At 32.5% G+C, this 72,089-nt stretch overlaps 3 protein-coding genes and 1 long non-coding RNA gene across 6 annotated transcripts; 3 read left to right on the top strand and 1 right to left on the bottom strand.

Moving 5' to 3' along the window:
- Positions 1–2,009: 2,009 nt before the first annotated feature.
- Positions 2,010–3,215, top strand: LOC143247493 (sodium- and chloride-dependent GABA transporter 1-like). Its single transcript, XM_076495761.1, has 2 exons — positions 2,010–2,719; positions 3,005–3,215. The coding sequence occupies exons 1-2, from the start codon at positions 2,530–2,532 to the stop codon at positions 3,127–3,129; spliced, it is 315 nt and encodes a 104-aa protein (XP_076351876.1). The 5' UTR covers positions 2,010–2,529; the 3' UTR covers positions 3,130–3,215.
- Positions 3,216–3,822: 607 nt separating this feature from the next.
- Positions 3,823–14,016, top strand: LOC143247454 (sodium- and chloride-dependent GABA transporter 2-like). Its single transcript, XM_076495638.1, has 6 exons — positions 3,823–4,408; positions 5,334–5,465; positions 10,858–10,961; positions 11,519–11,619; positions 11,960–12,130; positions 12,437–14,016. The coding sequence occupies exons 3-6, from the start codon at positions 10,865–10,867 to the stop codon at positions 12,515–12,517; spliced, it is 450 nt and encodes a 149-aa protein (XP_076351753.1). The 5' UTR covers positions 3,823–4,408; positions 5,334–5,465; positions 10,858–10,864; the 3' UTR covers positions 12,518–14,016.
- An 18,773-nt stretch (positions 14,017–32,789) lies between these two features.
- On the bottom strand, positions 32,790–48,290 carry LOC143246870 (sodium- and chloride-dependent GABA transporter 2-like). The gene is made up of 14 exons (XM_076494115.1): positions 48,254–48,290; positions 46,947–47,246; positions 46,709–46,840; positions 46,360–46,585; positions 44,172–44,304; positions 43,325–43,459; positions 42,534–42,637; positions 42,209–42,339; positions 41,808–41,920; positions 38,669–38,800; positions 37,860–37,962; positions 36,711–36,811; positions 35,177–35,348; positions 32,790–34,827 (listed from the first exon to the last, which is right to left on the bottom strand). Exons 1-13 carry the CDS (start codon positions 48,273–48,275, stop codon positions 35,181–35,183), a joined length of 1,800 nt encoding a protein of 599 aa, XP_076350230.1. The 5' UTR covers positions 48,276–48,290; the 3' UTR covers positions 32,790–34,827; positions 35,177–35,180.
- Positions 48,291–51,451: 3,161 nt separating this feature from the next.
- On the top strand, positions 51,452–65,337 carry LOC143246876 (uncharacterized). Of its 3 annotated transcripts, XR_013026221.1 has the most exons (5): positions 51,452–51,761; positions 54,019–54,094; positions 55,033–55,166; positions 57,455–57,573; positions 63,151–65,337. It is a non-coding gene; the product is annotated as an uncharacterized LOC143246876 (long non-coding RNA). The 3 variants fall into 3 exon arrangements; XR_013026220.1 differs by lacking the exons at positions 57,455–57,573; positions 63,151–65,337 and having other exon boundaries at positions 51,461–51,761; positions 54,019–54,112; positions 55,033–55,600; XR_013026218.1 differs by lacking the exons at positions 57,455–57,573; positions 63,151–65,337 and having other exon boundaries at positions 51,466–51,761; positions 55,033–55,600.
- The last annotated feature ends 6,752 nt before the right edge of the window (positions 65,338–72,089 follow it).

Genomic DNA, 72,089 nt, shown 5'->3' with positions numbered 1-72,089 from the left:
AAGTAATAACTGTAATACAAATAAAACCTATTAATTCATTATTTCTTATAATAATTACGTTTATCTTCATGTAATATTTTTTTAGTAAATACGTTGTTATGCTCTTGTTTTTTACAGTTTCAATTTTTATTAAAATGTAGAAAATTTGTGACTTTATTCAAGAAATGGCTCCCAAAAATGAAAAATCAGAAATCGTCAGTATAGAAAAAGGAGTGAAAATGATTACAATACCTGATGAAATGAACCAGTCGGTAACAAAGTCAGATAAGGAGAACGAACCAGAACGTGGGGAATGGGGAGGAAAACTGGACTTTATTTTCAGCTGCATAAGCTACGCTGTCGGTCTTTGCAACGTATGGCGATTTCCATACTTGTGTTATAAAATGGTGGAGGTAAGTGTCTCGTGGTTTAATCCAACATAATATACATTAAAGCTTTACCTTACTAAATAGTAAATCGGTGGTTCTAATGGATTATATGTTGTTGTTTGTTATTTAAGTGCATTTTTGTTTCCCTACCTTATCTGTTTAGTCTTGTGTGCTGTTCGTCTATTCTTCCTGGAAGTGGCCATTGGTCATTACCTCAGCATTGGTGGTGTCGGGGTCTGGAATTTGATTCCTGTCTTTAATGGTAGCTATTGTTGTTTAATTCTAGTGTTTTAGCATTTTTCACCTTTTCCGGATATATATAACTCATACTTGTGTCTCAAATATGTCAACAGTTCTTATATTATGTAATCTAAACTTTCACTAGGAATTGGCTTTGCTTCAATGACCATCGTTTGTCTCTATAATATCTACTACGTGGTGATAATAGCTTGACATTACTCTACCTCGTGTCCTCAATGACGACACAACTGCCTTGGGAATCGTGAGGTAATTATGTTAAATGTATTTCTCTGATCCTGGTCAACTGTTTTAATTACTCATTTTTTTTTTTTAGGATTAACTGTTACAAGCATCCAGACACTGGGGGACACTGAATTAAATTAAGAACAATTTAATCTGATAGTACTTTACATGTGGCCGAGAGTGGCCTTGTAGTTAATGTGCCCTTAGTACTTTACATATGGCAGAGAGTGGGCTTGTGGTTAATGTGCCCTAAGTACTTTACATATGGCCGAGAGTGGCCTTGTTGTTAATGTGCCCTTAGTACTTTACATATGGCCGAGAGTGGTCTTGTGGTTAATGTGCTCTTAGTACTTTACATATGGCCGAGAGTGGCTTTGTTGTTAATGTGTCCTTAGTACTTTACATATGGCCGAGAGTAGCCTTGTGGTTAATTTGCCTAACTGTTAAACCGGATACTCTTGAGTCACGCAAAGTTATCTTAAATCGCATTATACGCTTTTGTACCGTGTGTGTGTTATAAGAGTGACAGTCAGATCCCACTTTCAGAACAAGAATGATGTGTCGAGAATTGTCAGTAGATGATACTAATACTACTTTTCCTCAATTCTGTTATTTAAAAAAAGCCTTTTTTATTACTTTGGTTGCAGTACTGAAGTAAAATACACTACATTTCGATTTAATAGGACAGTACACTATAATAATGAACATTTCTACTTGATAGAACCGGTTATTACATAATTACTAATTATGCATTACACTATACTACAGCAATGTTTTGATAACTTTGAACGCAATAATTATGTTTCCTGAATACTTTTCACATATCTTCAGTTTTTCCTGACCTTTCTCCGCGTGAGGTGAACAACTGCTTTTGCTTATATATATATCCATGGTAAGTAATTTTAATCTGTTGAAAAGACAGAAGGTAGTCGTTGTACAGAGCCCATCGCATATTCTTTTACCAACGAATATATATAAATGTTATTGTCATTATATTCAGATTTAAATGTTATTGTTAATATATTAATATACTAATCTTATTATTACTACATTCATATACGATATAAACACCATTAAATATTAATGTTAGATATTAAAGGTCGTTGGACAGAACCCATCGCATATTCTTTTACCAACGAATAGTGGGATTAACCGTACATTTTAATGCCCCTGACGCTTAAGACAAACACTAATAACCAGGCTGGGCAACAGATAAAACTTCCCATCTAATGTAGCTGTAGTTTACGTCTTTAGTGAAAACAGTGTCATTGTTAATCAGTAACTGTCAAGCGACTTTTTTTTTTCGTTTATTTGCTGTCAAGCTTTAATACTAGTTAATAATTCTTTAATCAAAACGTAACAAAACTAAATTAGTGTTATATTTTCTCAGAAGTGAACTCTGTGTAATCAGTAATAATTTATTATATTAATGTTATTAGGTCTGGGTGACAGTAGGAACACAAGTGTTTTTCACCTTTGGTATTGGTTTCGGTTCCGTCGTAACTCTTGGAAGCTATAACAAGTTTAGCCACAACTTCTTCCGGTAACAAAAAAAAAAAAAAACCAACAAGCTCTTAAGAATTTTTTTTTTAATTTTTTGATTTGATTATTTAACAATGATTCGCACAAAAATGTTCAATGTAATAATTCTCTGTACTCTGTATTCGTTATTCTTTCAATGGATATTATTGTACACTTTGCACACATTCATTATTGTTTCTATATCTTTATTTCTAGAGACGGATATATTCTGTATATTGTTAACCCTGCTACCAGCATATTTGCTGGTACTGTGATATTTTCCGTCCTCGGTCACATGACCTACATTAAAGGCGACGGGACAGAAGTTGCTGACGTTGTAACGTCCGGTAAGATAATTCAGTCTTCTTGTGCTTCAGTTGTTTATATAAACAGTAAAAGTTCTGTTTCTGTACAAAATCAACGTGTAACAGAATATTTCAGAACAAACTTTATTAATATTTTCTTGAATCTTTGTTCTAAAACATTTAAAATGAAACGTCTATTGGTAAGTTACAGTATGTCAACATCTTAATATACTCTAAGTATTATCAGACAGTGACCTGTTGTGTTATTTTCAGAGTACAAACACGGTCTTTGTTTAAATATAATCTAACATGGTGTATTTTCTTCAGGTCCAGGGTTAGCATTCCTTGTTTATCCAGAAGTTGTTCTACAGTTGCCACCTCCCCCTTTATGGTCAATTGTGTTCTTCCTCATGCTGTTAATTCTTGGAATTGACAGCCAGGTCAGCAGATAATATGTTGATGTGTGTTATTTGATAGCCAGGCGAGCATATAATATGTTGATGTGTGTTATTTGATAGCCAGGTGAGCATATAATATGTTTGTGTGTGCTAATTGACAGCCAAGTGAGCATATAATATGTTGATGTGTGTTAAGTGACAGCCAGGTGAGCATATAATATGTTGATGTGTGTTATTTGATAGCCAGGTGAGCATATAATATGTTGATGTGTGTTATTTGACAGCCAGGTGAGCATATAATATGTTGATGTGTGTTATTTGACAGCCAGGTGAGCATATAATATGTTGATGTGTGTTATTTGACAGCCAGGTGAGCATATAATATGTTGATGTGTGTTATTTGATAGCCAGGTGAGCATATAATATGTTGATGTGTGTTATTTGATAGCCAGGTGAGCATATAATATGTTGATGTGTGTTATTTGATAGCCACGTACATATTTTATATTCTCATTTTCATTTAATGATAAATATTCTTTTAAAAATGGGAAAATTTTCAGAGTTCAAAATACTTTTGTAGACTATATTTTTTTAATTTACGCGTTTGTGTTATTGTTTATCTGGAGGGAGTTTTCACGTTTTAACTATTTCAACAATTGAATATTTAATAAGTCTGTGACGTTTGCACTTAATCACTGAGTTAGTGAGTTTATTAGTTCGAGAAACGCTGTAACTATGAGAAAAAGATAAGCAAGTAACTGACAGTTTAATGTTATTAGAAATTAGACCTGTCTTTGGTATATATAAGGTTAGTACATGAAATCTGTGGAACTAGTAATGGGAGAAATAATACGGTTCCTTTGTTATTAAATGTGTTGACCTTCTATGTTTTACCAAACGAAACCTGCGCAGTGGCAGAGGCTTATGAAGCAATGTTGTTAACAGTGTCAGAAGCCAAGGTAAATTCTGATCTAAGAATAGTATGTGCATGATCATGTGACGTGCAGTTAGTGGTTAATTTCTTATTTAGTTAACCTCAAAATGTATGGTGTTAACTAATGTCAACAAAATACAACCTTCTGATATGTTATTATTATCAGAGATTCTATTTCCACTTCCGCCTTATTATCTGTTAGGACATAAGCCACGTGTCGCATGGCAACATGGTTGTTGACACGCGTGCATGTTTTTAGGCAGTAAAAGACAATTCGGGACTCTTTCTTGCATGCTTTCTGCACATCGTAGTAGTTCTATTCTTGCATGCTGCCTATCTCGGCAACCAGCTACTTCGTTGCTCTCTGCTACTTTTCTCCGATACCTGTTGCATACATCAGTAATAATCTTTTTATAATCTTTTACATTTGCGTCACCTGTTACTCATGGCAATAACCAACTAACTAGTTAACAGATGCTGTCGTTTTTTGTAATGTACTACATTTGTTTGTCATAAGTCTCCAATGAATTATATGGTTGATACCTGCTACGTTTGTTTGCCACATAAATGTAGTTCTAGCTTCAAATCGTTATATCCTTCAACCGTTACTTGATATGTGTTTATATGCTACAAGTGTTCCATGTGTCACCTGAGCTTACATTGTTATGTTCTATTTTATATCTAACAAATCAAAGAATGGATGCGTAACCACATATTGTTTAACTGTCTTTCGCTGGTTAAACATTTTAATATGTAAGAAATTTCAACAGGGCCCGGCATGGCCAAACGTGTTAAGGCGTGCGACTTGTAATCCGAGGGTCGCGGATTCACATTCCCGTCGCGCCAAACATACTCGCCCTTTCAGCCGTGGGGCGTTATAATGTGACGATCAATCCCACTATTTGTTGGTAAAAGAATAGCCCAAGAGTTGGTGGTGGGTGGTGATGACTAGCTGCCCTCCCTGTAGTCTTACACTGCTAAATTAGGGACGGCTAGCGCAGATAGTCCTCGAGTAGCTTTGGGCGAAATTCAAAAACAAACAAACAAGAAATTTCAAAGTACCATTTTTCAGTGATTCATAGAGATAAACTTCTGTATCAGAAACTCATAACTTTAAACGTACTCTCACGCAAGATGAAGTATTAGGTTATCAAACTAGATAATAACACGTATGTTTGAAACTTTATTGTATAAAACGTTAATTCATTAAATATATATACGTATACAATTTATATAGATCTGTCTAACGATGTTATTTTGTTACTTTGATCTGTATGTTATGACAACATGTGTACTGATATTGGTCTGTTTTTGTTTTTAATAGTTCTGCACGGTGGAAGCTCTGATAACAGGAATTGTGGACGAATGGGCGTCTGTATTGAGATCACGAAGGAAACTATTTACTACAGGAATGGTTATCGTATTGTACCTGTTAGGTTTACCAATGGTCACTGAGGTATGTTACATAATATTAAAAATCAATAAACGAGTAAAACGAAAAACCACAGTTGTCACAGTGTGGTTGTTATAGTAAGAAGTTAGTAATAACAATTGTAACGGTATGGTTGTTATAATGAGAAGTTAATATAAGTTTCAGGGGCAACAAGGGATATATTGGTCCATCTCAGCTGCCCCACCCTGTAAGCCAAACTAATACTATTAAAAACAATTAGTCATCACTTGTCATTCATATATGCATCAAGCTTCTTTTAAACTCACTCAAATTTACTAACATATCTTCATAAAGTTGTCATCTTTTATATTTCCTAAATCTATATTTGTGTCACCAAGTTCTGTACTTCTCACTATTAAGTTTGAAAAATGTTGATGCATCAACATTATAAATACTTTTACAATCTTAAACATTTGAATCAGATCGCCTCTAACTCTTGAGAGAGAAACTTTTAAGGATCTTAATCTCTCCTCAAATGACAACCCCTACATCCCAGGCACCATTTTAGTTACCCTCTTCTGAATCATTTCCAATAATTCCATGGCTTTCCTAGGGTAAGAAGCCCAAGACTGAACACAATACTCCTAATGCAGTCTAACCAGTGACCTACACAATGAGATTATGACATATTTATACTTGTATTCAATATTTTTGTAGATACAAATTAAAATCCTATTTGCCCTACCAACATTAGCAACAGCACGCTGCTTGAATTGCTTAAGAGACTGAGCAGCCATTACAACAAGATCATTTTCTTTCATGACATTGTTAAAATTATTCCCATCCAAATTATTCTTATAATTCAAATTATTATCACCAACATACAATATTTTGCATTTATCATAATTAAAATCCATCTGCCATTTATTCACCCAACTCATTATGTGAGCTAAATATTTTTATAAAGTAGCAGCATTCTCTTCACAGCCAGCATCACCCAAGACCTTGGTGTCATCTGCAAACATAAGTAATTTATTGACTTCCTTCATCAATGTTATTTATGTAAGTCAAAAAGAGTAAAGGTCCTAAGACTGATCCCTGAGGTACACCTCTTGCAACATTAATCTAGTTTAACTGAACTTCATTTATATCAAACCTCTGCTTTTGAATCCAGCCACTGTTCTTTTCAGTTACTTAACTTATCCTAAGCTTGTGCAGAGATAAGTTTCTTTACAAACCTTTTATGTGGCACTTTGTTTGTTTAGAATTAAGCACAAAGCTACACAATGGGCTATCTGTGCTCTGCCCATCACAGGCATTGAAACCCAATTTATAGTGGTGTGAGACAAGAGACATGCTGCTTTGCCATTGTGGGGCATGGCACTTTGTAAAATGCTTTCTGAAAATCCATATATATCACATCTACACCCTTACCCTTATCTACATGTGCAGTAACATTTTTAAAACATGCAAAAAGATTTGTAAGGCAATATTTTTCCTTAGTGAAACTATTTTGCTATCCAAAAAAATTATAAACTTGTTAAATGACTTTGCAAAGTATCTTTTATCAGACATTCCAAATCTTTTCTCACAAATGAGGTAAGACTGACAGGCCTTTAATTACTGGGACAACTTCTATTACCTCTCCTGAGGATAGGAGTCAGATTAACCAATTTCCAATCAGTTGGTACTTGTACATTATTCAAGGGCTTAAAACCTTGTTTCAAGTGATCACATGACTTTGTTTAAAACCCTTGGTGAAGTACTATCTATTACAGGAGCTTTAGCATTCTTTAAATATCCCATTTTTTTTTAACCAGCTCAGAATTAAGGTAGCCATCTTCTTTGATCTCATTTTCATTTATCAACTGTTCAAGATGTTAAATACAGCTTAAGTCTTTATTAGTAAAAACTGAAGCAAAATCAGAATCTAATAACATAGGCATTTCATGATCATCAGATACAAGCCTTCCTTCATAATTCCTCATGGGTCCTATCTCCATCCTCACATTTTATTTACCCATAATGTACTTTAAAAAGTTCTCACTGTTAGTTTTATGTTTTAAGCCAAATTTTTGTTATAGACATCTTTCTGGATATCATAATTTCTTTTTTGACCAACTTTCTTGATTTTCTATAATCTTTTACAATACCAGTCAATTTAAATTTCTTTAGTGTGTGGTACTTTTCTTTGATTCTATCTCTTATTCCCTTTGTGAACCAACCTGTTTTTTTACTTCTAGATCCCCTTTTGTTTCTGTAAGGAATATGTTTATCTTGAATCTTTAAAAAATTATCTTTATACATTTTTCACAACTGATTCGTGCCTCAAAATAACTCAGCTGTCCAATTCACAACACATCTCTTTTATTGCTTTTTATAAAATTTGGAATCAAAATATCATTATTTCTAATTTCCAAATGCAGCTAAATATCAAACATAATACAGCAATGATCACTTGTACCTAGGTGCTTCCTAGTTTACACCCTCTTAACCATTTCTATATTAGAATTTAACAATAAATCTAAGATAGCATTATTTACAGTAGGTTCCTTGACAAATTGTTAAGAAATCCATCTTGAAAAGTTTTCAGAAACCTTTCTCCCTCATGGTTTGAGGGATTTTCATTTCCCAATCATTATATCTGTACTTAGAACTACCCTTAATTATGATTTCATTAACAACTGAGACCTTCATCTTATTACAAAGTTTCTTCCTGATTTCATCAGTTCCATCTGGTGATTTGTAACACATTTTTACTAAAAGCTTTATCCCTTGCTATCCACTAACAGAAACCCAATCTCCTTGCTATTATCCTTAATATTCTCAACTTCAACAGTATGTAACTCACACTTCACATATACAGCCACTCCTTCCCCTTTCTTTAATACTCTATTCCTATTAAGTAACCTATAATCACGTATTTCAAACTCATCTACATTTAACCATGTTTCAGTTATTCTAAATCTTTTATTTCTACCAGTGCCCTAAAGTCTTATATTTCTTATACTTCTAGCATTACTATAATAACAATTAAGCCTACTCTTATAACTTGTACTGATTTCCAATGTTAAATTTTCCCGTATATCTTAGTTTTGTTTTATTTAGTTTATCTTTACCCTTTATTAAATAGTCCTAGTTTAAAACTTCCCTTACAGCTGTGTTAATAGCTTACAGACGTTTATTAAAATGCTAATTCGATTTGTCAATAGATACCGCCAAAATTAATTTGAGAAATTCTCAACTTCCTCGTACATGAAAAGCACGTACGCCACTTGTTTTCAAAATATTTATTTTTCGGAACAAGATAAACGTACGTACATCAAATTCTTCACATTATAGGGATATTGTAAACACTACACACACACAAAAAAAATATATATATATATAGTTATCTTACTCTTGTCAAAAGTCCACTTAGACCTATTCAGTTACTTTAAAATTCCAGTTGACAAAGCGAAGGTTCATCTGTTACTATCTAAATATACTTCACTTACTTTATCATTGACTTGGGCCCGGCATGGCCAAGCGTGTTAAGGCGTGCGACTCGTAATCTGAGTGTAGCAGGTTCGCATCCACGTCGCGCCAAACATGCTCGCTTTTCAGCCGTGGGGGCGGTTATAATGTGACGGTCAATCCCACTATTCGTTGTTAAAGAGTTGGCGGTAGGTGGTGATGACTAGGTGCCTTCCCTCTAGTCTTACCATACTAAAATTAGGGACGGCTAACACCGATAGCCCTCGAGTAGCTTTGTGCGAAATTAAAAAACAAGAAACAAACAATTATCATTGACTTATCATGGTTGTATCCTACATGTTTAAACTTTTCTACTGTCGCTTCTTCCTTCGTATTTCCCAAGAATCGTTTGTTTAGATGTCAGAGTCTACTGATGCTAATTTATTCACTTTAGAACTCTCTTTAATGAAATAAACTATTATTTTTATTTTTCTTCTACTATTATTTTTCCTCTAACACATTAATAGTTACGCCTATAGCAACCGTTCGGCCTTTCCCCTCTTACAACAGAGAACTTCTCTTTCTCCTCTTGTCTGTCTACTGTTCTCGCTCATCTCACACTTTTTGTATATTTATTCCCAAATCGTCCGTTCATTATATTCTCTGCATCAATGATTTACAAACGCAACACCTAATACACGTCTGTTTTTAAATCTCTTATAAAGTAATTAAAAGTAAACAACTAAACAATCATAAAACATTCTTTCGAAAACTAAACAAAATTACTATTATCGAAACTAGACAGTCTTTTATATCATGGCAATAAAATGAACTAGGATACGAATGTGAATACTTGAAAACAGCAATGTTTAACCAAGCAAGTGTCAATTACCAATATATTAATTTTAGTTAGTAAAATACCCAATATCAAGACAATAACAGTTTCTTTGTTGTGGTCAAGGTTTATGTTCATGATTTTACTGATGACAGAACTGTCCAATAATATTTCAGTTATTCATAACCTGAATTTGTTTGATTTTTCCCTTAGTTTTATTGTTAAAACTAATTACCTTTATTGTTTTCTTTTGTTTCTTATTTTGGGGTCTTATATTCATTTCAGTTGATGAATTACTTTTTATCAGTACCGTAATACAGTGGAGTGCCGTTAAGCCGCGGTATTTGGGGGGTCAACCTGCTTAACCGCGGCTTAAACCTTTGTGACTGAAAAGCCGAAGTTGCCAACAGCTCCGCTGAGGAGCCTCATCCGGGCCATTGCGTGATCATTATATCGGATTATCGAATTAAAAATAATACTTTAATTATTGATCACTTTTTTACGGATTTACCACGGATTAACTTTAATGTATGGAGAGGTATGATTCGGTAACAATAGCGGCCTCCATAAAGCTGACATAGAGAGCGAATAAGGTAGATTAACGGTCGATTTCTATTGTAATATATTTTATTTATTTCCCAAATTAAAGCAAATTCTTTTTAAATATCCCCTTGAAGTTATAAAGCCAGGATTAAATTCGTAAGCCGCGTTTTTACACGTTCTTAAATTAGCGGTGAGCCACGATAATCCTCGCTCACAAGACTTGCTACAGCGGCTTAAGCGATTTCGCGGTTTACTGGTCCGCGGCTTAATGGCGCTCCACTGTAATTATATTTTATTACACGTTTCATCTTTTACAGTAAGTAAGATTTATTTTCAAAACATACATAAAATCAAATCTTATTTACTGTAAAAATGACGTAATAAATAAAACTTACCATAAGCACAACTCCCAATACTATTATATTTATTCAGCAACATTCCACTTCTAATATATCTGTTTATTTCTGTGGCTTTATCATGGTGTTATCTTGTATCTAGAATATGGAAACTGTAACTTGTAATAATATATATTTAATCAAAACGAAACTGTTAAGTAATAATTCTGACTGATTTTTTTAAACTGATCGTATTATTCACTAAAATAATCTTTTTACTTTTCAGGGGGGGCATGTACATATTTCAACTGATGGATTATTATTCTGCCAGTGGAATGACTCTACTGTTTACTGTTTTCTTTCAAACTATAGTTATTACATGGGTTTATGGTAAGTTTCAAATGGCATGTCCTTCATTGGGAAAATAGACCATTGTTTTATACATCACTTCAAACTTCTAATACATCTGTTTATTTCTATGGTGTAAGATTTTTATGTTAAATGTGGTGATGTATTATACGTGCGTTGATCCTGGGAGGATCTGTTGTACACAAGCTAGCTCTAAAAGATGGTATATGCGAGTTAACTCTTTAACGTACTGTTATACTATATGCAAGTTATCCCTAAAATGGGCTGTATTATTCTCAGGTTAACTCTAGAAGATGGTGTTTTATTGTGTTATTTGGAGGTGTTAATTAATTATTCATTACCTTGAATCCGTGTATTATTGTACTCAATAGCCAATACTTTTGACAATTTAATTTCTTTTCATTTATTGCGGGATTTTCAAATGTTTTCAGTGTAAGCCAGTATTATTAATTAACAATTGGACATTTAATTTGTAGATTTGTTTGTCTTTTGAATTCAGGTTTTATGTCAAGTGTTTTTTCACATGAAAATTCTAGTTTGTAAACCAAAAAATGTATAAGACTAGTAAATTATTACAGGTGTAAAAAAGTTTTCTAGCAACATTGAAGAGATGACAGGACATCGGCCCAACTGGTACTTCCTTGCTACCTGGGTCTTTGTCTCTCCAGCCGTTTGTTTGGTAAGTTTAATGCTGTGTTTTAAAGAAAGAATATTCAACGGTTTAGTTAAAAAAATAATTGAGTGTAATGGAGGACATGGATCTGTACATAGATTCTCTGTAAGTCATGAAGTGACCTTCGAACTTGCAGCACGTGAGAATATTATACGTTAACTGTAAGAACAGATCATTTATCCTACTTACTCAGTTACGTTTCTCACAGTATCAAAATAATATAAATAAATATCTTATCTTTAGTACCTAATGTATATATATATATATATATACAAATGATGTTCAATTTTATTTCAGTTTCTTTCAGAGAATGTTATTTCTAATTCTAAATACATATTCCCTTTAGGGAATATTCCTGTTTTCAGTTATGAGATGCAAACCTCTGGTGTATGTAGAGACTTACGTTTATCCTTGGTGGGGAGAACTCTTAGGCTGGGGGATAGCCTTGGCTTCCATGGTGTGGATTCCGTCCTATGCTGTTTGTTTCATGCTTATCACACCAGGTTTTCTGAAGGACGTGAGTAGCCTTTAGTCTTTATCAAAAGTAAAATTTTAAAGATTATTGAGAAATTATTTAGACTGAAACCTATTGAAACTGTAGACTAGGTTATTGTTACATTTGTGGTAGATTTTCAATACTTGTATTGACTATAGAGACAGTCTTAAAATTGGCAAACAAGATATTAGTAAAGTACTCCAGTTTTTTTTTACATATAATATTATGTATGTTATTCTTTCCATATGTGATATATACGATGATAAATGAAGTTAACAATCAGATATAAAATTTGTATCTCAACTGTTGGTTCCGTTTTTATTTCAGCGACTGATTGCTGGCATAACTTCAACCTTTTCAGAAATTAACCAAGACACTTGGTCAAGATTTCGAGCTTCCCAGAAGTAAAAACAATAAACTGTCAGACTCTGGAGATTATAAGTCGACAGCCCAAGACATACTTCATATTTAACTGTTAAAAAGTATATGTGATCATATTACAAGCACTAAGCACTATATCTTCCTTTAGTACGTGATCGTATTACTAACACTAAATTCTCCTTTAGAACGTGATCATGTTACTCACACCTGGTATTCCTTTAGTACGTCATCATATTACTAACACTAGATTTTCCTTTAGTACGTGATCATGTTCGTAATACTAGATTCTCCTTTAGTACGTGATGAAATTACTAACACTAGGTTTTGCTTTAGTACATGATCATATTACTAACACTAGATCCTTCTTTAGGCACAGCAGAATATAATAGCAACAGTTAAAAACAGAACTTAAAAGATGTACATAAAAACTTTATTCATAAAGAGCCAATGCCAAGTTACTTTAAGAAATCTGATAACAATTTGTGATGTAAGTCAAAGAAAAAAAAAAAAAGAGTTAAATTATAAAACTAATTATATTTAGTTCTCACAAACTGAAATAATCAAACTTCTGTATAAACCTCACCAAAACTGTTTTTATTGTGCACTTAATATTGGTGACAATGAAATCAGAAAAGCAAGTTTTATATTATATTATAGAGGAAACTAGACTCTAATACACTCACAGCATGTAAAGATGAACTAGATTATAATTATGATAGTTGTGATACAATACCTTTGGCCACAGGTGTATTAAACCTTACTCAAGCTGCATCCAATTGTTTATGTTCAGTTTTTGTTTCTAGTTTACCATAAACAACAATAGATGTAACGTATATCATTTTACCCTTTTTTCTAGCACATTTGTAAATATTATGTCGTTATGATTGATAGTTAGTTTACAAGTAAAACCAACAATTAAAGTAGGTAAAATAAAAGTGAATTATTTGAAACTCCCTTCAAAATGTAGTAAATAATTTATTCGTTATATTAATTTCACATTCTAGTTTACTTGATTGCATATTTTGTACAAATGGTTCTGTACTTTGAGTTTAATTAAGACGTTAGGCAATAATTAGAAAAGAAAATATTGAAATATCGGAAATAACACGATTTGTTTTGTGTAAATATGTCTGTTATCAACATACACTTGTAATTTAGTGTTCAGTGAATATTTTTTTTACATTTTCAAACCTTATAAATAGTATGTAAATACATTTTTTTCCCTTTATTATATTAGTAATTACTGAATACTTCACGTTTATGAAGATCTTTGATAAATTTAATAATTTTATGATATTGCAATTTACCCTTACACGGACAATAAATAAATAGTTTATTTACGTTTAAAAGCCGAGATGTGTAACAAAAGATGTTCTGTTTTATTTACATTTAAAAGCCGAGATGTGTAATAAAAGATGTTATGTTTTATTTACAATTCACGAATGTAGTTCCCTAACACAAAATATGAAAGTACAACCTCATATTTCTGAGCATACTTCTATGCATATTAATAAACAATGGAATGGTTTATTTCTAAATTAATATTTGTAGCTACTGTGTGTTTGTGTATTTCATCCTCCGTATATGTAATGCAAAGACTACCATGCAGATTCCATATACAGATAGAATTGGCGGTGAGTGATTTGACTTCGTACACGTGCAGGTAATAATCACAATAAATTTAATTTTACGATGAATCTTTAATGTAGATGTCTGGTCCAGTGTCCTCCGGAGGTTCTGCGGTAAGTCTACAAACTTATGGAGCTAAAATTCGGGTTTTGATTTCCCACGGTGAACACAGTCTGATTTTCCTCTATCACAAACAGAAATCAGTTCCTATATTAAAAACTACCAGTAGTATAGTATAACAATACTGAATTAAAACATAGATTGTCGAGTGAACAAAGGAAGCCTTCAGAGTAAATATTATCAATAACTATCAGTAATAACAACAATATTATTTTAGAAGATAGATTGTCGAGTGAACCAAGGAAGCCTTCAGAGTAAATATTATCAATAACTATCAGTAATAACAACAATATTATATTAGAACATAGATTGTCGAGTGAACCAAGGAGGCTTTCAGAGTAAATATAATAAATAACTGTCAGTATTCACAACAATATCAGAATAAAATACAGATTGTCCAGTGATCTACAAAGGCCTTCGGAGTAAATAGTATAAATAATTACTTCAATTAAAAGATCAGTTTCCAGGTTTTATTATCAATTAATAGCAGTATAATATAGAAAAATATAAATCACGAAATAATATCAAATGGATATAAAATTCAATATTAATAACTTAAGAAATAAACAATGTTCAGTTAGCATCCTTCAGAATATTATATAACACATGAGTATTAAGCCCGTGTTGTCTTGTGTTATACACAACACACAAAATTTAAATCTTTATCTTCTATTTATAAACAGCACACGAGTGTTATATCGGTGTTCTATACTATTATACACGATATGCAAGTGTTAACACTGTGTTCTCTACCATTGGTCAGGTGGTTAAGACGCTCGACTGGTAATCCAAGCGTCGCGGATTCAAATCCCCGTCGCACCAAACATGCCCTTTCATCGTGGGAGAGATATAAAATGACGTTCAATCCCGCTATTTGTTGGTAAAACAGTAGCCTAAAGAGTTGGTGGTGGGTGGTGATGACTAGCTGCCTTCCTTCTAGTCTTACACTGCTAAATTAGGGACGGCTAGCACAGATAGCTCTCGAGTAGCTTTGCGCGAAATAAAAAACAAAACAAACAACAAAAGTAGAGAGCTCAGTGAAATTATGGTTTACTTTAATGTAAAAAAAAAACAACACAAAAGTAACAAAACAAAAACAGACTTGTTTTTTACTTCAATTTCACAGATAAAAGTTATAGAAGATTTCAAATTGTACTTTTCAAGTAAGTCAGATCCACCACTTTATATATATTATACGTCATAAGACTTCCCAGTTATTCACAAATCAGACAAACACGTCTCTTTGACAGTATTTTCTCCTTTTTGGTCAAGACGCCACAACTTATTAACATTTCTGGTCATATTCCCTCTTGAACTACCAGTTACATTCATGACTCTTTTCTCAATTTGTTTGTGAAGTTATCTTCTTAACATTAACTTTAAGTCACTTTTCATATCTTTATACCGATATCTCTATGTGCGAAACGACTGGTTCTTTAAACATTTCCTTAATATTCAAATTAATGACTTAGCAAGACAACTTTGAGAAAACTGTCGAAATCCTTCATGAAGAAATATATGGGGTTGGAATGGACAGCCCACCTGGACTCATGTTGGTTGACTCTTTCCTCTATCGTTAGAAACATACATCCACAATTACAGGTTATCAACAAAAGCAATCAACTGTTCTTCAGTGTATTAATAACCCATTCATCAGCTGTTCTTTTTATGTAATACCATCACGGCTTCCGCTAGAACAGCGGTAAGTCTACGGATTTACAACGCTCAAATCAGGGGTTCGATTCTCCTCGGTGGGCTCAACAGATAGCCCGATGTGGCTTTGCTAAAAGAAAACGCACACACACACACACACAATATCATCATACAGCTCCTAATTAAAACTTACAAACTGCTTTATATCAATCCCAGTCCTCGGTCTTTAGAGCGATTTTGCTGGTACCTGAGGAGAATCTATTATCTCAAACAAGGACGAAGTATCTACGTGTATTCTGCTTGTCAGTCGTTCTACCGGAAACTAACTAAAGACACATTCCATTCACGTAGAATATCCCATTCAAACAGTTTCATCTACAATTCAAACAGCTACCATGCATTTTCAACAAGGGTAATATAAAGAAAAGCGACTACTTCCAAACTAGAAAATACAAACTCACTCGTGAATGAAAGTTTATCGAAAGCCATTTGTTCGATATTTTGACACGTAGAGTTAATCTGAACATACCTGTTTCCGACAGTCTATGTTTGTCCTTGAGTTTGAATTTTTAGCACTTCTTAGGAACCAGTAAACTCAAATAATATCATTGTTTTATTAGCTTTAATTTAATTATTTGGGTAGAAATACGATGAGAAAACCAATAATAGTGTTATTTAATCAAAATTTGAGCGAAAAATTTTGAATACGTATTAGAAAAAACAATATGTATTTTTGTTCGTTGTTGGTAAGCTGCACAACAGCCCATTTGCGCTATTTTCATCTCAAGTATCAAAACACTGTTTTTAATATTAGTAGCTTACGACTAAACCACTGTGGTATGGAAGAAATGTATTTGTTTTAGATTCATTTAAAAAAGTTTACTTTCATGTGAACCTAACTACCAACAAATGAAATATCACACAATCGTTCGCAGAGAGGCCCGACATGGACAAGTGTGTTAAGGCGTTCGGCTCGTAATCCGGGGGTCGCGGGTTCGAATCCCGATCACACCAAACATGCTCGCCCTTTCAGCCGTGGGGGCGTTATAATGTGACGGTCAATCCCACTATTTGTTGGTAAAAGAGTAGCCCAAGAGTTGGCGGTGGGTGGTGATGACTAGCTGCCTTCCCTCTAGTCTTACACTGCTAAATTAGGGACGGCTAGCGCAGATAGCTTTCGAGTAGCTTTGCGCGAAATTCAAAACAAACAAACAAACAAAAGTTCACAAAGATTGTAGCCAAGTGTCGGTTTCAGATTGTGTTCTCTAGACAGTTCCGGTATCCGACTTTTGAATGTGGTCCTTCTTGTTAGCTTGGCTTAAACCTGAATTAGAAACAAACAAAAACATTTTGTGTTCTTAATTTAAATTTAAATTATCATTTGATTTGTCTAATGTACTGTTTGTTTTCCTTTGCTTTAATATAACAGCAAAATGGAAAATATTGTACATAAATAAATACAACAAATATGTTGTGAAAGTGAAGAGAGTGAGTATATGTTCACATGCCACTTCTCTCGTTTTGTGAATAACTTAAAGAGTGAACTGGACTGAGTGAAGACCGAAGACCTCCTCTTACGTCGTCCGACGTTTTAATGACAAAACACCGCTAAAGATTTTTCAAAATAACGTCTCTCTGCTTGTATTTCACAGTGATAGATAGATCTTTTTTTTTTTTTTACTTTCACAACGAACGATGGAATACACATTTTACTTTAACATAAAAAATATGCTACATCTTTTACTTTGAATGTGAAAGATAGACAATATATATTTTACTTTAACATAAAAAATATGCTACATCTTTTACTTTGAATGTGAAAGATAGACAATATATATTTTACTTTAACATCAAAAAATATGCTACATCTTTTACTTTGAATGTGAAAGATAGACAATATATATTTTACGGCGACGAACGAACAACGGATATTAGTGTTATAAGCCCATAGGCTTTCTACTGTCCTACTGGCAAATTAGAATATGCTGATACTTCGATTACTTAGACTAGTGAAGAAACTAGTTGGAATATTAATTATTTTATATATCTTGCAGTACGTTGTACTTGACGCAATCTACTATGAAACACCACTTTGAAATACATAATTTTAAAAGACAACTATTAACAGAACCAGTACAGATTTTAACATGAAAATAAAATACGTAGTTTAAGTAGATGATCCGGTATAAGCCAGTGTATAAGATGATACTTTTTAGTCTTAAAACAATGTCTGATTTCAACTCTCGTCTTATAAGACCAATGAACACATAAGCTCAAAAGTAAAGGTGTAGTAAGAACTCTCCGGTCGGTAGCATATTTATCCAAAATTGTGTCGTTTATTTTACTTTGTTTTTAGTAGCTCCCCAGTGTGGTGGGTAAAGCACAGATAGCCCATTGTGTAGCTTTGTGCTTAATTCAAAACAACAACTTTTTTCACTAAATGAGTTGATATCATGTCATCTAGTGTGTTGTAATGACATATTTGTCTCGAGTTTTTACACCTAGAAGTTATTTCTCAAACGTGTTAATTACAATTAATCAAGTCATTTTGATCTGAAATGTTTCGATCGTATTTGTCAGAGTAAAATATTGGTGATATTGTATGTGACACACGTTAGTTTTATTAACATGTTTTTATTGCTCTTTTTAATTTCGCGCAAAGGTACACGAAGGATATCTGCGCTAGCCGGTTCCTAATTTAATAGTGTATGACTAGAGGGAAGGCACAGCTAGTCACCATCATCCACCACCAAAATTTAGGCTACTTTTTTACCAACTAATATTGGGATTGACCGTCACATTATAACGCTAAAAAGGCAGAAAGGGCGAACATATTTGATCAGATGAAGATTCGAACTAGTGACTCTCAGATTGCGAGTCGAGCGCCTTTATCACCTAACCATGTTAGGCCCAATATGGTTTTGTAGAACATCTTAAGGTTTGATATTTTGATTATATAAAACGATTTAAAATGTAATGAAAACTTCGTAAAGTTGCTTGTTACATGTTCGTGATATAATGAAGGCCGGATTGAGCTGTGTGTAGCATTTGAATTGCATGAAAAAAACACAATCGTGGTTATATTGAATATCCTAGAGTTCATTGTTTAAAAGTGACACATACTCTTTACAAAAGTAACATCCTAGACTTGACAGACAACAGAGGTCATGTTATACACCAAACCTCAAAGAAATACACTTAACTAGCTCAAAACATCCAGGGTCGTTTTATATTTGGAATCATCTTGTACACCGAAAAATATGGTAGTAGTTACAAACTTAAACAACTATACTGGCTAACTATATCGTTATCATTAATTGTTACAGACAAGAAACAATTAGAATATAATTAAAATCATTATACTTTATTTTCACATGTACTACCCTATAAAATAGTTTATTCTCAGTTTAGGTAATATATGTTAATAAATGAAAGTTAATAGACTATAGGATATCCATATATAAAACACCACATTATATAATTATCAAACATACAATACATTGAAAACGTGGGGGCGTTATAACGTGACGGTCAATCCCACTATTCGTTGGTAGAGTAGCCTAAGAGTTGGTGGTGGGTGGTGCTAACTAGCCACCTTTCCTCTAGTCTTACACTGCTAAATTAGGGACGGCTAGCGCAGATAGCCCTCGTGTAGCTTTGCGCGAAATTCAAAAACCAAACAAACTTAAACCAATAATATTTTATTGACCTGACACGAAGATCTAAACTTATTAATTTCTACTAATTATGACATTTTCTGAATTATCTTCTCATTATCAATGTTAACATGAAATTATTATACCATAAAACAAGTTTGACAACTTATGTGGTGAATGTATTTATACAAAATTTATAGTCAGATGGATATTTTTTTTATTTTAAAGAGAAATATATGCACCTGCAATAACTGTTACAATACCTGTACTCGTAATAACGTTACAAGCTCAGAGTATGTGATGTTACACGTGTTAAGGCACTGATTGTCAGACCAAAATGACAATAAAAGTTGTGCACTTTGAAAACGGAGGAAAACATCGGATTTTCGCCAAAACGCATTCGTGTCCAATAAATTTTTTGAAAGATCTGCATGTTATGCAAGTGAAACATGTGCAAAATCCCTATAAAAGTGACGGGTTTTCGGTTTCCATAGCTCAGTGTTTAGCCACCGACACGCAATACAGTTACGTCAAAACTGACTGAAGCACAATGCAACAACGTCATTGGTCCCTTGAAAGCAGACAAATCTCGAACAGATGTTGCCAGAGCTGTGAATGTCCACCCAAGCACCATCACAAGGCTATGGAATCGTCACCAACAACATGGATCAACTCGTGACCGTCCACGATCTGGCAGACCTCGTGTGACCACGCACGCACAAGATCGCTACATCCGATTACGTCACCTTTGGGATAGGACCACCACTGCGACGTCTACTGCCTTAAACATACCAGGGCTGCGTAGGATTTCCTATCAAACCGTACGAAACCGTCTACGAGATGCAGGAATCCGACCTCGACGTCCAGTCAGAGGCATCATCCTCACCCAGCAACATCGTCAAGCACGGCTGCAATGGACTCAGGCACATCGGGTATGGTCTCATCGACGATGGAGACATGTTTGATTCAGCGATGAATCACATTTTATGCTTTGTAGGCAGGATGGAAGGACCCGTGTTGACCGTCGCCGAGGTGAACATTTTGCAGCAAACTGTGTGCAGGAAGTTGACAGATTTGGTGGTGGCAGCGTCATGATGTGGGCTGCCATCGCCTACAATGCCAGAACAGACCTTTTGCACGTTCGAGTGAATCTTACGGCTCAACGATACGTCGACGATATTCTTAGGCCCAATGTTCAACCCATCATGGTGAACGTCAACGACGTTTTTCAACATGACAACGCCCGTCTTCACACAGCCCGACTCACCACTGTCTTCTTGAGACACCACAACATCAACGTTCTTCCCTGGCCCTCTAGATCACCAAATTTAAACCCCATCGAACATCTTTGGGACGAGTTGGACCGACGTCTGCGACGGCGACAACCTCAACTGCAGACTCTACCTCATCTTGCAACAGCTTTGCAGGCTGAGTGGACAGCCATTCCACAGAATGTGATTCGTCATCTCATCGCTTCCATGGGCAGGAGATGCGAAGCAGTTATTGATGCTCACGGGGGGCATACTCGTTATTGACGTTGAGTGACGTTAAACTTCAACTAGTGAGCGTGGACTTCGCCTTTGCAGACTTTGGATGTTCAGCAGTGAATGTGCAAAGTTTCACACATGTCATACAGAACTACGTTTCTTTTTTTGAAGAGTGTATATTCAACTATGCTTATTTCATCCATACTCTGATGTGAGTGTCTTAAACCCTCAAATTTATATTATTTCGTTTAAATAGAAACTACAATTCTCAAATGTTCTTAACTTGTATGTTTAACTGGTAGCTAGATTAAAATGTTTCGTATTATTTGTGAAACTGAAATTATAATCTAATTTACATAACAGAACCAGTTAACTTTTACGATCTTATCTTACTCGTGTTATTTGTAATTTTACTAGTTCAAAACGTCAGTTTTTGGTTTTACTGGTGGTGTTCACATGTGTCTGTCTTCTAACTCAAAATGCCATGCTTATAGTTTGTTGGTAGTGTTTCGGCGCGTCTGTATTCTAGCCCAAAAGTCAAGTTTTATTTTTACTGGTAGTGTTCACATGTGTCTGTATTCTTGTTCCAAACATCAAGTTTTGGTTTTACTGGTAATGTTCACATGTGTCTGTATTCCAGGTTAACAACATTGGTTCAGGTGTTGTTCGCAATAAATAACTGCAAGTAAAGGTCGAAAATAATGAACATAATGAAATGTTTGAAACATAACAGTTGAGAACAGCAAGTTTGAACGTTAGTCGATATATTTAACCTAATTTTTATTTAATTATAAGTTCGGAAATAGAAGTTGTGTGTATTTTTGTAATCATGAGTTCTCGTTGTGCTGGAGCCGCAAGTCGTAGCTGGCTGTGGTACTGTTTGGTTTGGTTTGGTTTTTGGAACTTCGCACAAAGCTACTCGAGGGCTATCTGTGCTAGCCGTCCCTAATTTAGCAGTGTAAGACAAGAGGGAAGACAGCTAGTCATCACCACCTACCGCCAACTCTTGGGATGCTCTTTTACCAACGAATAGTGGGATTGACCGTCACATTATAACGCCCCCACGGCTGGGAGGGCGAGCATGTTTGGCGCGACTCAGGTGCGAACCCGCGACCCTCAGATTACGAAGCGCACGCCTTAACACGCTAGACCATGCCAGGCCCAAGTACTGTTTGTCATTTTGTATAAGCTAGACTGTTTTAAACTAGGAAGTCTGTAAATTATTTTATAGAGTATAAAAGTGTTGACAAATGTGTTTGTTTGTTGGACTTAAAGCCACTTTGAGCTGTCTAGTATAGGTGTACAAACAGAAATACTGTTTTACACTATATTTTTTAATTTTGTAATTTAAATGTTCGGTAGTGGGAGTTGCGAGTTCGAAAGATAGTATTGACATCAAAAGGTTTTATAACTTAGGCCAAGAATACCAAGAATAACTTAGGCCAAGAATTTTTATTTTAAGCTATGAGACATTGTAAAGTGATTAGAGTTGTTTCAACAGCATAATTAGATAAAAGAAAGTCGCGTGGACAGTGTGAACCAGTTTGTGTGTTCGCTATCGCTGTTATTGAGTCGTTTTACGTTAATTAGTTTGTTTGTTTTGTTTAATTTTGTGCAAAGCTACACGAAGGCCACCTGCGCTAGTCATCCCTAATTTTGCAGTGTAATACAAGAGAGAAGACAGCTAATCATCACCACCCACTGCCAACTCTTGGGCTACTCTTTTACCAACGATACATTAAGATACGCGGTTTCTTTTTTCCGCAACAAAACAGAAAAAAGCAAAAAATGGCAAACCGAGTGTTTGTAATTTCAAAACTTTAAACAACTCAGAAAAAAAATCGCAGGGTGCGGTATCAGTCAGATGCAACAATGATTTAGTAATAAATCTAAATCGATGTGAGTTTGTGACGGTTAGGGTCTTGTTTACTATGATTTCATCTATTGCTGTATGTGGACAGAGCCAACTACTGAAGATTTCTGTCATTATTTTTAAGAAAGTAACTAATAACACTATTTTGGGTTTGAATTTTGTAGCTGGGAATATGGTTTATAATTATTTTTAACAGTGTGTTGTCGACAGTGAAATGTAACAAAACGATTGTTTCTTTCTTTCTTAGGTTAGCACAAAGCTCCATATTTTACTATATACTTTTTGACTACAGCGAGAAATCAAATTCCTGGCTTTAGTGTCATAAGCCCGTTGAACTATTATTGACGCGACAAAACGAAATTTTGTTTCACTTGGATATTTGAACATAAGTACGCAAGAGGTCTCTGTGCTAGCTTTCCCTAATTTTGAACTGATAGATAGATACGAGCAGCATTTACTATCAACTCTGGAATTGCTCTATTCGAATTCTTCAATCTCACTGCCACTTTTAAAACTATTGGCGCGCTTTTATTTAGGTGAAACGTGAACTATGGATCTTCAGCTGCATTGCCCGAATGTATATCATTCGGTCAACCTTAACCCACAAACTATTATGTTTTTTGAAATTCAGTTGAATAAACGGTAAAATATTATATCAAAACGCCTTCCTCTACACTTTTGTTTCTACAATAGTTGTCGTCCATTTAACTTAAATTAAGTACTAATACTCTGTCAAACAGTGTATGAAATAATGTTATATCTTTTCTTTTGTCTTTCACTCTAGGATGTACATGTTTCGTAAAGAAATAAGCCATCTTATAGTATTAGTTTATTATTTCTTCATCTATACGTGGCCCGACATGGCCAAGTGGGTTGAGGCGTTCGACTCGTAATCCGAGGAGCGCGGGTTCGAAACCCCGTCGCACCAAACATGCTCGCCCTTTTAGCCCTGGGGGCGTTATAAAGTTACAGTCAATCCCACTATTTGTTGATAAAAGAGTATCCCAAGAGTTGGCGGTGGGTGGTGATGATTAGTTGCCTTTTCTCTTGTCTTACACTGCTAAATTAGGGGCGGCTAACGGAGATAGTGCTCAAGTAGCTTTGCGCGAAATTCAAAAACAAATCAACCCTAGCGGAGAAAAGAACATACATAAAATGTGGTTTGAAATGATTGAAGTTAAACACAAAACTGCACAATAAGCTATCCGTACTCTGCCCATCACGGATATCGAAACCTGGTGTCTAGCCTTCTAACTCTACAGACATATCGCTTTGGTTTAAATTTTGCGAAAAGCAGGACAAGGGCTATCTCTACTTACTTTTCATAATTTAGCAACCATAAACTAGAGGAAAGATAGCTAAACACCATCCACCACCAACTCTTGGACTATGCTTTCACTAGCAAATAATGGGACTGACCGTCACATTTCATGCCCCATGGATGAAAAGGCAAGTATTTTTGGTGACGGAGATTCGAACCCATGACCCTTAAATTCAGAGTCGAGCGCCAAGTATACAACAGCTGTAATGAGTTATCAGAAAAGTGTAGTGCAGTGATTCACGACCTCTAACATTGTACTTCGAAAATGAAAGTTCTTGGGTTCGAAACGTGCGTATTCAGTTTTAAAGTGTATTTATAGAAGTGGAATATTTAGAGAGAAGGATTAATGTTAAATTTTAATGTAATCATGATACCAATATCTGGATGTATTTTATTACTCACAATCCCCAACTGTTACAGATTAGAAGTCTAGGAACAATGTATTTAAGACTTTTGAGTGATATACGAACACCTGTAACTATTTAATGTAAGAAAACGTAATTTGAGCTTATTTTTAATCAGGCAAGTGCTAAGGATCGTAACACACAACAGTATCTATCTAGGCAAATACTAGCGATCAGAACATAGATGATTGTTTATCTAAGCAAATACTAGAGATATAAACATTGGTTACTATTTATCCAGACCAGTACTAGAAATCAGTAAAACGTGCGTATGCCATAAATCACGAGTAGAATTATGCACTCTCTTGGCTGGAATACATCATGACATATGAACCATAAAAGCAAGAAATGAAAATACTTGTTTCTTTTAATTTCAGTTTGGAAGTACATCTAGTTCACATGGTGACATTCGTTACTAAGATATAGTTTGTTCTTTACCTGTTTTTTTTTCTTTAATTTTTGGCTTACTGTGTTTCTCCAAAGAACATTACAAGATGTAGCTTTAGTAGGTCCCGGGAACTATGAGGAAGATAGCACCAATAAAGTTATTGAATGGTGAAGAAGAAAACATTACCGTGTTTTGTAGAAAGACCACAAGACAACATTTAGAATCTTGACCATAGGACTGGTGCTGTCATAAGTGAAAATGTACAATCTCTTACCTTACTGGACCTGTTCCTTTTCAGGTCACCACTTTAGTTTCATTTCTCAATGGACTTTCAAAATGACCAGTACGTTGGAATGATCATATGGAGGTAGTGAGAAGATTTGGCACCAAACTAACACACTTCTGGTTTCGGTTTATGAAACAACGGTTTATCTCTTTACACGTTTTAAGAGCCAAACTAAAAGAAGAACTGTCTGAGCTGGATAACTTGGTTACACAGAGTTAGCCATAAACATTATGACGAGTTGTATGTGTGACTGCAATGCATCCAAAAGAAGAGAACCTGGAACTTTGCACACACAGTAAGGAGATAGTGTGAGTGTATACTGAGGTACTATGTGTTATATTTGACTCAAAAATGTTCTTTATCCTAATTATTCTGCTTTGTAAAAGTCTATAGAAAAGTATCATTTTTCTCTCTCTTACTCAGTACACTATTTTCAACATAAACTTGGGAACTATAAACATTTGAAGTAAACTAAGTTTTGGAAACAGAAATAGAGAATACTGCAGAATTTGAAGACTGAAAAAGAATCATATAAAATCACAGTAATAAAATAATCGAATCTGAGAAACTAAAGTAAATCTATTTGTTTTTAAAAAGGGTTGGACTGAATTAAGATTGGAAAATCGTAAAATAAAAATCATTAAAGAATTGGTGCATTGGGGTAGCTATAGAATTAATTGAAATAAAGGAGACACTTAACTGGTGTAGTAAGATCTCAGTGAATCCACTCCTTACTATGTTTTAGTACTTTATATAGAGTCCAGGTTAAATGGGTTATAACTAAAATATTCCTGGTTGACAAAGTATAATAATGATTGTAAATGTTTGATGACCAATGCTGTCAGTGAACAAAGGTCATGGAGTGACATTATGAGTATGCTTTCTTTGTACACATTTCCACTAAATGATCAAGAAAAAAGATGTTTAGCATTACAGATATTAATTTTGAGGTAAAGAGGACTGGAAGGTTAAACACGAACCATCTAGTGGAAGAGGACTATTGTATTGTTTGAAATGGTAAGTGAGCTGTACCAGTGATGAATATTAGTTGTCTGTTCCCTTTATTATACTTTTAAAATTAAACAATAAGTTATCCTCTTATAAACATTCTCAAACTCCTATATTTTGTTTTTTCTTTAATTAATTTTTTACCCAGTGTTTTCCTTACATCGTTGCAATATGTTACTGATTTGCATGTTTGTTTGTCTTTTATCTTTATCATTTAATACTGAAACTTATGTTAGTGAACTTTTTATTTGTCTTTCCTACAAGAAAACATCTCTTAAATAGCAACTTCTATAACTTTTTAAGAAATAAAAATTCATTCAATGTGTTTAGGCAAAAATAAAATATCTACTACTTCTAAACGATTTGGTTCAGAGACATCTCAAGAAATATTTCTAGGAACAGAGGGTTAAAGTTAAGAGCAATTATTCTGCCATTACAGACAAGTACTTACAATCAAACTTGATCATTTATGATTTGTAAGAGTCATTTAAGTCATACTGTAGATTTGCAGCAATATATACTCAATAATAATAAATGTTGGTTTGTTCTTTTTGGTTCTTAACCCTGCAGGAGAATTTCATCCTACATAAAACAGCTGCTTATATAGGTACAGTAATCTGAAATTACATAAAGCGCATTATTTCAATGGCATTTACTGTATATGTATGGTAAGAACAAAATATATCTGTGGTAACCTGCTGCTGATATTACCAGCAAGCAGCAACAGATTAATCCCAATCACATTATGCCAGGGTTTACAGAATGTTATCTAGACTGCATAGATTTCTTTAAAGACCTGACTGATAATTTCCATGTTTTATATCCAGAAAGCTGCTGTGGTAGTGACATTTTCCAATATTAAGCTACAAGGTAGGTATCTAGAGGTTTTAAGTAAAGCTGCTGATAAACCTGGCAATTTTTATTGGAACTCATAATCAAGTATTCTTTATAAACATATTAAAGGAGAATGAAGATTAATTTAGTGCATCACTTCTTAGCTTGCAGCCTGAGCTATTATAAAATTATTGTCAGAAAACAACAAAATTATAAACCGTCATTTTGAAACTCCTTCAAAGGTAATGAGCACATTGTTTTTTTTGTAACTTACAAAAGGGTAACAAATTGTAAATAATGGAAAAGCAATTAAAATTTTTAATGACATTATGAAATCTAAAAAATAATCAAATGTTTATACACTAATATTTTAGTTGTATTAAAAAGAGTAAACAAGTTCTTGCTTTTATGACCCTGATGTTATGCACAAAAAACACTTTTACAGGGGCATAAAAACTGTTAATGCTGAGTTCCTTTGAATTTTTTCAAAATTGCAAATAAACTTTAAGAATATAATATAACAAACTAGAAACTTAACATCTCCCTCTGAATGCATTAATTAAAATAAAAACTACATGTACTTTGGACTTTAAAGGTTTTATTACATGCATTAATGATCTTATGATTTCATTCATGTATAATTTCAGTCAGACAACATGGTGAGTGGATGGTAGATAATATTCTAGACATATTAGACAGAATGTGTTTGTTTTTTTATAGCAAAGCAACATCAGGCTATCTGCTGTGTCCACCAAGGGGAATCAAAACCCTGATTTTATCGTTGCAAATTCAAATACTTACCTCTGTCCTACTAGGGAAACAGACAATGAACACTTGTATAACAGCTGTTATGGAGTGAATACCTTTTCTAAGTTAGCATTCACAAACTTCATATTATAAAAACTGTTGTTATAACAAACTACTTACATCAATAGTATTCCAACCACTACTGTAGTTGTTGTATGCCAGGTAGTCTTATAAGCTATTAAATGCAATGGTAGCCCACATCAAGATCTTATATCAATGTTAAAATAGCCTTCTTGTTTTCAAATTATAAATTTCTCTAAAAAAAAGATACCTAATTCTTTTAGCTTGTTTCACCACAGTCAAATACATTAGACTACTGAATGTTTTTCAATGTGTGTAAATAATCATACTTAAATAATTTTGAACCTTCACACCACCATTATTTTCCAATGGGTTTCCAAACATATTTATATATGGTGCCTTTGTTGTTAATATTTGCAATAATTTTATTAAGATACAAATAATAATTGATACTATGGAATAAGAACCAGAATCTCATTTGATGAAGTAAGTGGTTCAAAAGTTGTATGAAGTTTAAAGTTAGAAAATTGAAAACAGATGTTTCATTTCAAAGAGAATAACTGATATTTACCAGTAAGACAGGAGTATTTTGCAGTGAAAACAATATTTTATTGTTAAAAAGGCTCCAATGCATACAAAGATTCATTAACAATTAATCATCGTATCATATTATTTACAATAGGAAAATAATTAAATGTTTAAAAAAATTACCTTTCAAAATTATACAAGAATGTACACGTTATCTTGTATAATTATATGAGAGTAGACAAAGTGTTGGGGTGGGTAGTGATGACTAGTTGCTTTCCTACAGTACTTAATCAGGGACGACTAGCGCAGATAGCCCTCATGTAGCTTTGCACGAAATTAAAAGCAAACCAAATTAAAACCAACTGGTCGTTTGCCTTCACTTTTTCCTTCAGTATATAATTATTTATTGTTTCTATCAGTTTACATGCTATTCTATCCATGATTCCGATAGCATGTGACCCAATTTAAACACGTTACTTTTGGCCTTCTGCCAAATGAGTAATTTTTTGTGTTTTTATGCGAGGGGGGAGTAGTAAGCTTGAGGTAATTACTGCCTCCAGTCGGCACTGCAAGTTCACGCTGAGTGATTTAGTGATTTCGATATTAGTTGTAACCTGTTATCTTGAACTCGCAAAGTTGGAGAGAAATTCAGATTTTTTTAAAAACAAATCTTAGTTAAAGTGACGCCTGTTAGAAATTGATGAAATAACATTTAATTTTGTTTTAACTCCGAGGGTCTCAGTATTTAAATTTATAAAACTATAAACATAACCCATATAGCCCTTTTCACTAAAGTTTCTGCTACATTTACGATTTCAAACAATCGTTTATAAACTCACACTCAGTGAACATGCGCAAGTTAAAAAATTTTGTGAAAACCTATTCTGACCTTCAAGACACGTGCTACTGAAAACCTAGTTTATAGAACATGAAATATAATACTTAAAGTATTGTTGTTTATAATTATTTTTTACCATACCCCAGTTTATATCAATTTGCCACGCTATGAAAACATTTAGTAAAATGAGGGTTTACACATCTACGTTTTTAAACAACAACTAGTTTAGTGTTAACTCTAACGTAGACCTTACAAAATCAAATATTGGCCTTTTATGAGGGTTTTAAGCATAGCAGCAACATATATCAATAGACTATGATCTAATTTGTCTTAATTTAACATTTTAATTAAATAATTATACAAAACATCTTTAGTTAGCATGCTTGAACGTCATATAAAATAATTAAGATTCAAATCGAATTAAATGTTTGACTTGAAAACTTATCCAACACGTAATCGAGCAGTTTTGTGAAACGTTAGGGTTAGTGTATTTAACTATTTACGTCACTCGGAAAAGGGTTCACTGCGTCTCATAATGATGGACGTGCCAGAGTGTGGAGACGTCAAGGAGAGCGATTTTCCATTACGGAATATGTTTGGGTGGCCGCTCCGACTTACTCATACTCAACAGGGGTGCTCTGAATGCACGACAATATAGAGACGAAATTCTGGAACCCATTGTGAGGCCTTTTGCCGGTGCTGTCGGCGATGGGTTCATTTTCATGCAGGTTAACGCGCGAGCCCCCGTCGCCTAACTGTGCACGGACTTCCTTGATGAGGAAGACATATAGACTTTTGAGTGGTTCGCCAGATCTCCAGATTTAAATCCGATAGAACATTGTTGGGATATGTTGTCGAGGTGTGTTATTGAGCGGCACCACTCAGAATGTACAGGAACTCCGACAAGCCCTGCTAGACAAGCGGGCTCCCATACCCCAAGATAACATTGATAGATTGATTCGAAGTGTGCCAAATCGGTGTCAAAGTGTATCACAGCCCGTGGAAGTCACATTAGATATTGAATGTTTCAAACATTTCTTGAATAAACGCATGTAAACTGTTTAAAGTATTGTATCGTATGGGATATCAGTTTTTGTGATACTAGTCATTTTTTTTAATTTTATTTCTCCATATTTTGCACTTCATCACACATTAAAAATGTATATAGATGGAACTGAAATAAGACAAAATATCTAAAAAATAAAACTATTCTCACATTCGGAACACTGAGATAAATTATATAAGAAAACGTACTTGTTCTTTTAATTTTAGCAGTTTTTTATAGCCGTAAGGAATTTCAGCTTAAACAGCAATACAGAGATTCCATCGGGTCAATGAAGATATACTTAGAATATTTCACTTCTGTATTTTGCAGTTTTATGAGCGTTTTTTTACCATTAACCGGTGGTAGATGGATCTTCACCAAACTCGGTATGGTGGTTCATTGGGTCCATGGGGGGAAACACATAGACCTTTTTAAGGCTTACGGTTTTTATGAGCGTTTCTTTTACAATTACTTCGCCCCTTATTGATCGATCAACACTGAATTTGTCTACGAAAGTTTGTTGAGTCGATGTGAGGATACGTTCAAATTTTCGGTTTTACATTTTGTCTTTGGCAGTTTTTATGGGCGTTTTATACAATTACATATAAGGAAAGCAACTTTTCAAGTCCTTGAATAACCATGAATTTACATAACTTACGTCACTACTTTTTCACTTTTAACACGATAAATATGATGTGCATAAGTAAAATACATAGGTAAATTCAGGATTTATAACGCAACAGTTTACCCTCTAGTAATAGAGCGCAGACAGCTCATAGTATAACTGTAGGCTCAAAACAGATAAACATAACATAGAAGCAAAATGGAGTATTCAGATCCTAACTTTAAAGGCTCAAGTCCCAGTTCTTTCAAAAATTGCAAATTTCAAGTAAATGACAATAGACATCTTCAGATCCAAAGTTTTAAGACTCGTGTCAGAATTTTTTCCAAATTTACAAATTCCTCGTAAAAGACGACAGTTTAATACAAACTCTTTATTTCTCAGGGTCGTCGTTACGTCGTTTTAACTCTATAAACCTTCTATCAATAATTACTTGTTTTCCATGCAATATCTCATGATTATCAAAAACCATAACAATGGCTGAAAATATACTGCACGTAGTAAGTTGATACTACTGCCCTCTATAAATCATGTTCTCAATAATAATATCTGTATTTCAGTTTGGAGTCGCCACAGCTGAAAGCAGAGGGTCAAACGGTATAAAATATCTATTCTTTAGGTCTGTATTTTTATTACTGTGTGATATGTATACTTTCATAGAGTTTAAAAACATCCTTTTAATTAAAAACTTTAAAACCAAAATACGTTTTACCTTTCTCACGTTTGTTGTTCAGACTGAATTTCTTAATGGAAAATTAAAACAACAGTTAGAAAATCGTTTAGGATTAGAAATTGCTTTAAGAATATCGTCAAAACGAAAAATATGATTCTTGTATATAAATCTTATATCCCTGTATGTACCAGTTTCTGTTAGTCACATCTTAGTTTGTACCAGTTTCAACTAGTTACATCCTATTTTGTAATTACTTCTGTTAGTTGCATTCAACTTTTTATCTTTTTCTTCTAGTTACATCTTAGCTTGTACCTCTTTTTTCTAGTTGCATCCTAGTTTGTAACTATTTCTGTCAGTTACATTCTATTTTGTTGTTTTTTTCTGACAGCCTTATCCTAGTGTGTACATGTTTGTATCAACCTCAACAAGATTCTAACCAAGTGTACATTTTTCAAACCAAATTGTGAGTTAATATGATATTTGTAGGTGGTTTTTTCTATAATAGATTATGAATTGTTAAAGTTTAACGTTCAACACAATAAATTGCATAACAGATGGAGTAAAACTAGTGAGGTTGGTGTTTGAAACCAAAAGCAGTGTGTTATGATTTACTTTCATTTCTTTGACATCCACAGTACCAACATACGAGTATTATGTGATCTCATCCCTCTATGACCTTTGATCTTGTCTTGAATATGATAACGTTTATTGTCACGATAAAACAGACTACACTAATTTAAATTTGCTTTACTGTTTCGGTTGTTATTTATGTTTTCTCTTACAGTAGGTAAGTTATGTCTAACAATGTGTCAACTGGTTCTTCTTCTTTTGTATTTAGGAGTTGTGTACAGTTATCGAACAACATATCACACTGAGTTTTGACGTTAATGAGTTATTGGAGGTTTCTTTGTTTTCCACTTTTTACCAGCGCACTGTCACCCCTCTCTTCCCTAAATGGCAGTATGGGCTGATATGTGAACTCCATGTGACAACCAGATTTTATCTTTTTTTTTAAGGAACCGTTCTTCAAATGACATCGATTTAGTGGGTTTTGTTGTCTGGCTTAATAGTTTCACTTCAAATAAAAACAAAACAAGCAAACCACCTAAAAGGTACCAATTTGATAATTTAATCAGGAGAATTACAAATAGATATTACAAAAATTGACCTCAAGTCATAACAAATTTTTATACTCTTAATACATCAAGTGATTTATTACGACTTTCTCAATCTATTCAAGTATACACATAATAAAATTTTGAAGGATAGAGTTACCCTTGGAATTTCTTCATGCAGTCTTTCAAAATAACATTATTTAACATGATTAATTAGACTTGAAGAAAATAAGATAATTCTACTTTATTTTCCTATTGAAATTTGAGATTTATATCTAGAAGTTAGACGTATATAATAAATAAATATATTGTGAGCTTAGGATCAAAATATTTTTAATTTTCGTTTGTTTTGAAATTCGCACAAAGCTACTCGAGGGCTATCTGTGCTAGCCGTCCCTAATTTAGTAGTGTAAGACTAGAGGGAAGGCAGCTAGTCATCACCACCCACCGCCAACTCTTGGGCTACTCTTTTACCAACGAATAGTGGGATTGACCGTCACATTATAACGCCCCCACGGCTGGGAGGGCGAGCATGTTTAGCGCGACTCGGATGCGAACCCGCAACCCTCAGATTCCGAGCGCATGCCTTATCGCGCTCGGCCATGCCAGGCCTTTCATTTTCGAGAAAGGAACTTCAGAAATCGATCTCAAATTGAAGTTACTTGCTCTATCAGACAGTAAGACGTTTAGGGTCAGCAATATGATTATGTACTAAAAAAAGACCTATTGTTACAAATATGATCATATAATAAAGGTAGATCTAGTTTTAGGAATATGATCATGAGCTAAAGGAAAATCAAGTGTTAGCAATACGATCATGTACTAAAGTAAAATCTAGTGTTAGTAATATGATCATGAACTACGGATAGATCTACTCAATTATCATATTACTAACACTAGAGTAAGAACTAGTCAAGGTTCATATCACTAACACTAGTTCTTACTTTAGTACATGATCATATTACTAACACCATGTGTTTCTTTCGTATATGATCATATTTTTAACATTAGTAACATTATTATGTACTAAAGGAGAATATAGTGTTAGTAATATCATCATCTACTGAAAGAACCTAGGGTTAGTAATATTATCACGTACTGAACATCTGGAGTTAATAATATGATCACGCACTAAAGTAAGACCTGGTGTTTGTAATATGATAATGCACTAAAGGAAGATCTAGTGTTCGCAATATAGTCAGGTGCTAGAGATCTATTGTTAATAATATAGTCACGTACTAAAGGAAGATCTAGCGTTGGAAATATGACCACGCACTAAAGGAATACCTTGTGTTAGTGATACTATCATGTAGTAAAGGTAGATGTGGTGTTAGTAATATGATCAAGTACTAAAGGAAGATCTGGAATTAGTAATGTGATGATGTACTAAAGAAAGACCAGGTGTGAGTAATATGATCATGTATTGAAGGATTCTCTAGTGTTAGTAATATAATTATATAATAAAGGATGATCTAGTGTTAGTAATATGATGATGCACTAATGTAAGAACTAGTGTAGTAATACGATGGTGTACTAAAGGAAGCCAAGTGTTAAAATACGATTATGTACTAAAAGAAGATCTAGATTTAGTAATATAATCATGTACTGAAAGAAGACCTGGTGTTAGTAATATTGTCATTTTCTAAAGGAAGATCTGGTGTTAGTAATATAATCATGAATTAACGGAAGACCTAGTGTTAAAAATATTATCATATACCAAACAAAGATCAAGTGTTAGTAATAAGATCACGTATTAAAGAAGGATCTAGTCACTAGATCAATTATACGTTGACAATCCAAGAAATACTTCACATTTAAATGTTAAAAAGTCTATGAATCTAGTGTTAGTAATATGATCACATAGACTTTTTAACATTTAAATGTGAAGTATTTCTTGGATTGCCAACGTATAATTTCCAATGTTTGACAGTTGATTCGTTTGAGTTTTGGGAAGCTCGAAATCTTCACCAAGTGCCTTTGTTTATTTCTTGGAAGGTCGAAGTGTAGGAGTTATGCCAGCAATCAGCCGCTGAAATGAAAAAAAACAACTAATTAATAGTTGAGGTATAACTTCCTTATCTGAATATTAACCTCATTTATCATCATAAATATTATATCTGGAAATATTAACATAAATGATATTTATACGTAAAGAAACTGGTGTATTTTAGTAATATTTTATTTGCCAACTTTGAGACTGTCTCTATAGTCAATATAAGTGTTGAAAATCTACTACAATATGATCATATACTAAAGGAGGATCTAGTGTTAGTCATATGATTATGTACTGAAGGAAAACATGATAATAAGTTTCAGTATAAATAATTTATCAATAATATTTAAAATTTTACTTTTGATAAAGACGAAAAGCAACTCACGTCCTTAAGAGAACCTGGTGTTACCAGCATAAAATGAAAAGCATATAACGGAATCCATAACATTGAAGCCAGGGCTATCCCCCCAGCCTAAGACTTCTCCCCACCAAGGATAAACGTAAGTCTCTGCATACACCAAAGGCTTGTATCTCAAAACTGAAAACAGGAATATTCCCTAAAGGAAATATGTATTTAGAATTAGAAAAAAGACATTCTCTGGTTCTCTGAATGAAACTGAAATAAAATTGAACATCATTTGTGTGTATATATATATATATATTAGCTACTAAAGATAAGGTATTTATTTATATGATTTTGATACTGTGAGAAACGTAACTGAGTTAACATAATGCCAGTTTTATCGAGTAAGTGAGAAAAATGATCTGTTATCACAATTAACATATAGTATTCTCACTTGCTGAATGTTCAAGGTTCATTTCGTTACTTACAGTGAACAAATGTACAAATCCAGGTCCTCCATTATCCTTAAATACTTTTATAACTCCACCATAGGTGAGGGTCAATACAGTTTACCGTAACTGAGATATGGCGTGGCTGTTTATGTCAATGTCAGTGGCCGAAATAAATAATACTATTATGCAATCTGTTGTGCTGAAATACAACTAGTTCTCAATATCAGAAGTGGCGATTGAGGCTCATTAAATGTTTCGCCATCTATTGAATGACACCTCAAACAAAAATCAATAAAAAATTCACACTTCTGGTTTGGTTTGTTTTGAGTTTCGTGCAAAGCTACATGAGGTGTATATGCGCTAGTCGTCCATAATTTAGCAGTGTAAGACTACAGGGAAGGCAGCCAGTCATCATCACCCTCCTCCAACTCGTGAGCTTCTCTTTTACGAACGAATAATGGAATTGACCGTTACATTATAACGTCCCCACGACTGAAAGGACGAACATATTTGGTGTGACGGGAATTCGAACCCACGACCCTAAGATTACGAGTCGATTGTCTTAAGCACCTGACCGTATCGGTCCTACATTTTGTGTATTCAAGATTTAAACAATTATAAAAATAATTGTGGTATGTGTAGCCATCATTTCTTTATCACATAATTATAAATAAAAGTACTGTGTGCTCAACATGAACAGGACTTTCAGTATGTCAAGATCCTGATTATATACTTATTGATAAATGTTTTAAATGTAATACTAAAATTGCGGTTGTTAAAACTAAATTTAATTTTCAATGAACGGTGCCATCTTTAACACATAAAACATTAATGTTTATATCAGAATTGTGCCTTTTCAACCCTGAAAGGTGCCACAAACAAACTCCGATATCAGAGTTGAATTCAACAATCATAGAAATCTATCCTTAAATTTTCATTATTCCAGTTGGATTTTCAGTCGAATTTCGTCCTCTTCTTCTTGGAAAGGAGTCTGTGGCATTTAGGTGAGGACGTTTCTGGGACCAAACCCGAACTCACCATTAACATACCAATAATCGCGTGCTGATATAATCCACTAATTCCAATGTTATACTGTTATTGGTAATATAGGGTATCAAACTTACCAAACAAATGGCTGGAGAGACAAAAACCCAGGTAGCGAGGAAGTACCAGTTAGGCCGATATCCTGTCATCTCTTCAATGTTGCTAGACAACCTTTTTACACCTGAAATAATTTATTGTTATTAATATTTTAACAAATTTATTGTTTTACTGGTTGTTACCTTCACGTAAAAAACCACTTGACATAAAACTTGAATTAAATCAAATCTACAAATTAAAAGTGTATTTGTTAATTAATAGTTCAAAGTTTATAATGAAAACAACTGAAAATCCCACAAAAGATTAAAACAAAAAAGGCCCTGGTGGTTAGGGCGCTTGACTCGTAAACTGAGGGTCGTGGATCCGAATCCCCGTCAAACGAAACATGCTCGCCCTTTAAGCCATGAAGGCATTATAAAGTGATGATTAATCCCACCATTCGTTAGTAAAAGAGTATCCCAAGAGTTGACGGCGAGTGGTGACACCTAGCTGCCTTCTCTCTAATCTTATACTACTATATTAGTGATGCTAGCGCAGACAGTCCTATGTAACCTTCGCAAATTTAAAAAACAAAACAAAAGGTAAGAAGATAATTTAAAGGATGAATAGCGAATCTGATCCTTTGTGGAGATAAAGTTAAAAAAAACTAGAAAAAGTGAAGCGAAGAAAAATTAAGTTGTTAAAAACTATTGACTTTTGAGTACAATAATACAAGGATTAAATGTAATGAATAATTAACTATCATCTCTAAAGTGAAACTTGAGTAAGACACAATCTTCTACGGTTAACTTGAGAATAATATATCATCATCTTTAGGGAGAGCTTGCACATAGTACAACAGCACATTCTAGAGTTAATTTCAGAATAATATATCATCATCTTGAATATAGCACATCAGCACATTCTAGGGTTAACTTGAGAATAATACAACAACATATTTTAAGGGTAACTTGCATATAGTACAACAGCATGTTCTAGGGTTAACCTGCATATAATAAGATACCACCCTTCAAGATTAACTTGTTTATTGTACAACAGCTCCTCCTAGGATTAACATACGTAAAATACATCATCACATTCTACGGAACAGAATAACAACATATAAATAAACAGATATATAAGAAGTGGGAAGTGGCGTAAGAAATAATGCAGGACATGCATTTGAAACTTACCATAAACCCATGTAATAGCTATAGTTTGAAAGAAAACAGTGAAGAGTAGAGTCATTCCACTGGCAGAATAACAATCCATTATTTGAAATATGTACATGCCCCCCTGAAAAGTAAAAATATTATTTTAGTGACTAATACAATCAGTTTAAAGAAATCCAATCAAAATTATTTATTAACAGTTTCGTTTTTATTAAATATATTTTATTACAAGTTACAGTTTTCATATTCTAAATACAAGATAACACCATGGTAAAGCCACAGAAATAAACAGATATATCAGAAGTGGAACGTTATCGAATAAATATAATAGTATTGGGAGTTGTGCTTATGGTAAGTTTTATTTATTACGTCATTTTTACAGTGAATAAGATTTGTTTTAGACTACACACCCAACATAAGTCTTCATGTATTACGCATCATCATCAGACATCATGCACACATCACATCATCATCACGTACTACACACCCAACATCATGCACTACACATCATCATTAGACATTACATACTAAACACTAAACATTTGACATCATGTGCTACACATCATCATTAGACGTCATGTACAACAGACCAATCATTACATAACAAACTGAGATAGTTATAGATATCTTTCTACAGGAACTAACATCTCACTGTACAGCAGTACCAAACTGTTATCATCATTGACGCCATTAATTATGACGTCGTTTATCTTGGATAAGATGACGGCTTGAGGAACTTTTTTTTTTTTTGACGGACAAATGAAACATCTACCATAATGATATCTTCCTTTTACTCGTTTATTGATTTTTTTTAATATTATGGAACATACCTTAGTGACCATTGGTAGGCCTAACATGTATAAGATGATAACAATTACTACGGTAAAAACTTCTCTTCGCGGTCTCAAAAGAGATGGCCATTCGTCCACGATCCCTGTGATGAAAGTTTCCACGGTGCAGAACTGAAAAACAAAAACTGACCAATATCAGTACACATGTTGTCATAACATACAGATCAAAGTAACTTAATAACATAGTTAGACAGATCTATATAAATTGTATATGTACACTGCTAACCAAAATCTTAAGATCAATGAACAAAAAGAGAAAATATGCATTTTGCGTTGTTAGACTCAACCACATATTTGAGTAGAGCTTCGATAAAAGACAATAAGAAAAGGGAAAATAAAAAAAAAAAACCTTTTTAGCATTTAATAGGAAAAATGTGAACACTATGAAATTAGCCTAAATACCAGTTGATCAAAAGTTTAAGACCGTACTGAAATGAAGCGTTAATCGGTAAACACGAAACGAAATTTAGTCATTTGTGTTCAAGCATTAGTATTGTCAACATCTTCCACTCGCATCTCCTGTGTAACATTGGGTACAAACATGGCAAAGGCAAAAAAGTTGACAGAGTTTGAACGTGGCAGCATTCTCGAACTGCAAAATTAAGGTCTCTCTCAACATGCCATCGCTGGTGAGACTGGGCGTAGTAAAACTGCTGTTGCAAATTTCTTAAAAGATCCTGAGGAATATGGAACGAGAATTTCAAGTGGTCAGCCCAAAAATATTTCGCCGACGTTGAGTAGGAGGATTCGACGGGTTGTCCGGCAAGACAACAGCCAATCGTCGAACCAGATTAAGGCCCTTACGGACACAGAATGCAGCTCAAGAACAATAAGACGGCATCTACGAGAGAAAGGCTTTAAAAATCGTAAACGTTTTCAAAGGCCACGCCTCCTTCCACACCACAAAACAGCTCAGTTAAACTTTGCTGAGAAGCACCAAACACGGGGCGTAGAAATGTGGAAGAAAGTTTTGTTTTCCGATGAGAAAAAAGTTAACCTGGACGGTCCAGATGGCTTACAACGTTACTGGCACGATAAGGATATCACACCGGAGAAAATTTCTACACGACACAGTGGAGGAGGTTCCACATTGATCTGAGATGCTTTCTCCTTCCATGGAACAATAGAACTCAGATTATTCAGGGGCGTCAAACACCAGCTGGCTACATTAGCATGCTGGCGAGAGCATCCTTATTGACTGAAGGTTCCCGCTTGAGTGGAAATACCTGGATCTTTCAGCAAAACAACGCTGCAATCAACAATGCCCGCAGGACAAAGGACTTTTTCATGGCAAATAACGTGATTCTTTGGGACCATCCAGCGTGTTCGCCCGAACTGAACCCCATTGAAAATGTTTGGGGGTAGATGGTAAGAAAAATCTATAGAAATGGACGTCAATTTCAAACAGTGCATGATATTCGTCAAGCCATCTTCACCACTTGGAATAATATACCAGCCAGCCTTCTGCGAAATCTTATATCGACCATGCCAAAGCGAATGTTTGCAGTTATTCGCAATGATGGCCGTACAACTCACTAATGAGACCTCTTATTGGGCATTTCCTACCCTGTTTGGAACTTCTTTCTGGTATGGTCTTAAACTTTTGATCAGCTAGTATTCAGACTAATTTCTTAGTGTTCACATATTTCCCTATTAAATGCTAAAAAAGTTTTTTTTTTATTTTCCCTTTTGTTATTTTCATTTTTCGAAGCTCTACTCAAACAAGTGGTTGAGTCTAACAATGCAAAATGCAAATTTTTTTGTGTTAATTGGCCTTAAGATTTTGGCCAGCAGTGTATATATATTTAGTGAATTAATGTTTTATATAATAAAGTTTCAAACATACGTGTTATTATTTAGTTTGATAACGTAATACTTCATCTTGCGTGAGAGGACGTTTTTAGTTATTAGTTTCTGAAATAGAAGTTTATCTCTATGGATCACTGAAGAATGGTACTTTGAAATTTCTTGCATATTGAAATATTTAACCAGCGATAAACAGTTAAACAATATGTGGTTTCGCATCCATTGTTTGATTTGTTAGATATAAAATAGAACATAATGTAAACTCATGTGACGTGCAGCAACAAGTATATGTGCCACACAACAAACATGTGTTAGAGGTCGCAGTTGAAACACACAACAATCTGAAACTAGGACTAGAATAACGTGGTGAGATTTGTCGCAGGTATCAACCACGTAACTCATTAGTGACATATGTAAGAACTTACAAACATATGTAGCAACTGCAAGAGGTATTAACCATGTAGCTGATATAGTTCATTACTGTGACATGTGGCACATAACTAAAAAAATGTAACACGTAACAGCCATGTAACTTGTTACTAATATATGTAATACGATAGGAAAACTTAGGAGGTATCCATCGTGAAGATGATATCTGTTATATGTAGCAAGTTACATACAATTGTAGGATGTAGCATACACACGTATTAACAATTGTATTGTAACTCGACACATGACTTGCAACCAAATATTTGATAGGGCAGAGGAGGAAATAAAATATATGATATTAGCAACACACCAGAAGGGCTAGTTTTGTTAAACTGAAAAATTATATGTTACACGCACACCAGGGAATAATATATGGGAGTCATGGAGTTAAACAGTTCGTAGCTTCTACCGTTAGCTCCTGTTGCTACTCAGGTTGTCAGTGTAATTAATGACAATGATATCCTTTCATTTCATCAACTACAAGTTTTACAAATTTCACGTACTAGCCTTACGTTCATTGAGGGATTGGCAGAATTTCTAAATCCCAAAAACAGTCGCAACTTGCTAATTGTTTTCCCCTTACCTATCGGTTCTCTCGTATATCTCTTGTTCTTTGTTGAAATGTGTAATTGGGTAAAATGTAACGGACGTACTAAATAACACCCGCACGTTAACGTTACTCACGTTTTATACTGCTGAAATTGTTTATTTCACTTCCAAGGAGATTCCATACGTTGAACCACGCACAAGACGTTAAAACTCCCACCAAGCAAACGATAACAGAAACGTATAAATTTAAAACAAAAACGAAAAGACAGTGTTTAATCCCTGAATATTTCACAATGTTGACGTACATTAACACATAAACATATTATCTGCTCACCTGACTGTTTATGCCGAGGATTAGCAGCATGAAGAAGAATACAGTTGCCCATAGAGGTGAATTATGCAACTGTGAAACAACTTCAGAGTAGGTGATGAATGCCAACCCTGGACCTGAAGAAAATACATCATGTTAGATTATATCTAAACAAGGACCGTGTTTGTACTCTGAAAATAACACAGCAGGTCACTGTCTGATAATACTTAGTGTATATTAAGATGTTGATACACTGTAACTTAACAATAGACGTTTCATTTTAAATGTTTTAGAACCAAGATTAAAAAAATATATATTAATAAAGTTTGTTCTGAAATATTCTGTTACACGTTGATTTTGTACAGAAACAGAATTTTTAGTGTTTATATAAACAACTGAAGCACTAGAAGACTGAATTATCTTACCGGACTTTACAACGTCAGCAACTTCAGTCCCGTCACCTTTCAAGTAGGCCATGTGTCCGAGGACGGAAAATACAACGCTACCAGCAAATATACTGGTAGCAGGGTTAATAAGACAAAGAATATATCCGTCTCTAGAAATAAAGATAGAGAAACAATTATGAATGTGTGCAAAGTGTACAATAATATCCATGGAAACAGAAACACTGAAAGAATAACAAATACAGAGTATAGAGAATTATTACATTATTGAACATTTTTGTGCAAATCATTGTTAAATAATTAAATTAAAACATAAGAAAACATTTCTTAAGAGTTTGTTTGTTACCGGAAGAAGTTGTGGCTAAACTTGTTGTAACTTCCAAGAGTTACGACGGAACCGAAACCAACACCAAAGGTGAAAAACACTTGCGTTCCTGCTGTCACCCAGACCTAATAACATTAATACAATAAATTAATACTGATTACAAAGAGTTCACTTCTTTAAATTTAACACTAATTTAGTTTAGTTTCGTTTTGATTAAAGAATTATTAACTAGTATTAAAGATTGATAGCAAATAAACGAAAAAAAATCGCTTGACAGTTACTGATTAACAATGACACTGTTTTCACTAAAGACGTAAATTACAGTTACATTAGATGGGAAGTTTTATTTGTTGCCCAGTCTGGTTGTTAGTGTTTGTCTTCAGCGTCAGGGGCATTAAAATGTACGGTTAATCCTACTATTCGTTGGTAAAAGAATATGCCATTGGTTCTGTCCAACAACCTTTAACATCTAACATTAATATTTACTGGTGTTTATATCGTATATGAATGTAATAATGATAACATTGGTATATTAATATAATAACAATAACACTTAAATCTGAATATAATAACAATAACATTTACATATGAATACAATAACAATAACATTTATATATGAATGTAATGACAATAGCATTTATATATGAATATAATGACAATAACATTTATATATGAATGTAATAACAAATAATGTAATAACACATTTATATATGAATGTAATAGCAATAACATTTATATATGAATGTAATAATAATAACATTTATATATGATAACATTAGTATATGAATGTAATAACAATATCATAAACGAACCTTGGGATCCAAAAGTTTGTCAAATTGTGGACTAATGTAAAAAAGTAGTCCATCTCCAGCGCCCTCTAACGTCACTCCACGAATAAAAAGAACGATTAGAATGACGTATGGAGTGACTGCTGACACCTCAATAATCTGCAAACAATGAACAAATAATAAAGTAAAACAGTCCGAAGATATGAAATAATTAATGCCAGAAACATTAAAGATTATTGGATTAAATAAAAGGTGATGTTTTCTTATGATTACTGTAATTGTGTTTTATGTCGTTAGGTGATGTTTTCTTATAATTACTGTAATGGTGTTTTATGTCATTAGGTGATGTTTCCTTATAATTACTGTAATGGTGTTTTATGTCATTAGGTGATGTTTTCTTATGATTACTGTAATGGTGTTTTATGTCATTAGGTGATGTTTTCTTATGATTACTGTAATGGTGTTTTATGTCATTAGGTGATGTTTTCTTATGATTACTGTAATGGTGTTTTATGTCATTAGGTGATGTTTTCTTATGATTACTGTAATGGTGTTTTATGTCATTAGGTGATGTTTCCTTATGATTACTGTAATGGTGTTTTATGTCATTAGATGATCTCTCCTTATGATTACTGTAATGGTGTTTGATGTCATTAGGTGATGTTTCTTATGATTACTGTAATGGCGTTTGATGTCATTAGGTGATCTTTCCTTGTGATTACTGTAATGTTTTTTGTTACTATGTGATCTGTTCTTGTAATTACAAAAATGGTGTTTTATGTCATTAGGTGATGTTTCCTTATGGTTACTGTAACACTGTTTTATGCAATCTTTCCTTTCTTTCCAAGTTTTATTTTAGTTTAAATCTTACCTTGCCACTTCTCAGTAGACCTTTCCAGATGACGAAATAAACCACAAACCAGGCAAGTAACAAACACAAACTCAGTTCCATGTTCTCACCTCCCAAGTCATGTAATCCCGAAGTAATCTGTAATGTTCGACGCCTTCAAAAGAGTAATAAATACTGTTTTATTGAAATGTACTATTAAACCAATTTCAGTTAGGATTTCATAATTTTTAATTTTTGAGTATTAAATGATAAAACTGTCTACTATGGTATTGTAAGTACCTTTCAAGCCAATAATAGAAACAAGGAAGGTTATTTAAAAACCAATTATACCTAGAAATATATGTCCTAAAATTTATCTTACAAGATTAACAATAAGGTTAACTGGGTAAAATTCTCACAAGGTACATGGTGCATCATAACTGGCACATGAGGTGTCCATTATTATTACAGTCATTGTTAGTTGAGTCTATTCCTAGATGTAGCTACAGTAAGCATCATCTGTTTTTAACCAACTTCTACAAAATATACGTATAACAAACATTATAACAGAATTAAAATTAAACAGTTATTTTGAATTATCAATCTTATTTCTAAACCATGAGTCACAACAAATAATGTAAGTGGCCATTGCATTATGTTGTCAGATAAAATCCAGACACTGATGTCAGACTAGTCAGCAGGTATGTAAAATCATTTAAGGGTTAGAATTTGAGTGCTTAGAAACGTAATATCTCAACTCCTACTGCCTTTCATAGGGCTGCAGCCAACTGTGAGAAGGCAGTTACGCTTAATATTCAGATACAACCTTAAAAGCATCCTAAAAATTCTAAAAGTTGAAACTTCCAACCTCCACTATTTTATTTAAAAAATGATATTAAACAAAATTTAATCAAATTTAAAATTAAACTTTAATAGAAAGATGTTTGAATTCAAAATTTAACAATTATTTTACAAATATTTAAATTTTCTCTCATTTATATAAAAAAACTTCTATTAATATTAATTTTAGGTGTTAACATATCTGCTAAAAGAAGTATCTTACATTCTAATACAAATTATCAAAAGTAATCATATTTTTTATATTTTTATCTTTAACTTTGTCATTGTTAAGCACAAAGATACACATTGAGATATCTGTTACTTGCATTATAAGTCTTCAGACAAACCGTTATGCCACTAGGAAGCCACCTTTACTTCTTTTTTTTACTATTACAAGTATTTATTTCAATTGAAATTCTAATACAAATAATTTTATTTAAAAATCAGTAGTTTTGTTTTGAAAATCATTGTATAATTTATAAGAATAAGGAGTTTTTCTTCAAAATATTTTCCTTTTTTTATTAGTAGATTTACATTGTATAACTTTCTAAGATAGTTATTTTGACGTTAGTTTGTTGTTGTTTTTTTAATTTCGCACAAAGCTGTTTTGTTTGTTTGTTTTGGAATTTCGCACAAAGCTACTCGAGGGCTATTTGTGCTAGCCGTCCCTAATTTAGCAGTGTAAGGCTAGAGGGAAGGCAACTAGTAATCACTACCCACCGCCAACTCTTGGGCTACTCTTTTACCAACGAATAGTGCGATTGACCGCCACTTTATAACGCCCCCACGGCTGAAAGGGTGAGCATATTTGTGCGACCGGGATTAGAACGCGACCCGCAGATTACGAGTCGCATGCCTTACGTGCTCGGCCATGCCGACGTTAGTAAATGAATGTTTGTTAATGGAATTTATTTCAATAGAATTGGGAAGATCTTTATTACTCTGAGATTTACCTAGATTGAAACTTAATTGTAAAGGATTAGTTGTTTGTTCTACATGCTTAAACCACATATATTATAAGTTAATGAATAAATTATATTATCATTTTACATCGGGGTATATCTTAAAATAAATGTTGAAAATCCACTGTGGCTGGACAAGTTAAACATTTTGGACTATCGACAATATATTTTTCATAAATTAAAGTAGAAAAATATAAATTACTGGTAAACAGTTAACTGGACTAAAAACCAGTGTACAAATGTGGAAAATGAATAAATAATAACATTATGTTGATAGAAAATAGTTATTTAATTGTACTACCATTGTAATATATATATGTATATATATACATAGAAAACAATATTTTGAGAACACTAGATCCAAATACGACTTTTATTTATTGATCGAAAATAAAAGATTCATCTGAAAAATAAAAAATTAAACCTACTCCCAGAATTCGGTTACAGGTGATTTTGCTTCGGTGGCTGTAATATTAAGATTCGTGATGTTGGTTCCCTCTTTCATACAGTATTTTGTGTTCCACCAATTACCACACGATTCCCAAGGCAGTGGTGACGTCATTGAGGAAAAGAAGTAGAATATAGTCCAAGCTATTATCACCGCGTGGTAGATATTATAAAGACAAACGATGGTCATTGAAGCAAAGCCAATTCCTAGTGAAAGTATAGATTACATAACATAAGAACTGTTGACATATTTGAGACACAAGTATGAGTTATATTTATCCGGAAAAGGTGAAAAATACCAAGGCATTGGAAGTGAACAACAATAGCTACCTTTAAAGATAGGAACTAAATTCCAGACCCCGATACCACCAACGCTGAGGTACTGACCAATGGCCACTTCCAGGAAGAATAGAGGAGCAGCACACAAGACTAAACAGATGAGGTAGGGAAACAAAAATGCCCCTAAATAACAAACAACAACATATAATCCATTAGAACCATCGATTTAACATTTAGTAAGGTAAAGGTTTCATGTATATTTTGTTGGATTAAACCACAAGACACATACCTCCACCATTTTCATAACACAAGTATGGAAATCGCAATACGTTTCCAAGACCGACAGAGTAGTTTATAGAACTTAAAACAAAGTCCAGTTTTCCTTCCCATTCCCAACGTTCTGGTTCTTTCTCCTTATCTGGACTTGTTACCGACTGGATCATTTCATCAGGTATTGTGATCACTACCGACTGGTTCATTTCATCGGGTATTGTGATCATTTCCACTCCATTTTCTACACTGACGGCTTCTGATGTTTCATTTTCAGGAGATATGTTATCCAAAGACGTAACTTTAACACAAGCAAATGCTGTAGAAAACAAAATACACTGTCAAGACATATATGTATATATATATATAGTTGAAAAAGCATACAGTTATATACATGTACAGTTGAAGCGATGAAGAAATAAATACACCTCAGAAAACCAGTAAAATAAATTTGTTTAAATGTTCTGTTTCATTTATTCCATTAGACACAACTTCTAAGTGCACCCACACCCTAAATTGTTTCATTTAAAACCATTTTCATGTGCACATATACACAATAATTTATCTAGGGAGACATTAATTCAGTACAATCAAATACATTATGTAACTGTGCGTTCCAAGAGATGTCATTTATGTATATTTACGTTTTATTTAAGTAGATCAATTTTTAAGTTTTGTTTGTTAAAATTTTTATATTTTAAACTGCCACAATTTCTTCTTTGTTTATATAGTTTTCTAAATTTCTTAAACAAATTTTCGAGCATAAAAAACCTAGAAATGAAATTCAGAAAGATAATATTAAAACTGAGAATATATTTAACAAAATAATTCCAACATTGCAAAGTCGTTGTCATCCTTATGTACATTTATTAAAGCCAGGATTGGTCAGAAATTAGGATATTTCTTCGTTCTGCACTTTATTGGTTGATTTTCTGTTCACCCTTTGATTTAATAAAGCAGTAAGTAAAAACCATGAACAGTAGAAAGGTGTTTTCTGCTGTTTGTTGTTCGGTTGCTGTGTGAAGTTCATGTCCCGTGCTTCAAACGTCCACTCTTTTCCTAAGTTAGTTAATATAGTAGTCCTAATATATTCTTAAGTGAGATTTGAAAGTGAAAAAACTCTGCCCCGTAGCAATTTTTATTTCCTTGACGTCATGACAGGTCTGTTAAAGAAAAGTTACCAAAACCTGAAGGTCGTTTTGTCGGTCAGTTCTGTTTGTGTCTCAATAAAACGTACATAACAAATCTTACTCCAGTTTCCTTATTTTTATAAACATCAGTCACTTAAAAACTTCTTAGTGTTAAATAAAAAAATTAGTTACTTACGATGAGGTGGTGACTTCCTCATTTTAAATTAACAATATACAGTCGCCTAAGATGTAATTTTCACCTTCAACTGTTATAACAACAACAAAAAACAAAACATTTACTTATGATTTGATAGTACCTTCCATATGTTAGAATATCAATAGTTAGACGCTTAAGGTGTAGTGTTCACTTCCAACCTTATGATTTGATTGTACCTTCCATATGTTAGGATATCAATAGTTAGACACTTAAGGTGTAGTGTTCACTTCCAACCGTTATAACAACAACAACAAAAACAAAACATTTACTTATGATTTGATTGAACCTTCCATATGTTAGAATATCAATAGGTAGTCGCTTAAGGTGTAGTGTTCACTTCTTACCGTTATAACACCAACAACAAAACAACATTTACTTATGATTTGATTGTACCTTCCATATGTTAGAATATCAATAGGCAGTCGCTTAAGGTGTAATATTGACCTTCAGTTGATCGGAGAACAAAACCAGTAATCTGAGAAGTGATATTGGCTATGTGTTGAGATAAAATATTCATTCAGTGTTGTTGAGTTTATCAACAAGTGCGAATAATGAATGACGTGTAGTGATTTGTTTATAAAAAATGCGACGATTTGTCCTGATTTCTTTGAGTATTACAATTTGAACAATTGTTAGTCAAGTCTAGCACTACAACACTTGCAAATGTGTTTACAGTTATGAAACTTGAAATAGTGGTTATAAAATAAATTGAAACACTTAAGGTAAGTACATGTACCTCTTTTACTGTTATGTATGTTTTAGGTTAAGATTAAAACACAGCCGGCTTCATTTCGATACTAAATGTGAATCGTATTTGATTAACAAAGATATATAAAATAAACACGTCTTTCGCTTCATAACAAAACCTGTCACGTCATCTAATACATGGCCTCAAATGAAAATCTGGTGGACAAAAAAGAATGGTGTGTCTTACTGTTAGACATACATTAATACTAAAATGTCGTTCTTCGCCAGCTGATGTAATTAATACCATTTCCTTTAGCATAGTTAGTTTAATGTTTCATATGCGATAAACAACAGAAATAACCGTATTTCTTACTAAATATTATTAAACACAAAGATTAATACATTTGACTTATAACAACAAAACAGGAACGAAACGTTTCATATTCCAAGCTGGTAAAAAAACTGTGTCGATAACGATGTGATATTCAGTTTTAAAAAATTGATTTGTATTCCAACCATTTGTTTTAAAGGCGGGGTAATCTCACCTGGAAACCAATGCTATAGCTGTTTCTTACAATGGAAAATGTGATATGAAAAACGAGAAAAAAACGTTACAAAAGACACCGAATGTTGTGTTCTCTTTCTTCTCGTTTAAATAAAATTACCCAATTGCTTTTTTATATGGTTTATTCTCGTATTGTAGGTGATGTTCACTATACTATTTTTGCCTGTTTGTTATTATACTTTAAGAGTAAAATATTTCCTCTATTATAAAACACTTACGAAAAAAACACAAACAACTATGAAGGCTGTTGAAATAAATCTGTGCATCTAAAAGCACAGAAACAAAAGTAAGCACCTCCGTATTCACATACCAATTTCCGCATCTGCACGAGAATTTACGAAATAAGCACCTACACGCACGCCTATACTGGTAATGGAATATATAAAATAAGCACCTGTGCCGTCATTTAGAAATTTATGCACTTTCACGTGCGTGTACGAAGGCAAGTTCATGTGCGTTGATCTACCAATTTATCTATCTGTGTGCAAATGTGCTAAAATAAGTATTTCTTTAAACCTGCATGTACCAATTTACACATTACTGTGCCCATTTACGAAAATAAACATCTGCACGCGTGTCTTCAAGCTTAGTATTTATCGTGCTCATTTATTTTAATAAACTCCTGGACGCATGTCCAAAAATAAGCACCTGCGCGCTCATCTAAGAAGTACAACACCTGCGAGTATGTCTACCAATTTAATAATTTCTGGCAAAAAATAACAAAATAAGAATCTGTGCGCGCATCTAAGATATTCAATACTTGATATGGCATTTATCAATTAATTAACTTCGCTAACATTTAACAGAACAAGCATCTATGCGAGCTTCCACAGAATTAACACCTGCACGCTCAACTACAAAATTAACACTTGCGCGAGAATGTTGCAATTTACCCACCAGTCCTCGTATATTGGAAAATAAGCACATGCGCGCGCATTTTAATTTCGCACAAAGCTACTCGAGGGCTATTTGTGCTAGCCGTCCCTAATTTAGCAGTGTAAGGCTAGAGGGAAGGCAACTAGTCATTGCTACCCACCGCCAACTCTTGGGCTACTCTTTTACCAACGAATAGTGAGATTGACCGTTACATTATAACGTCCCAAAGACTGGGAGGGCGAGTATGTTTGGTGCGACGGAGATTCGAACCCGAATACCTGATCATGCCGGGCCTTCGTTAGTTTAAACAATATCGAAAATTCATAGAATCTTATTTATTTCCTAAAATAATTTGTCTACAAATTGGAAACACATTATGGCCCATATTATTGATTAGGATTGATAAGAAAAACACTTTAATGTTTTAAATTTTAAACTTTTCCGAGGCTATAACATCACTTCCGCGGTAGAAGAGTGTTAAATATTAGGATTTGCAAAGCTAAAGTAACGGGTTGGATTTTCCTCAGTGTACATCGCAAATAGCTCATGTGGCTTTGATGTAAGAAAACATACATAAACACAATAGAACACCATCATCGGTTTTCACTATATTTGATACATACTTTGGTTAAAATGGGAAACGTGTCATTTCAACGCAAGAGGTTATATTCTAAACATACATGCATATGTATATACACACACATGTATATAAAATTATTAGTATTCTACAATGAATAAATTAATCTCATTAATATTAACTTAATTATATTTCGAAATTATATTTTCACAAGAAAACTCAGCACTTACAAATTAATCTAAACCTAACAAGATTTAGGCTTTACTTTGGCCAATTAATTTGGCCAATGGTGGTAATAACGAATTTCATCACAATACATGAAAAATTAAATTTTTTCTCACCTAATATAATTGAAATATTATTCAGGTATTTGAAAATATAGTAAGGTTCTAATGTGTAAAATATTAAAATTATATTTATCAATATTAATCTCGCAAACTTGTTTTTCACTGTGAATCTCAGTATAAATGAGATGGAGGTTTCACTCGTAACTTAGTTTATTAACGGTTTTCCAGAATTTTTCATATTTTTGAATCAATATTCGCTCACGTGTCTACAACAATTTATCTGTGTGACGTAATCAAAACAGTACAAGAGATCGCAAGACATGTAAAAGTAATGCGAGAAAGGGTTCAAATCTGATAAAACAAATGTCTATAACAAAACGGATTTTATTATTTCCAACTTTTAGGACATCACAAAGTGTTATCAGGCACTTTAAACTTATATCGCAAAAATGCTTTGATGTTAAAATAATCCAAAAACCTCGAAGCAGTATGTACGTAAGTAAATTAGCATTTTATATTCTAACCCTAAACGATTCAGGCTAAATCTCTTTTCTCTATAACACGGTTTAATGCAGCATCATTGCTATAGTTATTTTTTGAATTAAGTGTGGACTGTATAAATCGTTTGTAAAATTCTATCTCAATACAGTTGGTATGGGTATTAAAACTATAGAAGTAGAGAACAACGTTGTGACCTTTTTAGGTCATCTTTAGGTTAAAGAGTTTGCAACTATATGAATCATTACAATTATAAAGTACAATGTATCAGTTGAAAGAGTATATCCTTGCTTTTTTGTTTTCAACAAAGACAACTTTGACCTTTGTGTGGAAAACTTGTAATTATAAGAGATTGAAGAAAATTACGTTTTGAACGGATTTAAGAATAATACTTTTATTGTACTTTGTGATGATGTAAGTAGGTTTATGTGTGAAATACAATCAATAAGTTGAGATAAACAAAACATCTGAAATTTAGAATGTGATTTAATACTAATCAGAAAAATGATTGTTCTTTAGCAGAAAAGAATGATCGTGTGAAGTGTTAAAATGTAAACATGTGTTATGCTCATTTTCATGTAAGATTGTTGTTGTTATTCAAGAGAAAAACTTGTAAATATATACAAATTAAACATTAAAAATTTCTTGCTTTCTGTTTATTTCCTGGGAAAAAAGTATGTGCTGCTGGATGTAACAAATTTTGAAATAAACGTAGATTATTATACATTTTCTAACACTGGGATATTTATTTTATGTACATGGTAAACTGTTAAGTGATTTACTAATATATGGGTCACAATCTTTAAATTTGTTATCATTACTCTACCAGCAGTACATATGACTCTGAATAATGGACAGAAAAATATATTTAATAATCTGGTAACTGAATGTATAATATTTTATATGAAAAGATATCCAAGACTTTTTAATTCGTACTGTCAGGCCATTGGTGGGAAAACTGTAACAAAATATCAGGGCTTACTATAATAAAAATTTAATTTACTTTCTTACTCTTTCTTAAAAAAAATTAATCAGAAAGAAAATGAAGTGATTGAAAGATGAGTTTTCTTATGACTGTAGAGAAGAAGTTAAGGTTGTTACTGTTTGTTTGTTTTTTAAGACTGTTATGTTATTATCATTTCAATATATTCCTGAAAAAAATGTACATCTTGCTTCTGGATATTATCTTCATTTGAAATGAATTTATCCTATCTTAATAGAGTAAACAGGCTTATCTTTATTTGCTTCTAGAGTTTCTCTTTTTGTAAATTAAATCAAATAATGGGGACTGCAAGGTAGGGGAAAGTATGAAAAACATCCCCAGAGTCCTCCTCAGCTTTCAAACTTAAAACTTTAGAGTTTGACAAGTTGGAAGGAAACCAGCTCTTTCCTCTTTTCCGATAAATGAGGGGGCTTTTGATAAGCATGTAGAGCAACTAAATAGAAAATGGATTGGTGGACAATTTAAATCACATGTTATTGAGAGAGTACCACTCTAGAAGAGCACAGTGGCAAACATCACTGAAACCAGGAAGATTCTCTTGTTTTGATCAAGGAAGTTTTGCAAGGTATTTCAATCAATTAATGAACAGCACAAAAGAAATATCTTGAAAACTAGAATTTTCCAATCAATTCAAGCACTAATAAAACAGTCTATAATACATTACATAAAAACCCGCAATTTGAAGTTGTATAGGCTTCTAATAAGTTTCATGAGTAAACAATATTTTGAAATACAGTTCATTTTCTAAAGTATATTTGAAAAAGTGTGAACATTTATCAGTTTGAAAACAATTATATAAAGTTAATGTGAATTTTAACTTGAAATTTTATTCTAGAAAATAGTAATTAAGGTACTTTGTAAGTTTTCTACATGAGAAACAGTCTTGATGAGGCTATAAAAAAGGTGAATGATAAACATGAGTGTCTGATGAAAAGGTTGAAGAGCATTTGAGAGAAAATTTAAATGTATGTATGTAAAACATTTTTGTAGAATTGAATATTATCTGTGAAACATCTTCTAATTGTATATAATTTTATATGTTAAGAAAGTGTTATTAAGGCATTTAGTATAAACTTATTGAGATTTAATATACCAATTTTGTTAACAGTTAAACCCATTCATTGAATAATTGTTTGATAAACATGCCAGTTGCATAATATAAATAAATGAAGGTTATTAAAATGGAAGATTTAATTTGCTAATGTAGTAACTTGTGGTAAAATCATTTTATCTGTATTTGTTTATTACCAGGTTCTAATGTGACATTGTAAGAAAAGCTGGAAAAATTAGTTGGAAAAAGAAAGAGAAAAGATAGTCATCAAAAATGGTAATTAAAGTTGTAAAGGTATTGTTATTTTTAAATTTTCTATAAAACCTCTTGTTCCACAACTTTGTGGTAACTGTGATTTACAATGTGTCTTTTAAAAATAACAACAGTATAAAAATTGTTCTAGTACAATAAATTTATGCAAACTGTAGGGTTCGTCCTTATCCAACCTTTCTACCCTGAGTATATTATCAGCACTAGCTCACAAATAATACAGAATGTATCTATTTATATTGTTGGCAGGATATATTTAATGAATGATACACAACAAGTTTTGATTTTCAATATCCAAAATGATTCATGTATCATCTTTTATGCATTGACAGTTCCAGGTCAGTCTTGATATTGATAGGATGTGCAACAAATTCTTGTTTTTATAAGTGTTTTTATTTATGTTTTTTGCAACTTTCCAGATGTTACTTCCTATGATTCATGAATTCCTTTAGATATGTCTTTTCATATTTTGGAAAATTATAGCACAGAAAAGGAGTGAAAGAATATACTAAATTTTTTTTTTTTTTGAAAATCCAAAGATTGCTGTGTTTTTTTTATCATTTATTGTTGCAACGTTTTTATGTTACCACTAAATTACAGCCTCTGTTAACCACAATATAACCAAAATTATGTTCAAAGTGGCATATAGTGTCAATCAATCAATTAGTGAATCTGTTTTACTCTTTCATAGATGTTTTAAAAATGTCTTTATATCTTGCACATTAATGTGAAACAAGGGAATGATGTCAGCAAATTTTACTTTTGAAAAATCTTGGATGGCTGAATTATTGATAGAGGTTTTATATTGAAAGTTAGATAGACAATAAGGAAAATGGACTTTGGTTATATTTTATGATGTTTGTTATTACATTACATTTCCATTTGCTTTGTCTTTTAGAACATTTATGATGATGCAATCTCACAAAGACATTTGTATTTTGCAGATGAGGAGGTACCCCATCTTCTGGTATTTATACACAGTCTGCAGGAAATTTTAACAAGATATGATGTTGGTGATAACAAAGGTTTTTATGAAAACAAATAACATTTGTGTTGCAATGATGCTATCAACAGTGAGGTATTATGTGTTTGATTTATAACATTCAACCATTTATTCAAAATATTTTCGGATAGTACAACATTGGTTAGTTTTAAATGTGTACACTTAATTAAACAGTTCTAACTTGAAAGAATTTTTGCATATTTTATCAAGATCTAAACACCAAATTACTAATTTAGAGAAGTCTTTTAGTTAGTGTTAATATTTCTACTTGACGCAAGTAAAGTTTCAATTTTGTATAATATACTTTTGTTTATTGTGTAGATTTGTCATCTAAAAACTAATTTATATATATATAAGTTTTAATCAAGTATTTGTGGATGTAATTTTACATGTGCATGAAATTTAAACAAAATTTATTTCTTGGTCTTGTAATAAATCAATATACCTACCAAAATTGTAATCAGCCTACACCTGTGGTGTTAATGTAATAAATATCTTAAACATGTGAATGTGAAAATTATCTGATGCATGATTTTTAATATATTATAAGTTTTAAACTTAAAACACTAACATTGTATTGGAATAACATTAGTGTTTAATGGATATTAACAATAGGGTTTAATATGGTGCAAATAAAGTGTAAATATGTTTTCAAAAATGAACACTTGTTTTCATAGGGCAGTTGTGGGAAGGCAGTTACTCTTAATTTTCTTGAATTTGAAATTAAACCACCCAAACATTTCTACATGTTAAAACTCCTAACATCCACCATTACAAAAGTTATGAAATAGAACTAAACGAAACTACAGATCCTATCTCATAAGATCTTTTAACTTTGCTCTCCCTATCAGCTGTAGGGGACTTGTATTGTGATGATCAGTCTCATTATTTGTTGGTAAGAGAGTAACCCAAGACTTGGTGGTGGGTGGTGATGACTAGGTGTCTTTTGTTGTTTAATTAGGGATGACTAGTACATATTTAGCAGGTGACTTTGCAAATAGTTGCACTAGAAAATAATATTGTAACTATATTTTTAGATTATTAAGACTGGTTAAGATGCAAGGGTTTCCCCTGAGTGGTAGAAGTAGGTTTTGTCTGTTATAACAGTTGTTATCAAAGTTTTTACAGCTATGAAACTTGAGACCAGTGGTTCAAACTGGTGTATAAATAAACTGAGACACCCAAAGTAGTTTTTACTTTATTCTTTGTTTCATGTGTGGGTTACAATATGGACATTATTAAACCCATTATCAGGCATGAGCCCACTACTGGTAGTAAGAAGTCAGTTTCATTGTTTTGAGGAAATTCATTCCATTATTTGTGTAAATTTATAGTAACAATAAATAAAGTAAAAATAATAATCATTTAACGGACCTAACTAACAACAGTACAAGTTATGTAAATATAATAAATGTTATAAAGAACATGTTTATTTCTGTTTGATGTTTTTCCTACTAATTTCTTCAATACTGAAGTAGAAATGAAAGTATCTTATTGCAGTCTTCATTGGTTGGTTCTTTTGAACAGTAGTAACAGGATAAAATTTGTAATGCATTAGAAGGTGTTTAATGTAAATAAGAAATAAAATGTTCATACATGTATATGCTATCACTTTGGTACCTTGGGTAGAGTAGAAAGTTGCATCTTTGCTAATATCAGATTTTTGTATGTATAAATTTGTTTATAATGTTTATTAATTTCTTTACAGTAAATAGGATAATTGTTTATGCAATTTTTCTGGATTTGTCTCTTACATTTACCTCTATAATTAATTATCTTTAGTTTTAGGCATTTCGTATTCCATTTGATGCTTTTTATCTTGCTCGTGCAATGGTAGATAATCTTTTGAGTCTGAACTTGGAAACTTTAAACATCAGTAAAATTAAAATTCTCAAATTTAGTAGTTTACAAACTTTCTTTATGAAGCACAAACATTTATGTTTTTATACATTGTATCAGACTACATCATGTTTAACTATACCCAATATCAGCTTAATCATATTATTAAAATAGCATATGTATGTAAATTACAATTGTTGAAAATGTTTTTTCAATTCACATCAAGAGTATCATTTACTCAGTGATGTCGAGAAACCCACTTGTTGAGAAATTTATATGCAAAAACAGCTCGTTTGGGTTGAGATAATATTTTGCATTGAAAAGCAAACAACCTTTGTGAACCTGACGATGACCGAAGAAGGTCGAAACGTTGTTCGCTCTTCTATGTAAAATATTTTCTCAATCCAAACAAGCCGTTTTTGCATATAAAAGTATCATTTACTTTTTAAGCAAACAAAAGTTAGATGTTTCTTAAATACTAGACTATACATTTTTGTGTACATGTTGGTTATTTTTTAATCTAGTGAAAATCTACTTGAGAACTATTTGGACTAGCCATCCCTTATTTTGAAGTGACAAACTAGAGATAAAATCAGTGTCACTTAGCTCCAACTTTTGACTGTCTCTTACCATTGGAAAGGAGGTGAGTTTAGATGAATAAGTTTACATCACGGATGAATAACAATATCCACAACACCACCTTACCAATAAGATGCATTAAAATCATTGTATGACATGACTCTAATTATAGAGATCATAGGTGTTTTGCAATAGTGCTTTGTATTTAAAGCTCTTCATATTTTATATTTACAATAGAAAGAGAACTGATGCATTCATTATTATGGCTTAGTGCAACTTTCAGTTGATATGCATTACATCTTTTGCAATTGTTATATTTCTTTATATCTGTAGATTTACAGTACAAGAAACCTGATTTCAAAAAAGGGTGGTGTTAGATGTTTGAATATATTTTATATTTATATTATATAATATATTCAAACATCTAACATTGCCCTGTACATTCAACACTCGGTTACACAACCCCTTTCAAACATGTGGTCAGCTTCTGGTCAGTTACCTTCCTTTCTTTGTGAACCTAACGATGACCAAAGAAGGTTGAAATGTTGTTCCCTCCTCTATGTAAAATATTTTCTCAACTCAAACGAGCCATTTTTTACATATATTTTTCTCTACAAGTGGGTTTTCTCGACATCACTGAATACTATTTTAGATTTATTATTAACTTTTCATATAGAAATGGTTCAGAGGGTGAAAATTGGGGAACACATAGTTACCAGTTATCATTGCTGTATTAGGTTCAGCATTTTACTGAATATGAAAATAAGAAATAATAGTATTTAAGTTAAAATTTCAAAACACATTTTGAACAACAAGAATTATCTGTTCTACAAGAATTATTTGCAGCTGAGAAAATGGGGGGGGGAATTTATAAACTTTTTTCCTGAGACGCAAATATATAATTCTTAAAGAAAGAAAAGAGTAACCACAGGTAAAAACACAGGTTGCCTTAGAAAGGATATGAGATAGAATTAAAGAAAAGCATAAGAAATTTAAAGTTGTTAGTAGTGTAGAAAATCAACAAGAAAGTTAGTCAAACAGGAAATAAGGACATCCAAAAATATATGTGAAAAAATCAACTGAAAATGAATTATTAATAAGTAATTTAAAAGTACATTAGGAGTAAAACATATTAGGATGGAGATAGGTCTCTTGAGAATGACAAAAGAAGACTTGGATCTGATAATCATGAATTGGCTAGGTTATTATGTTTTTTTTTGTTTTTTTTTAGTGTTTCAGAATAAACACTTAATCAGTGTTCTTCATCTGAACAATTGATAGATAAAACTGAAGTTGAAGAAGATAATTGCATAAATTCTGAGCTTGTTAAAATTAAGAAGTTAAGGCTCATGGGCAAGATAATATTTCCCTCAGGGTTTTGAAGAATTGGATGTCTGAGCCATTTGGTACTATTGTTTTTGTAAGTTCTTGACTAGTCAACAAGGATTAATGAATTCAAATTACCTAATATCATTCATATCTTCAAGGGAAGTGATAGCAGTTATACCAGTATTTATAGGCTTATTAATCTCACTTAAATTGTGGAAAAGTTTTGAAAGTCTGAAAGAAGATGCTTTCTGAAGTAATTTAACAAAGTTTAAAATTTTATTGAAAAGTCAACTCTAGGGGGAAATATTGCCCTAGGAATCTTTTAACATTCTTTGAAAAGGTCATTGCTTATGTAGATGAGGGTAGAAGTACAGATTTGTTATATCTGGATTCTTGAAAATCATTTGACAAGGTGACACATAAAATGCTGGAAAAATTCTTTGACTGTGAATAATAAGTTAATTGAGAAGAAAAGAGGTTAGATATTAGAAGTGGAGTATCTCAGGGCTCAGTCTTGGGATCTTTGCTTCTTTTATTTACAACAAGATACAAATGAAGGAACACAATAAATTACTTTTAATATTATAGATATACTAAAATGTATTGCTAACTGTGAAGAGAATGCTACTGCTTTACAAATGGATTTATCATGTAGAGAGTTCTAGAACTAAATGGCAAATTGGCTTAAATTATAACAAATGTAAGATAATGCATATGGTTTACCAGAATTTAATCTATATGTACAAGTTGGATGATAATCACTTTAACAATGTCATAAAAGAAGTGTTCTTAGTGAAATAGTTGATTGGTCCCTAAAACTAAAGCAGTGTGCTGTTGCTAGTGGTATAGAGGAAAGAGATTTTCAGGTTATGTCTTCAGAAATATTGAACACAAGTCTAAAGAAGTTACAATTTCTTTGTATAGGTTATGGTTAGGCTGCATTTGGAATATTTTGTTCAGTCTTGGCCTCATTACTTCAAGAAAGACCTTGAATTGTTGGAAGGGATTCAGAAGAGGGTTATAAGTGTGGTATCTGGGATGGTTGTCTTATAAGAAGGGATAAAAACTATCCTATTGTTTTCACTTGAAAAAAGAGAAACATTTGGATTAAATCTGATGGCAGTGTTCAAGATTGTAATAGGAATTAATAGTTTTGATGCATTTTTTTTTCATATTTAACAGTTAAAGTACAAGAACTAGGGGACAAAATTATAAATTTTGGCAGGGTAGGAGTCATCTTCAGTTAAGTCCAATTTTATTTTTCATAGAGGATGGTTGGTCTTGGCTATGGGTTACCTTCTGGTGTTCTGGATACAGTAAATATAAGCCAGTTTAAAAAAAAAAAGCTTTAAGTGTTGTTTTATGTATTTGTTTATTGATAAATAGTTTTAGTTTATTTTAGACAACAGAACTGAGATGTTTTTGTTGTTTTCTAATTTCAAACAAAGCTACACATCTGTGCTAGTTGTTTATAATTTAACAGTATATACTAGATAAAAGGCAGCTAGTTATCACCACACTCCACTAATTCTTGGGCTACTCTTTTATTGATAAATAGTGAGATTTACTGTCACATTATAATGCTCACACATAAAATTGTGCACATATTTCATGTAATGGGGATTTGAACCCTCATTCCTTAAATCATGAGTTGAGTGTCAAACCACATGGCCATGTTGGCCCTAAGTGAAGATAAACCAATAGGTTTCATACTGTCTCAAAACATGTTTATTTCTGAGAGTAACAATACAAACTGAAAAATAATATGCCTCTCAATAGATCTGTGTAATATTCTACAGTATAATGTTTGGATGGTTTACGGTTTATTTCTGAGAAAATGATTGAGAAACAATTACAGTTGTGTTAGAAAATATAATGAGATTAGTAATAATATATTATGCAATTATAATGGCTTTCCAGTATATTTTTCTGTACTTCCACTGTGCTGTCTTCCTTTTATTAATGCTTATGAAGTTCTGAAAACAAGTTGAGTTTGTCCTTTAGGTCTAAAACTAGAAACCAACCAGCTACCAATCTTCCAAACAAATGAACAACATTAGTTGACAATTTGAATAGCCAACTGCCACTTTACTATTCACATCCAGAATAACCAATGGAGAGACAACAGTTTGACATTCAAAAAGTTAATAGTCATTCCTCGATTGCCATCTATCTCTGCATATCCCACATTAGTTGTATTTTTTAGTAGATAAACATTCAGTAAGGCCACTTTGTATTGTTTTGGAGATAAAACTTGTACTTGCATCTAGATCATTGAAATAACCACATCCTGAGTTACTTATGTTTAATAAGTTATTTTATATTATCAACACTTACTTTTTCACATACCTCAGTTTTCGTACAGTTTCTAGTGAAATATAAAATTATTCTTCAACATGTCTAATTGAGAAGTGTTCAGTAGACAATACTACTATTTTTTTTACTTGTATGAAATGTACAGTTTATGTCGTGGAAGCTGAAACTGCACTCGCTACTTCGTATGGTACATTTCCTGATACTTCTGTGACTTTGTATAGTGACAGATGATAATAGTGGAAACTTTCAGTTCAGGACTATACATTGGGTCATTTAATTTTTATTATAATAGTCTGGGAACAACCCAGTCATACTTTTCTTTTTTATACCAATTATTTCTATAATTATTTTGAATATATTATCTTTTGATATAACATAACCCACACCATTATAATATGAAATCATTATAGAATTCAAATTTGAGTATGATCTATTCATCTAGGACATTGAAAATAAGTTAAGAAAAACACAACACAACAATTACTTTATTTAAAGATGTTAAATAGTGATGAATAATTATTGTAATACAAAACTAGCTTCTACACTAACAATTTGGCCATTGTCTTCGTAGAATAAACACACAGTGTTTGTTCCACGGTAGTCATAAGTTACTTCTACCTGTTTAAAACTTCAGTTAAAATGTATACCAACAATTTATGTTTGAGGAGGCTAATAATATAGTGTGTAATATGTCATTCCTGTCTATCAATAGAGTTATGTCAACATTATTTTAGCAATAAATACTTCTTTATTTATCATTATTAAGTACTAATGAACACTCATTCAGATATTTAAAGAAGTTTTTGTGTGTTTATAGTTAAGCATATAGCTACACAATGGGCTATCTGCACTGTACTTGCCACAAACACTGAAACAAGGTTTTAAAATAATGTAATGTGTTTCAGTACAATGAGGGATGTGTTGGTCCATTTCAGCTTTCTCATTATCTAAGCCAAACTTAAACTATTAAATAAGTAAATTAACAAATTTAAAACTAGCACTTTTCATTCACATATCTATCAAGCTTTAGTTTAAAAACTCAATCAAATTTACTTCCTCTGCAACATCTGAAGGCAACCCATTCAATAAGCCAACGATTCTATTTGAAATATAAATTATCTTGATTGAAACACTGCTTCTATCTTCCCTAAATCTCTACTTGTCCCCCCTCCCAAGTTCTATAATTATTTTGTTAAGTGTGAAAAATGTTGATCCATGAACATTGTCAATTCTTTTTAAAATCTGAAACACTTCAATTAGACCCCCTTTAACTTTTTCTAAGACAAAATATTTTTAAGGAAATAAATCTCTCCTTGTGTGACAGCCCTCCATTACAGGAATCATTCTTTGAAGCCATCAGAACAAGTTGGTGTATTTCCAGAAGTACACAAAACTCCAAATGTGGTATAATTAGTGACCAAAACAATGAAGTTATAAATTTCAGATCAGTATTCAACATTTCTTTAGATACAACCTAAAGTTCTATTTGCCCTATCCCTAGCAATAGCACAGTGCTTGAATGGTTTTAGAGATTGATCAGCTAGTTACACCAAGATCCTTATCTTTCATGACACTATTAAGGTTATTCCTATCCAAATTATACTCAATTGGAATTATGATAACACAAAAAATTGCATTTATCATACTTAAAACCCTACTGCCGTCTATCTACTATTTCAGGTGTGGAATACTGCTTAATTATTCCTTAGTGAAAATAAACTATTCAAAATTTAGTAATGCAATCAGCAGATCCTAACTTTCCTTTATCATCCCACTAGGGTCTCACCCACATTTTAACCTTTTTTCTTTACCCCTTATTGTAACTAGATCCTTAGCATTAATATTTAATTTTTACCTAAACTTTTTCAAAACATTCATTTTGATGCCCTAAGTTTCCTTATTTTTTTATACCATAACAATTTAAATATCTTAAATTTATTATGCTTTTCTTTAATTTTCTCTTGCTCTTTATGACTCAATCTGGTTTTATTTGCAGCTACCCTTTTCTTTAAGGAATATTTAAAGAAGAATCTCATCTAATCAGTATCTGCAAATAACCCAGATGGATTCAATCTCCTTGCTATTACTTTTTGATATCATCAATTTCAACAGGATGCAAATTAAATTTCACGTATAAAACCACTCCTCCTTTTGTTCTTTATCAACAACCTGTAAACCTGCATTTTAGAGAAATTTCTGTCATCAACATCATCTATGTGCAAGTTATTCTAGTTACATCAAAATTGTCCATTCCTGTTTGTGCTGTCATCATTTATTTTATATTTCTAGCACCACAGTAGTAACAATTAAACCTACCCTTATAACCACTTGTATCAATTCATGCATTAACTCTAAAGATGTTATTAAAATAACCAAATTTTATTTTTATTTTCTTATCTATCTTACTCTATTTGTGCTGTTGATTTTATTTTCTAGCATAACAAACCACAATTTATAATATTGCTTGCTATGTTTCTTGACCTAGAAACATTATTTTAATGTATTAGACAAGTTTTTTTTGTTGTTGTTGCAATGCATCTTGTGATTTGAATTGTTACCTTATATCCTGTTGTTTATCAAATGTCTCGCACTTATAGAAAGTTTAAGTGATTTAGCTAAAAATATGTAGAGACAGTCCAAATACATTTAATACAAAGGCAGAGATGCCAACTATTTCAAATGACTGAGTGATTGTAGACAGAGCCCTTTCACAGTTTTAGTCCTTTTAGATTTGCCAGAAACAAGACAACCTGGTGAAAGAGGCCTCTTTTTTTTTTCCATCTTGTGAATGATCACATTGGTGTTTCTATGCTGCTTAGAAAACGAGAAATACCCATCTATGCGAGCACTAATTGGCTAACAAGCACTGATGGCGTAACTATGGATTCCCCCACGTACCCAATATGGAGAAGCACCGCACTCAAACTATTGGTAGACAGAGATACAAATATTTTTTATTATTTCAAGCACAAACATGATTATTGCAAGTAGCCATTTGGACTGTCTTTTATTTATTATCAAAATTTATTTGTATCTAACTAGAAATTTTCTTTTCACCCCTTTCAAGCCCTGGGGAAATAATTTATCACTTTATTGTATAGGCTTATATCATATATAATAATTTGGGAGTTTCAACAAGTCGTAATATTTGTCTGTATGAGTGTATAGTTGTAATGAATACACCAAAATCATAATGGTTGGCATCTCTGCAAAGGGAGCTTAGTTTTGAAACAAAATACTTGTTGCTTTTAGGTTGACATTAAACCCATTAACGTTAGATCAATGAAAAAATGTGATGCCATTTACTTCAAACTTTTGTTACATTGTCAATGAGCAAGGACGAATTGTTTATTTTTCTTACTGCTGAAAGTAAAGGTTGACACTGGTTTAGTAATAACCTGGGCTCTAGAGGAATTCATGTTACTGTTTTGTTTTTAAACTTATGCCTTGTAAATATTTTAGTGTGATTTAGATTGCATTATGCTCCCACTCATGTCATGAAATAGCACTGTTAATGAACAAAACCAGTTTTGTGTTGTTAACATTATTCTATCGTATATTGTTATTAATTTATTTCAACTTGACAAACACGTTAAAACACAGTTTACAGTTCTCCAATTCAAAATTTTAATAGTTTGTTCTCTTAAATAGATAAATACATAACACCAATACACATATTCAGTAAAACACACTTAACTCACTCATCTTGTTTGTCAATCAATAAGAACAAAGCTACACAAAGGGATATCTTTGATCTGCTCACCCAACAAAGCTTGAAGAACCCAGATAGAAAAACTGTCAACAAATTTCACAGATTCCTTCCATTCTTCATCCATGCTATGGTTACAGGACAAATGTTTTTGCTGAAAACTTTCAGATTCATAAGCTGAAGAACCATTCTAGGAATACCGTTTCCATTGATTTCCCACCATCTAAGACGAACAACTATGCCTAATGTATGATAACAGAAAGCAATATTGGAGCTTCTTCTTTTAAGCCCTCAGGATTTTCTTTGGGTACAGCTGTTTTCCTTCACAACAATGTTTTTGTTGTAGAATCTCAAGGTACCATTGCATACAGACAGAACTTTTCCATTTTTCATTGGCATGATTGAAAATTCTTAAACTATTGTAAAGAATTTTGTAATTTTAAGACATGTAACAAATCCTTGAATTTATCCTGATTTTGTTGTGTCTTCATTCTTAAGTATTTCTTGCCTTCAACAGGAATATTAATGTCAGCTTTGCAGGATATCATTACCATAAAAAAATCTTATTGATAAATTTAAAAAATCAAACCACATGTAATAAAATTTGTATGCCATTCACTTTTCATTATATTCCTTATTTAGTTATGAAATTAATATTGTTGTTATTTAACCTATCCATTTAGTTTGGACTTTTTCTTAAAACATAATGTGGTATTTCCATTTTACATCTTAGCATCATATAGAGACAATCACAGGTTGAACTACACATTTGTTGTGATAATTATTAATCATCAAAATTTGTAAAAATGCACTCCTTGCACCTTACAAATCTTTGTTTGATCCTTGTTTGGGTAATGTTTATTTTTGGTGTTCTAACTGAATGGATTCACTAACCACAACTTGAAATGCAAAATATAATAAAGTTAGGAAGAAAATCTTAATTAAAAAGACAGTAAAAAGTTTCTTCAGCCAGTGTGGTCTCACTCAAGTAATAATGTTAAAATAAAGATATCAGATTTAAAATACTATTTGACATAATTATGGTTAAGGAATTTATCATAAGAATTAATATAAAATTAAGATGTGTTAGTAATTTTCTTAGTTTATTTATTATTTTATTTCCTTAAACATTATTTACAATGTGTATGATTTTAAAATTTTCTATGTGATATTGTTAGTGGTGGGTGATAACAAAGTTGCCTTCCCTCTGGGCTTTTAGCACTAAATTGGGGACAGCTAGTGCAGATAGTACTCATTTTTTTAAATAAAAATCATGTCAATTATTTGAAATAAAAAGAAATAGCTTCTTTTTTTAAGATAAGCAGGAACTTACACTATTTGTGTACTCACCACAAATATTGAAGTCTGGTTTTGTCCTTTGACTTATCGCTGTGCCACTAGATCTGAAAATACTATCAAATATTGTTTAACATGTAAAACAGAAAATGTTTGAGCTTTGAATCTTTTATTGCTTTTATACACAATAGTGTGATCTTGGCAATTTCTGAGCAGTGGTAATACATAAACTCCACTGTTTATTTGAAAAAAAACTTAGTTTTGGTACGATACTAAAGTTCTTATTACAGCTGAGAAACATCTAACCTTAATATGCATTGGATGTTGAATCTGCTACATTCCCCAATCATAACAGTGAATTCAAAATAACAAAATCTTCTCTCATGTTCTGCTGATATCATTTCCTAAAATTATATTTACTGACAATGTATGAGTGGTTTTCATCATTTGTTTGTATGTTTCATAAGGCAAGTGTTGTTATTGCATCAGTTCTACATGTGGAAGTAGTTTTAGTTGGTAAAAGATGTCTTGGCCTTACTTCCTGTGTGTTGTAAAACAAATGTTACTGTTGCAAATATACAAATAGCTGACCTCTAATTTTGCATCTGTCATAAACTTACTGTAACTCTCACTAAGTCTGTGATAAACTGGTTCTTCTCCCATTCTTGGAAGGGTATTTTATTAATTGTTTCCAGAACAAACTGTACTGTCATCCTTCATATGGTGCTGTTGCAGTGCCTATAAACAGGGACCAACTATTTATTTAATATACCTTTCATGAACATATGGTGCTCAACTAGTCTTATACAAGGTAACTCTTTATGGCTGAAGTTTCTTTCCAAACAAATATATCCTGAGATATCTTTGTGTACATAAGTGACAGAGGAATTTTTAGGCCTCATTCAACTTGAATGCAAATGTGTCAAAGGAAATTAACAGAAAAAAGAACAACATTTTGTGATAAGGAAGGAATAAGATATACCTAAGTTGAATGCTATTGTTATCATCCTGTGTTTTGTTTTCATATCCATTATATTAAACAGATAAGCTTGTTCTTACTTTAACAATTTAAAATATTACTGAAAAGTAAACTGATGTGTATCTTCAGCCTTGGCAAGTTGCCCTATTCCAACTTTTCAGGGAAAATATTGGCCACCGTATTGTTCAAGGCTTCTTCAATCCTACATATTTTCAGTTCACAAAAAGTTATTAAGTCCTGAGTAGTGACATTGATAAAAATCCATCACAGTTTGACCAATGTAATATTACAACTATCTCTTTCCAAACCTGTGTAGACAAGTTAATTTGCTGTAGTGTACTACTTTTAGCAATAATGGAAAGTAAAATGTCTTGGAATACCATTAATGAAATTAATTTTGTATCAATAATGCTGACAGATATCAACAAAGCTGTTTCAGTCAATCATAGTTAACTGTTACCAGTATCATGAACAATATGAGACAACAGTGTTTCACAGATTCTTTTCATGAACCAACTGGATCAAACTTGGGCACTTCTAATTCCATTCCAAACATAATTTCTGAGCTAAGTACCTTAGAATTCAATGAGTGGTTAGCAGAGATAAATCCAGGCTTTGAAGAAAAGGAAATAGAACCCCTTGGAAAGTGTTTCAGATTGTCATTTACAAAATTAATTGCTGTATATAGACTTTCTAGACAACTTTGAGCACCATATTACATCAGATCTGAACCCTTTAATCTGGTGTTCAAAAACCATCACATGGAGTTCTTCCAAATGTGAAAGGCTTCAGCATCATGAACCTCATAATAATGGAAACAAATTCTAAGCTGTTAATCAACCATGTGATAAATCTCAATTTCATTAAACTTCAGTTTCTGATTGAAAACTAGAAACCAGACGACTGTGATGTCTTTACAACTTTCAGCTAATATTCCTGAAATGTGTTTTATTGTATTAGCAATGTGATAAATACAAACAATACCAACACTTTTCAAACATGTTCCCCCACTTCTATACTGAACACTACACCAAGGGTTAGTGATATGTTTACTGACTTGTAATGGCAAAATCTGGGGTTTCATTTCTTGCAGTAGACAGAGTACATTAAAACCATTGTATATTTCTACTCTAAAACTAATAAACACTGAAAAATATCGTTCATGAACTCTAATTACATGAATCATGTCATTTCACTGTTATATCCTCACAATTATTTGCAATTCGTTAACAACATATAATTAAAGTTACAACATAAAGTAGCAATATAATGCTTTGCATACAACTTGTTATGCAAATGAATTATAAAATAATTAAATATGAACCAGTTGTCTTCTACCAAGTAAACCAAAATATCTTTTCCAGATTCCTTTACAAATTCATAGGGCTTCTTTATGGTTAAAAAAGGCTTAATCTCAACAGAAGGAAATTTCATCTTCTTCTGTGTAATCTGATTATGTTTTAGATAACATTTCTTAAATAGTTTGACAGAAAAGTTTTGTGTATAATTTCAAGGAATGTTAGAACCTTGTCAATGTTAATGAACTGCAATTTGGATCAAGATAATCATTAATTATAATGTATTCTATCATAGATGAATATTTTAGCTGTAATAGCACTTTAATATGAATGATAAAAATGCCTAACAACACACTATTCAGTTGTTAAGATAATTCATTTAAATTTGTTCTTTGAAATCACGATAAAGTAGAGCATGTTGCTAAGTGTTTCACATATATTTCTATAACCCAAATATATATATAAGCCATGAACCTACAACAATATTGTACATTCAAATTACATTTATTACTTTAGAGAAAGAACTTCAGAGATTTTAAAATATAGTAACTTACAATTTTACCAAGTTTTCCATCTTTCTATTTTCCTGAAGAGGATGTAACCAATGAAAGGAGGTGAAAAGCAGGATTATTTTCTGTAACAAAAATTGATTGTTGTTTTAAGGTTATAAGCACAATAAATATTAAAACAATAATGACTTAATTCTTTTATTTGTAAAGACTGTATTTCCAATATATAAAATTTATATTTAAATATGAAAAATAAAGTTGTACCATATGTTATTGTCTGTCATTCAGTGTTAATTTCTATAAAATCTACAATAGCCAACAGATAAATAGCAATTACTCCAGTAAATATCACTAAAGCACTGTCTTGACATCCTCTGACAACTCAGTGGCAAACATAAGATTTTGATATCCATAGTTGGTTGAGCACGTATAGCTCATTCTGTAGTTTTGCTTTTAACAGAAAAAAAAAACAAAAAAAACACTGTAAATCAATTTTGTTTAATAATGTGTGAAAAAAGTTATAAAATCGTATTTTTATTTACCCAAAAGTATACAGCAAGTAGACCCTAAGTGTAAAAATATTATAGGTTCATAATATTAAATTACCAGAAAGTTTTCATTATATGAGATTAGAAGTGTCTGAGTTCAGATTACCAACAAAAGTGCTGACCCTCAAATATGGAGCAAACAAGCAGTCACTCATTTTAACACATGTATGTAAATTAAGTATAAATATCTTGCCATATGCATTACAGCCAATATAAATTCAAATAAAAAATAAATTATTTCTCTATTAGTTTACTAGCTTTAGATACTTTTACCTAAATATTTATCTTGCATATTTAAATATTTTGGGAATTTATGTTGAAAAAGAGCCATTCAGTAAAATAACATGTTTAAATGTGGTCATTATTGTAATGTAAATCATAAACTGACCAATGAAATTAAATTTATATTTCAATATGCCCCATCATTATCTAGTGTATAAAGCATTTGCTTCAAATTCTGTGACTTTTAAATCTTTTTTTAATACAAGGTTAAAGGTAGATACTCTACAAATGTAAACATATTGTAGCTTTGTTTTGTATACTGACAAATTGTATCAGTGAATGCAGGAAATATAGTTAAACAGTACAAATTTGATGGAGGAAGCCAAATCAAACCTTACAGTTAGTAATTTGGAATTTTATGAGTTATTCTATCCAGACAAATAAGCTTGAAACCATATTATGACATTTATAACTTTATTTTGTATGCAATTTTGGATTAATTATCACAAAAATTTTCAAAAGGGATGGACAAGATTAATACTGAAAATTCAGGAAATATTAGTAAAAAAGGAGAGATATCTGCAGGAAAACTAACTGAAGTGAAACCATTGAGTTACTTCAATATATATACAATCAAAGAATAATTTCTAAAGCATATTTCATGAGTGCTTTCCAATTAAACAACCTACCTAAAGCCAGAATACTTTGATTATCACGAGACAGAACTATTGCATTCAGGTTTGTAATATCTCCAACATCAGTTTCCATACATTTATTATTATTAATTATTATTAACACAGGTTAAAAGAGTTGGAGATGCTGAAACTTACTTCTCCAGATCTTCAGCAACTGTAAATTAAAATACATAAATGATCCATGGAGATATAGAAATTGACATATTTGCTAACCAAGGTTTTCTGCTTCATCCATATTAAATGTTTCAAAGTGTATTTTAACAAAGCAATCGTAACAGGTTCAGAATGTCCAAGATGTAAAACATCACACATACATGTACTACTTTCTTAAAATTATATGCTTAATTTAAATTTATAATTTATTGTTATACTAGAGGTACAAAAATAATTCTGATAAAAGTAACTTCAAACATTTTAACAGAATGATTGAAAATGAATTAATTTAAAATGTGCCATTTAGAACTGAAGTAATAATATGGGCAGTTGTCATAAACTTTATCCTAATGGTAATCACAATAAAAAAAAAAGCTAATATATAACTAAACTATCAATGAGCTACTATTTCTAATAATATTAAATCTCCATTTTCATGTTGTATGAATAATGATAAAATTTGAGCAAGTATTTGTTTTTCTCAAAATGTATAAAGAAATAACATTTAATAAAATTACAACAGAATTTATAAAGTTAACATAATTTGAAAGTAGTCCTTGAATAAATACTTCTGCAAAAACATTTTAACTAGTCTCCTGATGAACTACAAAGTTACTGAACTATTTGTGTTTGTTGATCTTTCTCTCATACTCCTATACTTATTAGCAAGCGAAGCTCAAAACTAGTTTCTAATTATTACTGTTTTTCATTATTCCAACAGTCAATTAATAGAAATTTCAATTTGTGATATATCGTGAACCTGACAATGACCAAAGAAAGTAAAACATTGTTTGCTCCTCTACCCATACCTGCCATATTTATGTATATAATTTTCAATTACACAGATTATCAGGAAACTGATCAGAATTACCATTTCCAAGTATTTCACCTATCCAGATAATCAAAATGTCATAAAACTTGCTCACTCTTTGTAATGACAAAGCCACATAATTAATGAGTGTAGTCATAGAGCATATTTAAACTTGTCAAGTTTATTCTTTTCATTGTTAAGTATGTTTATCTGAAGAGTAAACTAGAATCTTCATAGTTATGAGTCTTCAAACAGCTCAGTGGACGAGAGATGCTTACATTCAACCCAGACTTGGCTGTAGAGAGGCTAGATGGGTGAAGACCCTCAAAGCATGAGGTCTTGTTTGCATGCTATTTTATCTCTTAAGGATTTCCATGGAAATGTTATTAAGGAATGTTGCTTAATTAAGTGCCCTCTGCTAGTACAGTGGAATGTCTCCAGATTTACAACACAAAAATCAGGTTGATCCCCGGTGGGCTGGGCAGCTAGCCCTTTGTGGCTTTGCTATAAGAAAAACACACAGCTTAATTAAACAGTATGTGTTTTATCCAGTTCATCACTATTATTTGATATCATAGTTTGTTTCTTCAAAAAGAAAAAAAAGTTGTACAGTGAAACATTTATATATTTTTTATTTCTGTCTCCACATTACAGGCTGTGGTATCACAAGGATATTGGAAGAATTATCTTTATACAAAAAAAGACAATTATAATC

Source organism: Tachypleus tridentatus, chromosome 1 (assembly GCF_004210375.1).
Source record: "Tachypleus tridentatus isolate NWPU-2018 chromosome 1, ASM421037v1, whole genome shotgun sequence".
NCBI classification, from domain to species: domain Eukaryota; kingdom Metazoa; phylum Arthropoda; class Merostomata; order Xiphosura; family Limulidae; genus Tachypleus; species Tachypleus tridentatus.
Note: the sequence above shows the minus strand (reverse complement) of the source record. Positions and strands in the feature narration are given on the sequence as shown.

Bases quoted from the DNA above. Each gene is read 5' to 3' on its own strand.
- LOC143247493 (XM_076495761.1), top strand. From the start codon at position 2,530: ATGGATATTATTGTACACTTTGCACACATTCATTATTGTTTCTATATC. The intron at 2,720-3,004 runs GTAAGATAATTC...TATTTTCTTCAG, and splicing joins TGCTGACGTTGTAACGTCCG to GTCCAGGGTTAGCATTCCTT.
- LOC143247454 (XM_076495638.1), top strand. From the start codon at position 10,865: ATGTACATATTTCAACTGATGGATTATTATTCTGCCAGTGGAATGACT. The intron at 10,962-11,518 runs GTAAGTTTCAAA...AAATTATTACAG, and splicing joins AGTTATTACATGGGTTTATG to GTGTAAAAAAGTTTTCTAGC. The intron at 12,131-12,436 runs GTGAGTAGCCTT...TTTTTATTTCAG, and splicing joins CACCAGGTTTTCTGAAGGAC to CGACTGATTGCTGGCATAAC.
- LOC143246870 (XM_076494115.1), bottom strand. From the start codon at position 48,275: ATGAGGAAGTCACCACCTCATC. The intron at 46,841-46,946 runs GTATGTGTCTTG...TTTGTTATTTAG, and splicing joins GTGTTATGAAAATGGTGGAG to GGGCATTTTTGTTTCCCTAC. The intron at 35,349-36,710 runs GTAAGTTTGATA...TATTTCCTTTAG, and splicing joins TCTCTCCAGCCATTTGTTTG to GGAATATTCCTGTTTTCAGT.